General features: G+C 36.8%; 4 protein-coding genes and 1 long non-coding RNA gene across 5 annotated transcripts; 1 reads left to right on the top strand and 4 right to left on the bottom strand.

The window, feature by feature from the left end:
- Positions 1-222: 222 nt before the first annotated feature.
- On the bottom strand, positions 223-3,012 carry txnl4a (thioredoxin-like 4A). The gene is made up of 4 exons (XM_038724645.1): positions 2,857-3,012; positions 2,395-2,574; positions 865-968; positions 223-685 (listed from the first exon to the last, which is right to left on the bottom strand). Exons 2-4 carry the CDS (start codon positions 2,545-2,547, stop codon positions 514-516), a joined length of 429 nt encoding a protein of 142 aa, XP_038580573.1. The 5' UTR covers positions 2,548-2,574; positions 2,857-3,012; the 3' UTR covers positions 223-513.
- Positions 3,013-5,343: 2,331 nt separating this feature from the next.
- On the bottom strand, positions 5,344-11,833 carry LOC119907075 (E3 ubiquitin-protein ligase ZNRF2-like). The gene is made up of 4 exons (XM_038724646.1): positions 11,075-11,833; positions 9,357-9,452; positions 7,436-7,541; positions 5,344-6,269 (listed from the first exon to the last, which is right to left on the bottom strand). The coding sequence occupies exons 1-4, from the start codon at positions 11,391-11,393 to the stop codon at positions 6,212-6,214; spliced, it is 579 nt and encodes a 192-aa protein (XP_038580574.1). The 5' UTR covers positions 11,394-11,833; the 3' UTR covers positions 5,344-6,211.
- Positions 11,834-13,588: 1,755 nt separating this feature from the next.
- Positions 13,589-21,272, bottom strand: mturn (maturin, neural progenitor differentiation regulator homolog (Xenopus)). Its single transcript, XM_038724647.1, has 3 exons — positions 20,824-21,272; positions 16,813-16,935; positions 13,589-15,141 (listed from the first exon to the last, which is right to left on the bottom strand). Exons 1-3 carry the CDS (start codon positions 20,980-20,982, stop codon positions 15,034-15,036), a joined length of 390 nt encoding a protein of 129 aa, XP_038580575.1. The 5' UTR covers positions 20,983-21,272; the 3' UTR covers positions 13,589-15,033.
- A 1,379-nt stretch (positions 21,273-22,651) lies between these two features.
- sh3bp5a (SH3-domain binding protein 5a (BTK-associated)) lies at positions 22,652-34,566 on the top strand. Its single transcript, XM_038725387.1, has 9 exons — positions 22,652-22,964; positions 23,443-23,505; positions 25,589-25,717; positions 29,951-30,115; positions 30,192-30,322; positions 30,607-30,649; positions 31,209-31,419; positions 31,574-31,954; positions 33,269-34,566. Exons 1-9 carry the CDS (start codon positions 22,887-22,889, stop codon positions 33,442-33,444), a joined length of 1,377 nt encoding a protein of 458 aa, XP_038581315.1. The 5' UTR covers positions 22,652-22,886; the 3' UTR covers positions 33,445-34,566.
- Positions 34,567-36,429: 1,863 nt separating this feature from the next.
- Positions 36,430-37,335, bottom strand: LOC119907883. The gene is made up of 2 exons (XR_005445146.1): positions 37,256-37,335; positions 36,430-37,052 (listed from the first exon to the last, which is right to left on the bottom strand). It is a non-coding gene; the product is annotated as an uncharacterized LOC119907883 (long non-coding RNA).
- Positions 37,336-72,089: the final 34,754 nt, after the last annotated feature.

Consider the following 72,089-nt stretch of genomic DNA (forward strand, 5'->3'; position numbering starts at 1 on the left):
TCTAAATGAAAAGTGCAATTAGATTATGGTTATGCTAATGAATTGGCACTATAGAAATAATATACTGTCTCTGTGTGTACTGAGCTGATCCCTTTATGCATTTTGTTTGATTGTAGTCATGTTGTCAAGTTTGTATGCAAACATACCCTTTTTCCCCCATTATAAGTCTCTATACTGTGAAAAACAGCTTGGGACAACTCAATGGACCTACAGCTAAAAACCTTTGTGTGTAAATATCCATCCATGTTTATTATGGTTAAATATGAGGACATTTACACTGTGTCTGGTTTCTTGAGCACAGGTTTCACAGAAATAAGATCTATCAATCTACTCATAAAAAACACAAATGGCACAATGTAACACAATCATGATCATTAATGAGAATATTGTCCTTTTGAAAAAGATCTTCTTTGCCTTCTGTAACTTAGTAGTCTCTGTGTCATGTCACAAAATATCAGGGAGAAAAAAACTGTTCAAAAATTGTGGGTAAAATATATGTATATAAAATAAAAATCAATATCTGTATTTTGTAGAATAATCCTTTGGAGACACCACCAGACCTCTTCCTTTTCTGGCTCCTCGGTACACTGTTTCAACAATGTCTATCATCTCCTGCTTGTCCTCCATTGTCCAGTTGATCTTGTTGTTGTTGCCGGTGCCCAAATCAATCATGATGTGTTTGTTCCTGAAAAACACCAATAACAACATAAAGTTCTTAAGTTGTACAGTATTACCACAACACTGACAAACAGGAAGGCTTTATATGACAAGGTCCTCATACGGCAACCGAGTTCATTTCAATTATTTCACCATTCAAATAACATTTACGTTGATATTTTGAAATCTAGACATTGTGTGCCTTACCTGAAGAAGAACATGACAGTGCAGGGGTCATACAACTCGTACATTTTGTTGAAGTCAGGCACTTCCGTGATGTCCACCAGGTAAATGACTGCAAAATTCTTCACCTGTCAGGATGTACGTAGGCAGAATATTAATACAACAGTAAACCATCAAGGTATAATTATGAATGAAAGTAAAGGCAGAACAACACAACACAGAAAGGTCAGTTTCTGGATTAAACAAAAAAAATTCTCTATTGATAATTATTTTATTTTTATTTTACAAATTAAAAGTACCTGCTTTGTCAGTTCACTCTACCATGTATGTAATAAACTGGGTTCTTTACACGACACTTAAACCTGCTAACCTACATTTAAAAGTTACATTTATGATAATATAAACATACTGTTCACGGACTGCCACAAACCTTTTCACCTCTAAACCACCTAACCTGTAATAATAACTCACCTTTTAAGGTAGGTTTAAGGTTTAAGGTTACTGGTAAAAAAAAAAAATGATATAAGTTACATCTTTAATAAATGATTGCAATTCCCCAGCTTTTTAAACAGCCTTAATAGCTTTGGGCAGCATGTACTGAAAACGGTCTGCAAATTGCTGACTGAGAGTAAGATGCCCCAAGATAATATATTGTAAAGGGAAATCTTAGTTGTAAAATCAGCAATAAACTACGAAGGGCAGTGAACACGATGACGTCCGTGATGCATCATCACAGCCCTCCAGCAGAGAGTATAAATCTGCACTACAAATAAAAACTGCAGTGTGCCCGAAAACCACCCCCCACATGATTTTCTGTAATGTGTTAAATCCATATGATTTTCAGCTGAGGTCAAGTCAACCCATAAACTGTAATTTTAAACTGTGAATTTTACTGACAAGCATTTCTAAAAGTGTGAAACTATAACAGTATAAATTAAGTGTACTTTTTAAGCGTAGAACAAACTGTCACCTGCAAATAAAAACCAATTATTAAGCATTAAACATTTAATGCTACTGATGCCAATTAGTCAAAGTGGCAACATTTTTCCCACTAATAAAGGACGATCAACGATATTAATAATGTATATTTTGCAATTGAGTTTTAATAGCCTGATAGGAGAGTGTCAGCAGCTTTTTGAACATAAACTAATTTCTATGAATACTACAGCCTGTGATCAGTGTATTATTTATTTTCCTTCCTCACTGAAATGCAACAAAACTGCTGACTGGACAAACATTGGGAAATCACTGGCTGGTAAGTGGGTGCAGTGAATAATAAAACATTTTATTTTGACTATTCCATATTACTAATCATTAGGTTTGAGTATGAATTAAAACATTTTGGTTGCCTTCTGTTGCTGCTCACACAGGCCTTACTGTTACCCCTAAAGGCAAGCTGACAGTCTACGTTTCCATTACAAACAATGTTCTCTCTATGAAAAGCTGCGGACCAGCAGGTGATGTTATTCTGCATGCTTAGACAGAAGGGGTAACGTTAAAGTTAGCTAATGATGTTTGTGTTACAACACACACGGTTCCAAGTAATAACCAAACCTTTTCAGCGATGCTGTAGAGAACTTCGTCCATTTTCATACATGTCGGGTCCCAGTCGTGTCCAAAGCGGATCACCAGGACTCGGTCCTCCTCAGACAGGATGGCTTGGTCAACCTGCCAGCCATTGTGGAGATGCGGTAGCATGTACGACATCTTGATCCTAAGTTTTCGACTCCCAAGCTAAAAAACAACAAAATAAATTTGACTTTAGCTTCACATAACTTGACAGGCAGTACGAGTAACGTTAAGTTAACTTAAATAAAAATCTGAATTTCTGCTCATATCGTTCACTTAGTTTGGGCAGGAGCGTGCGGTTAGCTTGTTGACACTAACGTTATAAGTTAGCTAGTGAGCTTGAATTGACGTTAGCTAAGTTAGCCAAAGGTCTGGAAGAGAAAAGAACCTGGGATGACCAGATCTTACCAGATATAACTAAAATAAAGATAAAGATAATTCACTTACTTTACAATGCAAAGGGAATGCGTATTATACAGCGAATTAAATCGACAGCGTAGCAAAGTTTAACGTTAGCTTTCCAACACAACGCTAAACCTCCTTTTCGTAAATGTTACGTTTCTGTACGCGTGACGTCATCAATCCAGCGACAGCATTACGCAACGTGGCTACGTCACGTGTGCGATTACGTGAATCTTCGTCGGAAGCATCTGGTCTCCGATTAAACCTTAAAAATGTGAATTACTGGCTCTTAAAGATTGTGATGTTGAGTTAATTGCTAATATTCCTGTGAAAAGCTCTATTATGTACTTAGGTATTGTAATTGATAAAAATGAACCCCAAAGATGCAAGAATAACCTCACTCCCATTGTTGATAAAATGAAGAAGAAATTCAACCTGTGGCTATTACGTGATTTATCTTTGAAAGGCAGGATTTTACTCTCAAAGGCCGAAGGAATATCAAGAGTAACATACGCTACTCTATCTTTATATATAGATCAACAAATGTGTAAAACCATAGATGTTGTCCTTTATGATTTTGTATGGAAAAATCGCAATCATTATCTGAAAAAGTCTGTTTTTAATGAGTACAGTAAAGGTGGCCTTAGTTTTCTCGACTTTACTACTTTAAATTGCCCAACCAGTCTGTGGAATTTAAATCCCCATTAGGCTATGTCTTTTCTTCACTTGATGGTCTCCAGTCTTGTTGGTAGGCCTATGCACTTATAATATTGAAAAAATGCCTCTTAAACTTTCTTCGTTTCATAAACAAATGCTACTGGCTTGGTCCCTAATTTACAAGCACAACTTCACTCCTCATAGGTTTTATATTTGGAACAACTCATATATTTTGTATATATAAATCAATCAAACAGTATGATAATAACATTTTGCTTGTAAATCAATTATTCAACCAACGTTGTCTACTTTATAACTAGGGGAGACCAGGTATGGTTGTAACATGGGGAGAGTTGTAACAACACCAATTCCACCAAACAGAGATAAAATAAGAGTTAAGTGATCATTTTAGTATTTACCTACTTCCTCCCAGATCAGGCATGGTGGTTATCAAGCCTGGAAAGCGGTGCATTCAGAATATATAGAGAAAAAACTGATTTTGAGGTAAGAAAGTAAATTTTTTGACCAAGACTATTTTTTGTAGATTGCAAAATAGAAGATTGCAGATAGAATTGTTTGATTTATATGAGATTGAAATACAGTTTCTCAGGCAACATGTGATGCATTTTTTCCTTTCTAATTTCAAACCACTATGGTAATACAGCTAGCTAAACATTGGCTAACAGGGGTGGGATGGGTTGTAACACTTCTTTAAAAAGTGTTACAACCATCCACGATACATAAAACTAGGGACTTTCTTTGATTTTAATATTTTACAGAGTGCCCATTGCAGTCTGAGCCCACCAAACCTGCACTCCAGGGTTACCAGTGGGGGTGGCAGTGGCGCAATGGCGCAATGGGTAAGACTATGCCTTTGGTGTGAGAGACCCTGGTTCAATCCCCCACTGTGACCCATCCACCATTGTGTCCTTGAGCAAGACACTTAACCCCTAGTTGTTCCAGAGGCGTGCAACCTCTGACATGTATAGCACATGCTGGCATATGTATCATCACTTGACCTTTTCCATACTCTGTCTCCGCCGGTGGAGAGGGTAGAAAAGTGTATGGGCAGCTTGTGAGAAGTGCCTGTGCGCAAGAAAAAGTCCCAGTACGCCAAAGAGTAAAATATAGAAGTGCTGGTATACGTACCAGTGAATACCGGCCCACTTTAAACAGTGACTCTTTTTAGTTAGACCTAAGGATGTACAGAGATATTCTTTCATTAATTACATTGTAATAGTATTTATTAAGTATACTTTTAAGTAAGTTTATTCTATAGATAAATTTACAAACACATATTGTACATGTGCGTGAGTCATCAGACAAAGTCTGTTACAGCATGAGAGAGAAACATTGTTTTATAAAGCTACCTGTTTTGGAAGCATATATAGTGTGGCATCTATTTGTGATTCTTTTGTGTGATTGTTGCATGTGTTACGAGAACACATTGCATTTGACATCAAGTCACGAGGTCTGTGATATTCTTGTAGAGGATTGAATTGGTGCCATTTGTAGTGAACAATGAACAAAAAAATGAGAACTCTAGCTACAAAATTCAGTGTGTTATAGTTGCTGAGGCAAAAAGTGTTACAACCATACTCGGTCTCCCCTACATTGAATTTATGCATCATTATGGTATCCTTATTTCACCAAAGGAAACATTCATGGTATAAATACATAAAAAAGATATTTCAAATATTTTTATTGCCTCATTTCCTGTCTTCGTCTTCCTCGTCTCCAGCCATTTTAGACAGAAAAAAATTGCATTTGTCTTACAGTAATTCACGTCAATATCAAATTATTTATAGATTGTTTATCTAATTTTCATTACATAAAGATGAGTATGTAAATGAAGGGTTCACATTAAATACTGAATAGTTTGTATGCAGTAAAGAGACACAAAGACAAAACATTTATTGTTGTGCAATTCATTACAGTACAAATAGAAAGTACACTGAACACAGGCTCAAAGGTTATAGGAAAACTTTCCAGTCTGTGACATAGCAGCATATTATGGCACTCCTTAGACAGAGCATGAATCATCATTAGATATGTTTTAGCCTATCTTTAATTCCACCACTACACAACTACACAATCACATTGCTGTGGTTCTAAATGGTCAGGTGATTGACAAGGTCCAACTATTTCACGTTAGACTATTTGGTCTAGAACACATGATTGTTTAACAAACAATGACAGCCAATTTTGCAATAAAATGAAGATGTACTTCCTAACTACCATCAACACGTTAATCATCCCTTAAAGCTGATATAGGTATTTTTAAATCAGTATGGCTTTTTTTCACATTGCACAACATCAGCCTTCAGTCTTATGACCATTCTCTGGACAGTCACTCAACCATAATCTCTGCTGAAAAGAGACCTCCCACCATGTTGGTTATAGAAGTCCTCTGCTATAAAACCACACCCTGTTCAGCAAAACAGATCCCAGGTTGCATGAACCCACTTCAGGCCAGCAGGTGGCATAGGGAACATTCACATATTTTCTGGAGACAAAATGACTCCACCAGTGGTTCTTTGAACATCCCACAACAAAATCTAGAGGAACATATCCATAGTCCATCGCTCTTCCATGAGGCAATATGAAAACTCCTGTACAATAATGTCTTACAATCCCTGAGGAGCGCTGATGCTCAGCTGGAGCAGACAGTGTTGGGATGAGGTCAGGGCACACAGTCCACCACAGCGATGTACAGTAGACTGAAACTGTACTCTTGCGGCTCCTAGTCAGCGGGATGCTCCGGACATGAGCGATTCACCTCAAACCACTCGTCTATACACCTGAAACAGAAAGAGGAGGATAACAGGCAAGTTTGTCTCTTGTAATCAAAGGATGTCTCTTGTAATCAAAGGATGTACCACTTTCATATCAGAAAGTTAGCTTAGCTTAGCATAAAGACTAGTAACGAGGACACAGCTGGCCTAACTGTGTCCAAATATAACAAAACCTGAAATCAAGCACCTCTAAAGCTCACTAACTAATGTTATTATATGATGTTTTGTTGATTTTGTTACCTATGGATAGAGCTAGCTGTTTCCCCATTGTTTATGCTAAGCTAAACTTGCCTGATGTTAGCGGAAGCTTCACATTTAGCGTAAAGACATGAGAGTGGTGTCAATCTTCTCCTCTAATTCTCAGCAAGAAAGGGAATAACCATATTTCCAAAAATGTCAAACTATACCTTTAAATAAATAAACTAGCAGTAAATGAGACTGTATGCAAATGTTTTCTTATTCAAGTTGTTCTGGCCCAAGACACATGTTCCACATTATGTATGAGTTATTTTTCTAGCTAATAATGAGTGATGATAAAGAGTGTTTATCATTACTGTCTACGATGGCTGTCACCTGTTCTTTTGGGGTATTTTTTTATTTTATTTTTTTTTTACATTTTTGTAAATAAATAGTTTAGCATTTTGGGACATATGTTTATTCCCTAACTTGAGAAGACTGATACCACTCTCATGTTTGTATGCTAAATATGAAGCTACCAGCAGACAGTTAGCTTAACTAAGCGAAAAAAATGGAAACGAGGGTAAACAATTAGCACAATTATTAAAACAATTATTATTTTTAAATCACTAATAACATGTTATGTGCAATACAATTTCTTGTCTTGGCTCATACGCTTCCCTGGTGTTGGGGCAGTGAATAAGACACATGCCTTTGGTGTGTGAGACCTGGGTTCAAGTCCACCATTGTGTCCCTGAGCAAGACACTCAACCCCTAGTTGCTCCAGAGGCCTGCGACCTCTGACATATATAGCAGTTGTAAGTCGCTTTGGATAAAAGTGAAAATTAATAAACGTAATGTAAAATGTCAAACTGTTCCTTTAAAACATCAGCACTTGTAAATCTTTAAAAATGTGACCATTTACACTTGCTTTATTTTACGCAGTTGTCAAACTATTTCCAACTACAATCTGTTTATTTATGTGTGTTAGTTACCCTTTATGGTAGATACAGAGGCAAGGCAGCCTGGCAATGGTGTCTCCCTGCTCCAGCTCTTCTAAACAGATGGCACATTCCCCAGAGTCTCTGGACAGGATGTCCTCTGAGAAAGACAGAGACAGAGACAAACTGAGAAAAGAGCTGGCTCGCAGTGGCACACTAAACCATGCATCAGATGTTTACTGTCACTGAACCCCACATAACCATCTGTTTAACCTTTGGTACCTCAATACCTGTTGTCATCTGTGCCCAGATGAGAACCGGTTTTCCTCTACAGTGTGTAAAGTGGGTAAATACACAGTCTCCAGTGGGAATAGGCTGTGTTTTTTTGGAATGTAGTTTCCCTTTTTTGTTATAAATTTTTTTGTATAACAGTTGATGATATATATTAATAACAGGGAGGAAGCTGAGTCTCTAATCAGATAAATCTGAGATCAGATAATGATGAAGTTTTCTTTTGTGCTTACCTCCATATTCAAATCCATTTCCTCAGGCGAAGTAGTAACTTGGATTGTTTGTGGGTTTTCATGTGTGCATATTACATTGAATCGTGAAGAAGAGGTAGAATTAATCAAATGTACTTTGAATACATTTGCATGGGTTAGGTAAAGGATAAAGCGATGACTGTATAAGTTTTATAGATCTGTATGCCTGTGATAAGCAAAGCTAAGCCACACTGTACTGTCTATGAGCTGCATATGTACTGTATATTTATAGGTACCATGCTGCTGTGGGTGTGTGCCAGCTGGAAACTGTGTGCCTGTCTCCGCACATGCACTAACAGCTAAAGATGAGGAGCAATCTACTTGTTTGTATACATGCAACACTGTCAAGCCTGGCGTGTCTTTACTTGCAGGAAGTATGTCTACAGACAAGATGCGTTTGCCTTTCCTGTGTGTGCAATGCACAGGTGCTCACACACAGTCATATGGGTGGTTGTGTAAATGTGCATTGTTTTGATCTTTTCATGCAGTACTATATAACGTCTGTTACAGGTGCAGTTCTGTGGACAACAACTTTATTAGTCAACTATTTACTGCAACAAGTTATTCATTCATTTATTATCATCATCATAGAAACAATGTGGGTGCAATTTTGACTGAGGAAGGGAAGACAGAAAGTGGTGGAATGAAAATAAGTACAATTTTGAGGTTACTTCCATTCTATGCTACCTTATAACTACTCCATTACATTCATTTGACAATTACAGTTTAGCAGGTTAAGATTTTACATAGAAAACCCATCATGATCTTCTAAAATATGATGGCTTGTTATTGATTAAGCTAATAAATAAAGTAGTTTATAGGTCAAGGGTCAATGTCAACCACCATTAAAATGTGGCTCACAAAGTAACACTGTACTGTCTACATTAGAGGTAAGTATAACAATCAAAATTTGGCTGGTTTCCTGCATAATACTGGAGGCTTTTATCTTTTCATGGGTCTGTAAATCTTTCAAATGAGTCAATTTATAAAATAGAAATGACTCTTGGACTGCTTATAACTCAAGTCCACACTAAGCATAACCTGTGATGAGGGGTTGCAAGTTGACATGAATTAGTTTTAAGGGGTCACAAGACAAAAACGTTGGGAACCACTGAAATATTTAATGATCAAACAAGAGTCATTCTTCTGCATAAGGTGTACTATTATGCATTACTTGTACTTGTGATAATATATGTTCACATTGCAGTACTTCTTCTTTTATTTTAGCAAAGAATCTGAATATTGGACATTTGAAGTCTGGTCTCAGCCCTCTAATGCATCAGCCTTGTTAAGGTTCACATGTTCTTTCACATGTCTATTTTGAAAAAGTAAGTAAAACTGAGGAATAACAGATGTACATGGTAGCTGTGGCCAAATATCAAATTCTTCAACTTAAAGAATCTCCCATGCCCTCTCTGGCAAAAATTTCTTACTGTTGTAGGTGAGCCGTGTTTTGCTGAAACACATGAGCAGGTGCTTCTCTATTTCATCCGAAGCCATAAACTTGGAGCAAACAGGACAGTGGAAGCCTGAGGGGAAAACACAAATTCAAGAACATGAGGACCCCGATGTGCCAACGTCTCCCTCATAGTTTTTTGTTGATATGTACACAAGAGAGGACGTGGGACCGTTTGCATAATCTTGATCTTACAAAGTGTTACGTGACCTAACACGTTACAATCTGCTTACCTAAACATACAATCTATAGGTGTCATTGCACGTTACAAACTAACTGTAAACACATCCTTAAGCTGCGATGCTTCAAAATGTAAAGCACTGTATGTATGAATTACATAAATCAGTCATGAGTTTATTAATTAATATCATCATCATAATCATAGTTTGACCCACATACACATGGCCTCCGGACCCCGTGCATCTTCCCAGCTGCACAAAGATTAATGGGCAGGTGCTGCTTGACCTGAGATAAGCTAACCTCCTGTTTAATATTATAACACCTCAGTCAAGAAAAAATTAATTAAATATGCAGTCAGTAAACTCTGTGTCTGGTGTGAATCTCGTGTTTGCGTATTGTGTTTGTATAGGAGGTGAGGAAACCGGGTATGCCTGTGGACACATTGTCAGGTCTGCAGGGTCACAATCACATGGATCTGAAGAGCAAAGGTTATTGATGATTACACTTCCTCATCAGGGTAATTACCTCTTCTGGTAATTAGAAGGAAGGGGGACCAAAATTCTGCCTTATTTTTATTGACCACGTTATGAAATATGAGTGACATGGATATTAGAGCATTGTCCTGTGATATTAGTTCAAATCCTGTTTTGTTGTAGTCTTCTCTGGAGAGTTGCAAAGCAGCTTGACTTGCAGATTCAGGAAGTTTGTGTGAGCACACGCGTGTGTGTCTGTGTATATCAGGCAATGTGTAACCAGCAGGAAGCTCTTATCTGCTGACCTACATAATGCACTCTTCCCTCTCAGCCAGAGCGAAAAACAAGCCAGTTTTGCAAGACAGAGAAAAGAAGACAGACCACAGTTCACTATAGTGGAGCCACCTGGGGCTAGAAAAAAAGCACAGAGGTGCTAACAAAGGCCTCAGCCATGGCATTGCTATCACCATACCAGGTATCATATATCAAATGGAAAAATACTAAGTAACTGTAATGTATATAACTTATGATATCTTGCAGGAGTATTATAAACATATGGTATCAACATGTTGACGCTAAACTCAATATGACTGGATATGTAAATAAAAACAACAATTTACTAAACCTTGGCCACATTATCTGGGCTTGTCTTCATATAACAATGCATAGATGTATGTTTAAATGATGGTTATGGTTGTACTTTATCAATCCCTGATCTCTGCCTTAAAAAAGGTAAAAACAAACAACGCTCCCAAAGACTATTAAACATTATTGTAAAATAAATGAATACAATAAAATAAATATCAAGTTCCCCCCATGTGCAAATATTTTAGACTGGATTTAGATTTGGTCCCCCTCATAATTGACTCCATGACTACTGTAAAGATAGATTAAAACTGCATAATGCGCCATTATCTCTGTATTTACTGCAAACAAGTAAGTGTCATAAAGGCCCTGCGTGATTACATATTACTCGTATGACAGCCGTCCTTCCAGATGTTTTATGGAGTGACTGTTATGAACCCATGCGCACCAATCTTACCTCCCAACAGGTGAGGGGACAGGTGGGCCGGTAGAGACCCTATAAGCAACCTGTGGCCATCAGGAGGTAGCTGGTTCTCGTCGTCACCATCGAGGCTCTGATTGAGTACGTGCGATCCTGACCTGCCGCCGGCCGGTATACTGAGCCCGGAGCTCGCTGGCCCTCCACCTGTGTACCGGATCCTGGGGCCATCTGGTCCATTGGTGTACCTAAACCCCGCTATCCTTTCCCCTCGGCTGGGGTTTCCAGATGGGAGATCGGAGCTGGAATAAGCCCGAGTTCTGCCATCAAATACTGGGCTGCTCTGTTTGGCCCCCATGGTGTTTTAGGATTACCTCCTCAGGTTTTGTGTGCGCTTTAAAGTTTTTAGCCACGACACATGTTTACAGTGAGTTCTGAAGAAGTGTCACCAACGAAGGAAATTAAGCCTAACACATGAACAACAACAAAGGCGAGGTCATCCAACATGTTAAAGTTTCGCGGTGCTCCCAGTGCGTAAACTGCGCACTCACTGACTCATAACTTAATTTCCAAACGGTCACTTTTTTTACTTGATGGAGCCCTTCCCTTTTTTCAACAATGGAAAATAAAAAGATCAAATCTCTTCAGTTAAAAGGCTTCAGTTCCTCCACTTCAGGCAAGGACATTAGCGCTGAGTGTTGACCCACTACCCAGTCGGTCCAAGTTTGTTTTTGTGCTCAACTGTGGCCGTCAGGAAAGAAAAATAAAAGCACGGATTGCCCTCCTCCCTCTGTGAAGCTGCTCCGTCAAACTCTCCAAAGTTCAGCAGGATAAGATCAATTCGCCTTCAAAGTAAAAGCGATGAACACACTACTTCTGGAAAAAAATGTGACGACAAAGTGTTGAAGTTTGACTGTAGACTGTAGAATTATTTTCCAGGGAAACCGTTCTTTTTGTTTGCCATTGTAACTGTTGCTCTACCATGCAAAGTCTTCTGCAGCCACAGCAGTGGTGGAAAGTAATTAAGTGACTGTACTCATGTACTGTAGCCTATTAAATTGCACAGAGAGTGGTTCATAATAATTTATGTTTTACAGCTAATGCTGTTGGTTACTTTCCATATTATTACAAGATCAGTTATGAAATATGATGTTATAAATTATATTACCCCAAATTATATTGAAGCATTTGAAATTATCTCCAACATGACGAACTACAACATAAAGTACCACTTACCAACAATAATGATCTGATAATCAGTGGTGTTGGAAGTAGATCGTTTACTTAATAAAAGTACTAAAACTTCACTGTCAAATCTCTCTCTGTTAAGTCCTTCATTGAAAATGTTTCTTAAGTGAAAATATGTAACATAAAGCACAAAGTGACACTGTCACAATGTTTGTTTGTTTTGTCCAACTAACTTGAGGTTTGACTCAAATTTATTTTAAAATAAATTTAAATTATTATAATAATTCACACAATAATTACTTATATATGTGTCAAAATAGTTGCCAAAAAAGTTTCCTGCAACTGACTGATTGTTTCAGCTGCAGGCCTACTGTTAGTTTAATTTATAACAAAGCATCATATATTATAAGCACATATGTTTTGTATGCAAAAATCTTAAATTTGTAAAGTAACTAGTAACTGAAGCTGTCAAACTTAAGTAAAGTATCTAAAATCTGTGCTTAAGAAGCCTACACTTGAGTAAATGTACTTAGTTACATTACATCACTGCTGATAATTTAATGATATAACACAGTACTGTACTGAGTACTGATACATTTTTGGCTGATTATTTGTTTGAAATAACCAGATTGAGCTGCATTTAATTAATGAATCGTGTTACACAAGTAAAGTTATTTTTATTGTCATATTATTCCCTATGAATTGAATTATTCTGCACCAAAGGTTTATGTGCTTGGGTGTTAATGATCAGTGTTATTTCCTTAGATGACTGTAGGTTAAATGTAACGCTCATTGGTTGAAAGTTGATGTGTGTTGAGAGTCAGTTCACTCACAAAGGTATTGTGATTGTCAGGCAATTCACAATGACTTCAACCACCATTGCAGAGTATGTGTAGGTCTATATTTGCATTTGTAGGCTATGCGTGTGTTTTAAAGATCCACTGTAAACTACAGGTTTAATGTTCCAAATGGATACAGTTTGATATTCCAGTAATTGTAGTTCAACGAGTAAAGGCCTCTCTTGGATGAGAGGCGAAACGTCTTTGAGTATCTTCAACCAAGTGTTTCCCTTGATTTTAACCCGCCTTGGAAAACTATGACCTGAAAGACTGATAATCTTCAGATCACTTTTGCGCTTTTATTTTGAAGGCCACATCATAGCTTCCTGTCTGTGGTCTCCAGCCTGACGCAGCTTTGAGTGAGCGGTCATGTGGCGCGTGACGTCAACCCCAGTAACACCAGCGGGCTGTTGGCACAGCAGTAGCAGGTCACCAGTCCACTCAGTGAAATCAAAAGCCCTCCATGTTGAAGGCACTGTTCCATTAACTTCAGGCCATTAAGAAAAAAAGAAATACTCCCGGGGGACACGCTGTTCACACGGTTTATTGAACAATTTCACACACATCGGAGGACAAACAGAAGATACACATTCAAAGAGGCAATAAAAAGACAAACATTTACAAGCCAAAGTAAACAAGCTAAAGGTGAACCTCTGAAACAGTCTTGCACGTGGATCGAGTGGTTGAAGGCGGCGGGGGCCTGAAGCGTTGCAGTGCGCTGGATGTGACATACAACAACACACTTGTGAGATTAGAGAGAACAGGGAAGGCAGAGGGCCGGCGGCTGTCAACAAATATTTTCTCTTCCCTGTGATATCACTCAGGGATTTGGGTGTGCACTTTTTAAATTTATGTTTAAGAGAAACGTTGAAAGAAGCTGATAAACTCAAAACAACACACGCAAAACAGGTTTTGGCTAGCTTTAGGAAGGTATCTCATCAGGTTGTGCTGAGAAAGGAGGGCAAATTGTGAACCACCAACAACCAGGAAGGAAGACTACAGGGCAAAACTAGGGTGTCATGTGACAATGAGACACCCAAACCAAGAAGGGCTTAAGCTGCAGCGTGGGCCTTTGTTGTGTTGGTCATATGATAGTAACATTGATTAAAAACGTCCTCATAAAGTGACTTTAAACTCCTTTGAGGTGTACTGCCTTGGAAACATTAAGAGACACACCTCAAGAGATGATCCATGCTACTGTGAAGCTGCACACTTTGATTTCCACATGAGGAGCCAACGTGTAAAATGCTTTTTGACTGAAACCTATTAGACTACTTTAACTGTGTGTTTAAAACAGGATAGGTTGAGAGCTATCCCACCTGAATCTACATCACAAATATTCATCCTCCCTTCCCTCCATGAAGTGGAAAATTATACTGCTTTTCCCTCCTCCCTCCCTCCCTCCTGCTCTTTATCTGCGTCACTCCAGTTGCCTCACACAACCACAAACCGTCAGTTTTCACCCATTCATCTTTCATCTAGCTCTCGTGTATCCTCTGTGTCAACAGACAGGCAGAGAAATTAGGTTATCTGTCACATTCATCTCCAAACCAACGGGGGAAATGTGTGTATTGCGGTAACATCTGACTGTATTTCTGCATAACAAAGCCAGCTGAGGCCGATGTAATATTGCTGTGCTGTGGAACTTTAACTAACCAGATGGTGAATGATTATGATACTTGCATTGTACATGGCTACGGCTCACGTAGCCCCAATGTGTGTGTGTGTGTGTGTGTGTGTTTATGCGTGCGTGTGTGTTTAGTTGGTTGGGGTTCAACAGTGCAACAGAGTGCACTCTTTGGGAAGCAAAGCCACTGAGACATTCAAGAACATGGTGGTGCATTTTTAGCAAGTTGACTGTAAGTATGTGTGCGTGTGTGTGTGTGTGTGTTTGGATAAGAGTGTGTTGTGTTTGGGCGGATGAGTTGAGGCCGAGAGCTTCAGAGCAGCTCTGCCCCAACTGCAGGCTCATCACTGCTGGCTGACCCCCATCTGCTGGTGGTCGGGCCCTGGTTCTCCCTCCATGTCAGCGTGGTAATGCTCAAAACTGTCGTCCTCTATGTCTGGAAGACCCAGCAGCTGACAGGGGTAGAAAGAGAAGGTTGTAACATTAAGAAGTGTGTAAACTGCACCAACACATTTTACTTCTGTTAATGATGCCTTGTTTATCTGCAAACAAATATTCAGGATCAGGCGGTCTCAGCTTTCTTGCTGAGAGTTACTGTAATCAGTTAGCTTAGCTTAGCTTAGCACAAAGACTGAAACAGCTAGCCTGCCTCTAGACAACGTTAACTAACTTCGCTCACCTGCACCCCTAAAGCTAGGCATTGTTCAAGAAACTAGCAATAGACAACTAGATTTTGAAAGTATCCAACTGAAAAACTCCCACCCCTCCCTTCAGGCCTCCCTCCAAAGCCACTGCCCCAAAACACATCTCCATGCGCAGTGAGTTCACGGGCAGAGTGCGCGCAGCTGGGCAGACAGTTAGACCAGCCAGTTGGCTGTGCTAATTACAGTTATGCGATAGCCACAGATACCGGATTTCTCTCATTGTTGTGTCAGATCATTTGAAGGGCACCCAGAGGGCACTTCATCACATTGTTTGCACATAGGGGCACCTTGGAGGGCACTTTACAACAATTACTCACACAAAGGGACACTGTATAGTGCACAGCATCACAATTGTTCTATTGAAAGGGCACCCGTTCGGGGCACTGCATCACATTTTCTTGCATACTGGGCACTTTTGCTGTTTTTTTTTAGGGCTGGGCAAGTTAACACGTTAGTATCGATTAACGCATTAATTAATTAATGCTGACAATTATTTTATCTCATGTTAAGGTAGTTTTTATTATTTTGAAAGTCCGTTTCTCTGCTCTGAATACACATACAGTCAAACCCTGGGTCACAGGAGGGGTGGGATGTTGATCAGCCTGCAAACCACCCACCCAAACAAGCAGTGGAGGGAGGCTTCAGGAGACTACGTTGGATGCAGCGTTTGGGAGAAGAAGATAAACAAAAGCATGACAAGCGAACAATTAAATGCCATAGCGTTTAGTGGATAGCTACACACTGCACCCTGATTAGTATTGGGGAAGATGTCAATCTTAGGAACATTCATAAAATCACAACGTAGCCGCTTTTCCACGCTGGGTTGCTCTTTGATAAACGGCAGGCGCTCTATGGATAGTAAACATGGCAATGGCTTGTGTGCGCTACACAGCTATAGCCTATTTAATTTTAGTTAAAATTTACAGAACTTTACCGGATAGGCCTACATCTAGTTTTGCAGGGATACTCTGCCATACGAATTCCCTCCTGTTGATGTCCTATTTAGTAAACAGTAATAGATTCTGGAAACTCACAAACAGCGAGGATCAGTCTCTCTTCCAATGATTTGTGCTGCACGTCGCGTACAAAAAGTTCAAGACACTTCAACTACAGCAGCGTGAGGCGAGCACAGCCGCAACAGTTTCACAGGAACGCGCCATAACAATGCGATTAATCACAGAAAATCATGCGATTAATCGTGATTAAAAATTTTAATCGTTGGTCAACACCATTTTTTTCTTACATAGGGGAACAGCAAGTCCACCACTGGTGAAGTAGCTATTGATTAAACATGTTTTGTCTGCACCAAACAGATCAGGGTTGTAAGACCCAGACAGTAAGCAGAGGTCACTGTGCTGTGGTTGCAGTTAATCAAAAAGTAAACTGTGGCTCCCAAAAGTGTCACTTTTGTGTTCTTACAGGCCTGAAGGATGTGAAGACTTTCTCCAGGACCTCCAACAGAGTCTTCTTCCCGCAGGAGGAGATGTAGTCCTGGGCCAGCTGTAGGAAGGGAAGGCAGTCCTCACTCTCGCTCCACACATGCTACGGACACAAATAAGCAAATATTAGATATGCATGCAAGCAGGCACCATTTCAAACCAGAAATAATGAAAACATTGCATAGACTATTAATAGGGTGAACAATTTGTGTTAAGACAATAAACTTCATTGGAAAAAAGCTTAAAGTTTCTAAAGGGTAAACTTTTTTTTTTTTTTTTACAGTGTAGCCTCGTGTGGGCTGTTTAGTGACAAACAACTTACAGGAATTAACAAGTAAATAAGTAAAGCTGGGTCAGGGGCAATGCAGCACAGAAAAACTAGAACAAAGCAATTAAACCAGATAAAGGAGACATTTCTTCAAGGGCACAACAGACAAAGGAGGGAAAATAACACAGACAGCCGTACAATATGTGGTACAGTACAATATGAGTTACGGTTCTTCATTAGCCTCAAGAAAAGTGATGCATTATACTGAGTTGTGGGTTGGCATACATGTTTACTTCTTTATTAGCACCATCTCACCACTGTAGTGTAAGTAGGAATGTACCATATATATATATATAAAATCCCCCTTGCGGGGTGGTATGTGTCATCCTCAAGCTCGGGTCCTCTACCAGAGGCCTGGGAGTTTGAGGGTTCTGCACAGTTTAAAACCTGAGTTTAAACTATAAACTTGAAACTATATATATATATATACGTAAGCATACGTATCATAAAACCTGAGTTTAAACTCTCTCAGTTTGGGTTTAAAGTCTTCCGTTATTGATGTTAACGTGTTTATGGCCAATAAAACAATATTAAGTAACTGTAAATTGTATTTCCTTGATATCAGCTGTAAGCGTTCTTGTCAGATTAGTGCAAGTTGTCGACTCCCTCAAAGCTCTTAATTGTTAGATAAACACTGCTTGGGATAGGGCATAGGAGCAGTTCCCCTTCACTTACTGTTAGTGTTGGTTAATTGGAGTCGAAAGTCCGTACTTCTAGGTTACGTATTAGGTCATGCTATTAGGCAGTTGCAGTAAAGGTTTGGGTTATACAAAATTTAAGACTATGATTTTTTAAATTATTTTAATTTTAGGATTTCATCAGGGATTATTGGGATTTCAATTTACATAGAACTCTGAAATTTTAAGGGATTTATATTTCTTAACAGTATTCAGGTATTTGTGTCACCTCAAATTTAATTTGTAAATGAATGGATTGTAAAATATTAATTTATTTTTAAATTGAATATATGCAAATTTTACCCAGTTTTTAGGGGTTAAACCCCATAACACTGACCATAAAACCACAAAAAACATCCCTTAATTTACACCTTAAAAGGGTCTTCTAAAAAGTCAGGGGTTAATACCAAGCATGGCAAATAACTGGCTTGTTATAAGGTCATTTTAATATGCACAATTTACTTATTTTAAATGGTTAAAACAAAACATTTAAAGTTGACATAATGTCATGAAAACCATCAATGAGTTTGCCCTAATAAAAATGCCTTAATATATTACAATCTATTAATTCATCCATTAATTATCCCCTTAAAAATCCCATTAAGAGCACCTTAATTTCATCATCATTAGTGGGTGAATTAATTCAATTTTAAGGTAAAAAATGAAGGGACTTTGTTTCATAATGCCTAGTGGTATGGACACACTTTTGTGTGAGAGTTGTAAGAGTCAGGTGAGAGTTATGGCAATCTGCCCGGGGCCATGTTTTTCCAGCGCAGACAAAGCTAATATTGAGCCCTCCTGAGGGACGGTTCTTCTAGTTTGGCTGCTTGAATGGACTCTCACATGACGGTGTGTCTCTGCCCCACTGATAAAACCCAATCTTTCAGAGCATCTCACAAAGAAAATCCAATCACTCTTGTTTGTCAGCTGTTCCTGTATCACATGACTTGGGAGAAAGACAACAAAGATGTACCTTAAGGGAAATTATGCAGCTGCACTGTTATGATGGAACTGATCTCACAGCGCCCTCTAGTGAAAGGACAGGGCAATGATACACAGTTTTGAGGGATAATTACAGTAAAATAAGCTGAGGAAATGACTGCCTGTGTGCGTGTGTGTGTGTGTGTTTGTGTGTGTGTGTGTGTGTGTGTGTGTGTGTGCGTGTGTGTGTGTGTGTGTTTGTTTGTGTGTGTGTGTGTGTGTGTGTGTGTGCGTGTGCGAGCCAGAGTCAGAGAGATAGAGACAGTATGTGAGACACCCTGCTGATAGCGCTATTGATCGAGCAAGAGTAACTAGATCTCAAGAGTCCTGCAGAGAGAAAGAGTTATTCTAGCTGCTTTGAGAACAGACAGCAGAGAGCTGTGTGTGTGCGTGTGTGTCTGTGTGTGTGTGTGTGTGTGTGTGTGTGTGTCCGTCCATGAGTGTTAGGGATGTAGCAGTTGACATGCATTAGATTCAAAAGCAGGAGAAAAACTGAGGCCTGTGAGGGAAACAAAAGAAAGGAAGATTGAAGTTACCGTAGAAAGAAAACTAACTACATGATGTATTTATGTACCTGCAACCCTCTGCTATGTTTTTTTCTCTGTAATGATATACCATAAAATGGTTCGATCATGCAGGAGCTGGTTTTATATGTATCTATTACAGCAGCCATGGCAAGCCCTTGCTTAAGCAGGCCAGGCCTGCAAACACATAACACAGGCACGGTTGGTGTGACATAATGTGTTATTGACTGAACAGACGCCCTGGCTCCTGGGTCATCTCCATCTGGTCCCTGCCCTGTTAGCCCCTGTCACTGAGCAGGAGGAGGGAGCATGGCGCGTCTGGTCTCAGGAGCACCACCACTGCACCACACTGCTATAGGATATAGAGAGTGAGTTGTGTCAAGACCATCTGTAAATGATCAGAGTAGTGCTACCACTAAAGACACTGACCTCATATCCTCCATATTGTTTCTGGATTTTAACAACTTAAGGAGTTTATGTTCAACTGTTAGAAACGCATTAAACATGGCGTTGTTTCAGGGCTTACTCAGATATGCTTATGGCCTTTAAATGTGGCTGTTTTAGGGAAAACAAATGAAATAAAAATAAAATGAAGGGATATTCCTTTACCATTACAGTGTGGACAATTAAAAAAAACAACTAATTTAGTCATCATGTAGGGATATGAAATTAACAGAAATGTATAAGATAACATGTAAAGTTAAAATAAATCGCACAGCATCAAATATTTACATTTTCAGATTCTATTTGTGTCAATGCAAACTTTACTTTTTGAGAGTCAGGTATCTCTGGGTTTTCACGGGTAGTTTGGCCTGAACTGGAAAACTGGCAATAAGTCCTTAAAAATAAAGATGTGAAAATGTGTCCCTTGTTAATTATTAACGGTGTGTCTGCAGAACATCAACTTCTCCAATAAAATAAGTCAGTGGATTAACTATTGAGAGTTATCTGCACAGAAATCGGAGTTTGGCAGCAAGCATTGGCCTTCATTGCTACAAAAACAAAATAACGTACAGGCCTAATGAAAATACCATTTTAGAATAAAAGCAGTTAATTTGCTACCTATATCTCCACTGATAAAGCTGTTTCGTCATTTGGATTTAATACTTTGTGTTCCGACTGCAACATGCTGGTCAGTGGGGCTTTTATTTTGAAAGTTACAGGCCTTATGTTTTTCTATTCTGGCTAGCATGGTGGTGTTGGTCCAGAGGGTTATCGCAGTTGATTATGGTGGAGAAAAAACACCATCGACAAAAGGAGTGGGAGGGTGTGGGGTGTCCACCCGAACTGAAATGACATCATCCCCTCCATTCTTCGCCCAAAGCCCCCCTCCCCTCCTCTCCTGTGTCCATCAGCTGGAAAACCGGGACCAACCGGGACAACCCCACCTCCAGCCCACCCTCGACACACCTACAGGAACACGCACACGCACACACACACACACACACGCAGAGCTTGAGGCCCTGCAGAGGCTCACTTACGAAATTGTCGGTGCCACTGGGACACAGCACGTAGAAGGAGACGCCGGGCTCTGCGTAAAAGTCCAGCCGCCTCTCGTCGTCCTCCTCGGCGAAGATGAGGTCGAAAGGGTTACCGGAGCACCACTTCTCCGCCGCCTCCACCAGATGCTTAAACTCCATCCTCTGTTACCCGGTCTGCGGTGTCCCTGGCTCCGGAGCTTTATCTCGATCTTTCTGGCCGTCACGGTGATGATGCTCAAGACACAAAAAACAGCTGATCGAACAGCAGCATCAGCAGCCTCCACTACCGCATCTCTAGTGCACTGTCTGCATGGCCCGGGAATAGAGATAACACTGTTGGTGCATAGAGCCTAACGGGTCTGGGGCTCATCCGTTCTCAACGCTCCATTCCTGTCTTCCTCCCCACGTTATGAAATCAGCCCGTCGGCCGCATACATGCATACGCAGGAGGACGCTGGGAAAAACGCGATGACGAACAGCGATGCCGGGCAGCCGTCCATATCTGAGGCGCTGTATAGGCCAACTCCCAAAACAAAATTACTGTATAATATGAACTTGCTGACATCATGCAGAAATTAATACTTATGGAAATGAGACATCATGCAATATAGAAACTGCTGTATAAATATTTGACAGACATATACAGTAGGCTTTATGTGGTAGGCGACATGGAGAAAAGACTATCATCATGAAATAATAAATTCAGGCCAATATACTGCCGCGAAATATGTTTGTATACGCCTAAGTCACTGCCAAAGGAGTAAATGTAATGTAATGTGGTGAAGGATCGGTTCACGCAAACACATAAACATAAAAACATATTTTACATTTTATTTTTCAAGGGCTAATTGTAGCATCATTGGGCAGTGCTGGCTTTACTTTCTGTCAAAGGCCAATAAGGATATCACATAAAAAAATATAATAAGAACATTATTATTATTATTTGTAGTATATTGTTGTTGTTAATTAATAATATTGATATTAATATTACGACAATAATAATGATTGAAATATTCATATCATCACACATCTTCACATAGGGGCTCTGAAAAACTCCTTTACGGACCTCGTGCCGATGCCGTATTGGGAACCACTGGTGTACATAACACTCCACCAGTGTTGACAGGAATTCCTTTTGCTGCCATTATCATACCTCCAGTTTGACCCCTCCCTGCTCCCAGGAGTCCTCTCCACTAGAGGGCGAGTGAAACCATCTCACAATCGCATGCTGGATCTGTGTCAAGCTGACGAGTAGTTTCAAGAAGACCGGAAAGTGCGAGCGTTTGTCGAAATAAAAGTGTAATTTGTTTTCCCTCCATTTAAGCTAAAGTAGCAGTAGTTGTTGCAGTACCAGAAAACAACTAATCACAAGGTTAAGTTAAGAGCGATAGGCTTTTATTCAATTATATTAATATGTACTGGGCAGCTTCCAGATGTTACTCTGTGTGTGTGCGATCAGGGCGTTCCTGCAAAAGAGAGACTGTCTCTCAGTGATCACTTTCTAAATAAATAAAGGTATTATAATTAATATATTTTAACGAAAAGAAATCAAGGATCACTTAAAATCAGGTTTGGGATAGCCTAAGTTAAATGGAAGACAGGCAACAAAAATAAGTAAGATGATGATAAGACAAGTATTCTTTATTTGACAAGGTTGTTTGATGTAGTATAAACTATTTTAGACATCAATTTCTAACCTGCCCACATTTTACCTTAAAAGCCAACTGCCACGCTAAATGAGATTTTATTTTGAAACCCCAAACCAGAAGTAGTCCTACTGATCATTATAGTTAGTTTCTTTTCCACAGTTGGTCTGCTGGCGATCCCTGAGGTTGTTATCCTCTACAGTGCTCCCAGACGCGCTGCTGTGTAGACAGCGGACTCCTTTTAAACGCACTGAAACCTTTAAAAGCCTAAAACATGCAATTTTCACAGTGTAAAGGTTAGTGTGGGCAGATCACTGCTGGACACCCTTGCTGTCCAGTACCCCGGGGTCGCGCTTTGTTTGCAGTGGAGACCCTCGTTTTCTTTTGCCAAAAATCTCCAGATATAGGCTATTGAAAATGGATCCTTTACAAAATGGGAATAATTGTGAGGAGGACTGTGCTGAGGAGGAAGAAGAAGTGGATCCAAGAATCCAGGTTAGATTTTTGTTTGTTTAAATAGATCCAGATGTGGAGGTGAAAGTGACATTGAGATGAAAACGTGGAACCCAGTGAAAAGAACTGTGTGGGATAAAAATATTGATAATATAGTTAGCCAGTAAAAGCCAGTAAAATTTCAAACATTACCACTTTATTCTATTACTATTATATTGTAGCAATTGCAGTTTCACTTAAAATTATTAAGTGTTAACTGAATGTGTCAACTGTGCTTTGTAGTCATGCAATGCAATGTTTGAAGGTGTTCATAAATAGATTTAATATTTGTCCCTTTAATGCTTTGTTAGTAAACACACGCACACACACACACACACACACACACACACACTGCATGCTCAGTAATTTGGGAAACACAAGTTACACAGTTTAGCCTCCAGACACACAATCTGTTTAACTATACTCTCTCGCTCTCTCTCTCTCTTTGCTGTTCCATGCATGCCATGTTTTCTGTACACAGGGAGAGCTGGAGAAGTTAAATCAGTCCACAGATGACATTAACCGCTGGGAGAGCGAGCTGGAGGTAAGACGAAACACCAACCACCAACATCGTTATCATCAGCGTTACAGTCTCTCCCTGCAGGGCCATGGCTCAGTTGCACTGCCAATCACCCATCTCAAGGAGCAATCAAGTTTCACATTCAGACTTAAAATCTTATGTTTTGCTCTAAACAAGTGAGAAATCGTGTCCGTGCTGTGAGATAATTCATCTTGTTCCCACTGTGCTTTGGAATGTGAGGCCACTGCATAGAGACAGTTCACATGGAATGTCTTGCGAAGATGGAAATTTTCTAAATGTGGGAGCTGCGTCTGAGGGAAAATGTGAAGCAGCAACTGTCACTCTACAAACTGCACTGTATGATCTGTCAGTGCTGCAAGAGGCAGAACTATGATATGAATGTTAACTATAATATTTGAATGGCACATTTGAAGAAAGCTAAACCTCAAGTGCTCTCCTCGTTTTCCTGCAACTCCCTCAGCATTCCGTAAAAAACAAACCCTTCCAAAGAGGAAAAGGATGTAAAATACAATGAGGAACAGCCGGAAGATGGATGGTAGTTTTGTTTTACGGCACTCACATGGATATAAAAGAATGCCAGAAGGGTTACTGTTCAGCAAAAGTAAAAACATTCCAGAGGCAAGCTGTGGTTTTTCTTTTCCTCAAAGTAGGCCTCTTCTGTTTCTCATTAGACCTTCACTCACGTCTGAACACCACAAACCAGTGCTGGAATAATTACAACAGACAGAGCCGGAGGGAGAGGAGTCCGTATACACGCCTCTCAATGTTGCAACCATTGTTATATATAGCTTCATGATTTCCAGCTAAATACTGGATAATTATTATAGATCACTGCACATTTTCCCACTGCTTTAGCCATATATATTTGGCTATACAGTTGTGTGTCAGTAGAGTAACAGATATAAATACACAGGCATAGGCAAACAGAAAAAGAAAGAAGGCCATTCATCGTGAAGCAGAATGAAAGTCAGGGGCTGAAGAATGTGAAAAGCAGGCTGGACTTGATTAAGGACGATGTGCAGTAGATTCAGAGGATTCAGGAAAAGCTGAGGCAATGAGGTTAAATCCCTGCTCAGAGATGAGGTTCTCTACTCTGCCAACGGAAACCTCTCGTGTGCAGAGATCTAAGATTGTGTGTGGTAGAGCTAAAGAGACAGCAAGGCCAAGAGGGTATGCCATCACTAAGTAACTACAATACTTGACCAAAGGCAAACAGAATATACCTCCCAGACTGTATGCTGTGTCACCATCTCTTTTCAGGTACAGGAAGTCAGGAAATATAATGATGTCATAGGAAGTGCGCTTCCCATAGCGCCCTCTTCCTTTTCCCTCGTTTACCCTCTCTTGCAGTCTCGTCAGTTTTATGAACAGGATGCAGGTGCTGCTGCCTTTCAAACTCCTTTCTGGAAAGGAGAGACACAACTGTACACTGTCACTCACACACACACACACATGCAAACAGATGGCCTGAAGTAGCCCTGCCATAAAGACAAGATGATAACAGACCTAATTTATGAATAACAAGTCTACTGTCACAGTGCCACCTTGGGCTTTATGCCAAAAAGTGCACACACACACACACACACACACAAACACACAGATGTTGCCACTTATGTTATACCAGTTTCAAGATCATGATTTCCCCACCAAAGAATGTATATAAGGTTTGCTCAACCAACAACAACCAATGACAATGCTAACGTGCAGAGGCTTTGCAGGTATGTTAACCATGTTCATCGTCTTAGTTTAGAGGCATGCTCACATTTGCAAATTAGGCTGATGGTGAATGTCATTCATTCAGTGCTGGAAAAAGTAAAAGTTTGACTTGATGATGGCCCTATGTGGAATGTTTGGGTATCACCAAAGTCAGTAGGATTAATCCTCTGGGGACAATGAATGTATGTACAAAGTGACAGTCTGGACCAAGATCGACAGACAGACCGACAAAACCACACTTCTAGCGTGGCTAAAAATTTGTATACCTCCTAATTTCTGACAGCAGTCTCCAGTTTCCACATTCACAACCACTTTAAAATGCAGTATTATGACTGTAAGTTGATTGATACATTTGTGTGTATGTGTGTAGGACTGTCGTCAGCGGTTTCGCGTGGTCCTGGTGGAAGCAACAGTGAAGCTTGACGAGCAGGTGAAGAGGATCGGTCGGGCTGTGGACGACTCCAAACCCTACTGGGAAGCCCGCAAAGTAGCAAGACAGGTACACACACACACACACACACACACACACACACACATATTCACAGAAGAGAGCTGGAGTGACTCTGAGGTCGGTAGACAGAGTGTTTGAGGGCAGGCTTACTGAGGATTAGCAATGAGAAGTTTAAAGAGCTCAGCGTATATCTACTTAAAGGGAGCACAAACACGTGATGTCTATTTTTAAACTCAGTCTTACCTCTGTGTGCTAAGATAGTGTCACACACACACACACACCAGCTCGGTGTGGGCAAGAGGAGTTGTCTGAGTTGCACTGAAACGGCTTGCCTTGTCATATTTTTCATCATCTGTCTACTTGCTTCCTTTGCTGCAACTGAGAGGTTTGTGCGTTTCCATGCTTACTGCACTGTTGCAGGTAGATGCAAAGTAGGGCAACTTCCCCACTGGTTAGTGCACTAAACTGTGTTGTTCCCTCTCCAGAGGGGTCATGTCTTTAACTGTCTAAATGCCCCACCCTGATAAGGCTTTCATTTGATTGGCTAGCACCAGAAATGTAGTGTCCAGAACCCTTCTTCTCAGCCAGTAAGGAAGAAGAGTCCTTCATCAGAAGGCTGACATTTGTGTGTCAGAGCTGAGCTGTAAAACTAAAATAGATTATGTATATGTGTGTGTGTGTCCCTTCTTGTCTCTGTTGGAATACGACAAACTACCTGCCAGTGGCATCTTCTTCTGACACGTGACAGACGGGGATTACTGGGGGGTTTTGCATTTTGATGGGACCTCACTTGTCTGTGTGTGTGTGTGTGATCAGGAGATAGATTTAATAGAGCAAAGCCGATGAAGGCCTCAAGTTAAACTGGCGTATTGTCTGGTAATGATTTATGGATGGATATTTAATATTTAATATATGACCTACTTTAAAGGGATTCAAATGCTTTACCCTCACTGACCCTACCAGAACACACACATACACACACACACACACACACACACACACACACACACACACACACACACACACACAATATTGTACCTACCCCCACCCATAAGCCAGTCTCAGCTCCCAACCCCCATGTTTTCCCCCATACATTCCAACAGACTTGGGGGGGTGGTGTGTAGGAATTTGCCTGTACTGTCCTATCTTTTGTCCTTTTTTACCCAGCATCCTCTTCTGTGCCACTGCCTGTCAGTCTGTCTGTCTGTCTTTCTCCTGTTTCAGTCACCTCTTTCTACCTCTTCACCCTCCACGTCTCACCTCCCGAAAACTGTAAATGGGGTGAATGTCTAGAGACAAGGGGTAGAGAGGTGTCAGACGGAGTGACACTGTCTGACACATGAAATAAAAATGATCCATGTGCGCAGTTACGCACACAGATATACAAAAGCCCCCTTTAGTGGTATGATATGAACAGGCATAGGAGGAGGTGACAGCGTGTTGTGGTATTTCAGACGAAAACCATCATGTTGTTTGCCTCAGACGCAGTCAGATATTGTGGGTACTGACAGCACTATGAATAAACACTAACCCTGCATGAGAAAGGAAGTGTGCTGCTGCTCTGTCTTTTGTGTGACTTTTTATCTCCAGCTTGACAAGCCATTGATGGTTTCTCCTCATCAAGTATCCGTCAGCCTCCTCCTGTCTTCCCTGCGCCCCCTCTCTTCTCTGAGCCTGGGAAATGGGTCATGACGAGGGACAACGAGGAGGGATTCATCTTTGCCAGTCAAACTAACAGATTGCATGCAAAGAGCAACTTATATCTTCCTGCTCCCTTCCTCTACCTCTTTGCCTTCTGGAAGGGGTCTTGACAACCTTGGATAGCATATCTAACCCCTGCAACGCTCAGATATCACAACAATGCGACACAAAAGACGCCAGCTCGTAGAGTTTCTACAATCTGTGGGAGACGATGCAGATCTGTGCTTTCTCACGTCACTGTTGGACCCTTTGTCATAAACATGGCTGACAGTGAAGGGGGTCGTGTTACAGAGGTTAATGTGACATAAAGCAAGGGAAGGCCGTGAGAAAAAGTGTGTAACAGCTGAGAGAGGTCTGCTGACCTTTTGGAAGTCTGTTTAATGTGAAATATGTGGCTTGTATTTACAAAAGCACAGATGATTGTGACCCTACTCGGCAGTTCCCTTCAACTCCTGGAGTATTTAATATGTTTAAAATGTCCATTGTTTCAAGATGCAACTATTTCAACAAAGAAGCCCTGATAAACCCACCAGCACATATGCTTTTTGGCCAGGCAGACAAAGTTAGCAACTAGGTGAACAACATATAGCACTCAAAGAGCCATATATTTCCCTTAAGATTGTGATAGAGATCAAAAACGGAACCAAAACAAGAGTGAATAGTACTGTAGATTAGACTAACATTCCCTAGGTGGCCAGAAACAGGACTGTTGCTTCTAGTAAATAGGCAACTGTTTGCTAACACGTTTGCCATAATAACTTTATACGGTGGTAATATGATAATATTGTGTTTACACCTTGTTGTGCTGCTCTAAGACGCCACAAATCAACAGATGTTTGTTAGCATGTTCCAATATCTATCTACTATGGTCTGCGAGCATTTTGGTGCCATCCCTCTTATTACACACAGAGTAACATGTGTCAAAACCCTAAAAGCTCAGACGTCTAATGCACACAGTGAATATAGGCTTCTAATCGCTAATTATTATAACTCAGTTTGCTCTTTTTCTAAAAACACCTCTTAGCAAGTTAAGACAGAGGAAATAAAGAACCTGGTAACTTAAACTGGTATCAGGTTTTTTCTTGTCGTCTACTGATTTGAGGAAACACTCTAAACTGTGAAAGGGTTTATAGTTTCACATGAATGGATGGCTTTATTTCATAGTTATAAATGGCCATTTAGCTGCAACAATGGCATACAATAATCCATTCAAAATACTCAAAGATAGAAAAACAAACTAGACCAGCAAGTTTGTTTCTATACGGTTAATACAAACTGAAAATACAGTTAAAACAGGACAAGGGGCATACTGGCAGACAGGGTATGTTATAAAATGTCCAAGGTTACACAAGCCATAAAACAACTGATCCACCTTCAGCTTTAAGGGAAATTTGTACCAATTGACTGTAACACTTAAGAAAATGTACTAGAACTCCATAAAGCTTTCAAAGGGTTGGGGGAAAGTATCAGTGGGACTGCCCGTTGCTGCATAATTTTGGAAGTCTCTGATGCAAGTGAAATTAGAACAGATTTGTTCAGAGATGTGTTCGCTATAACGTTTTTGCCTAGTACAAACCATTTCAGTTTCTTAAAATGAAAGTCTGCATGTTCGGTAGGAAGACGAGGAAGTGGTTTTGTTTCTTCTGTTTGTGATTTATGTTAGATATGTAGAGCATTCCAAAATCTAACATAATAATCAATATGCATGCTATGTGGAGGTATCACAGCAGCAGCTAAATTCTATACTGTTGCTTTTTCTTGAAACAAGGTCTTGTGAAAAAAAGCATGTAGCTTGTGTGTTTTTAGGTTTATTTTCATTCTGTACTTTTACTTGAAAGCCATGTTAATTGTTATAGACATTATTATCTGAGGCCCCAATGTTGACATTAAATCCTGGTGATGTCGTCAGCTCTCTTCCCAAGAAAAAATATAATTTTTTTTATTCCAGAAAATCTGATTGGAGTTATTGCAATTGCTTAATCTCGCTAGTCAGCCAATACACTCGGTCTGTCGGTCTGAGGCATGACTTAAGCATCTGAGTAGGCCCAGGATGATGGGAATAATCATCCTATTGACTGTGACCGTGGGCTGGCAGAGCCCACTGACAAGAGTGTCAGATTTTCTTAGTGACAATGCTTCTGTTTGTCTGTTGGATCAAGGCACAGTTGTCTTTCTGTGCGTATGTATGTGTGTGCGATACCAAGATCTCTTCATCCCTCTATGGCTGTCATAACGAATCGACCATGGCTCCTCCAGAGGAAATTTCGGTCAGAAAACACACACAGACACACACTGGAAACTGCTGCTGCACTATGTGAGAACAAACGCCGGGCCTACTTGCTGGTTGAAATTAATAACCAAAAAGGGAATTTTAAGTGGTTTGAAGCTGTCACTATGCTATGATTTATGCTCTCTGTCAGTTTTTTCCCACATATCACTTTTCATGACATCAAAATTAAGTGAAATCACCCTGAACTCAACAGCAGAAATATTTAACACCTGAAAGTGTCAGTAGTATTTCCAAGCAGGAAACTTGTAGCTATCACATTTGATGTCCACCCTTCTCTCTCTGAACTCTAGGCCCAGGTTGAAGCACAAAAGGCCACTCAGGAGTTCCAGCGGGCGGTGGAGATCCTGCGTGCAGCCAAGGAGACCATCGCCTTGGCCGAGGAGAGGCTGCTGGAGGAGGACAGCCGCCAGTTTGACTCTGCCTGGCAGGAAATGCTCAACCATGCCACACAGAGGGTACAGAGCAGTCATTATATGATTGTTCTTTTGCTTGGATCATACAGGTAAAATAAACCTTTCTTGATTGTTTCAGGTGATGGAGGCCGAGCAGGCGAGAACACGGAGCGAGGCTGAACACAGGAAAACGGCATCCAATTACAATTCCTCCATCAGCCACATGAGGCAGTTAGAGAAGAAACTCAAACGCTCCATCAACAAATCTAGGTCTGAGCCTTTGTTTCCCCTCTGAATGTTTCCTCTTCTTTTCCCCCTGCTTGGGCCTCGCTCTGTGTGAGTGTGTTTGTGTGTGAGAAAGCGGGGCTACGTTTATGTCATCTGATGCAGTCCAGATGTTTCATGTGTCAGTTGTGCAGCGCTGGGGTGTGCTCCCTTTGTAGGAGCCAAGGAATGTGACTGCTCATAGAGGAGTGTTATTTTTCTAGACATTTCTCCACTGACAGTTTCTCCCTCCCTCTTTCTCACTTTTTCTTCTTTTTCTCCCCCTGTAGGCCTTATTTTGAACTGAAAGCAAAGTATTATCTACAGCTAGAGGTATGTATGTTAGCAGGTATTTAAACACTTTAAACGTTAAGATACTTTTAGCCAAACCATTTCATGTCACTGTAGTTTACAAGTTACCTTCCGGCTACCACTTTGGTCCAGACTGAAATATCATACTATTGCCCCCTCTGGACAAATTGTAATAACGTTGGTGAACTCTGAACTTTCCATTTAGCACCGTCACTAGGTCAAACATTTAAATAAGTTTTTACCAAATATCTTTAAAACGGATGTCACCGCCTTCGGCCTCAGCTCTACTTTGTTTAGTGTTAATTACCATACCAACATGCTAAAGTAAAATGGTGAACCTGCAAAATATTAGCATGTTAACATCAACATTTAACTCAAAGTACCACTTTGCCATTGTACAGTCTCACAGAACTGCTAGCATTGCTGTTGCCTTAGCCGTGTTAGCTTTGGAACGAAAGCACTTACCCCGAGCTTGACTGTGTAAATGTCAGGTTCTTGGAAAGACAATTGTCAAATTTATATATATACAATTCATGTGTCAATTCAGTTTTACTAAGAAACAGGGTTTGATTTCTCATAGCAACTGAAGCGTCATGTGGATGAGCGGCAGGCCAAACTTGTGGTCGCTAAGGCCGAGTACCGCGCAGCACTACGCAACCTAGAGAGCATCTCCGAAGAGATCCATGCCCAGCGACGCTCCATGGGAACCAGGGAGCAGGGCGTTGGTGCAGAGGGAGATGGGGGAAATGAGGACATTAGCAACTTCAAGATGGAGTCAGACGGTCTGTCAAGTGAGTATAAGTGAAGCTTAGAAATGAATAGTCATCCACTTCATCCACCCACATTATGAGATGTTGTTTGTTTTGTTGGTGTCTGCATGTTTAATGTGCATGTGTGTGTGTGTGTGTGTGTGTGTGTGTGTGTGTGTGTGTGTGCGTTTTTCAGTGGTGTCTGTATCAATTGACGAAGAGGGCAGTCACAGTAGCAGCTCTGAGGAGGAGGCCGACACTCATGCCACCTCCTCATCCCGAGCCATGCCCGCCTCACCTTCCTCATCTTCCTCTCATCCTTCCACCTCTGCCTCTACCCCACTAGACACCCCCTGCCCTTACCCTTCCTCCTTGCTCTACACCTCCTGCTCCTACCTGTCCTCCTCTCCCTCTTCCTCCATCCTCTCCTCCTCCTGTCCTGGCGGCCTGGACTTAGCGAGCCCCTGTAGCTCTCATGACCCAGACTCAGTGTGCAGTTCCGGGCATGCCTCGCCTCTCCTGGGCCCTCGCAGCCAGTGCAGTGGAGCTTCCTCTCCAGACTGCGACCAGGAGAGAGGTTTGTGTTCATCACATCTGTGTGTGTGTATATGTGTGTTGACTTCTGATTATGATTTTTCATCTTACATTTTGAAACTGTTTTGTATTTTTGTAGTGGGACGTTCAATAAGCTCAGCACGTTCTGAAATATGCTTATACTTTCTGAAAGTTGCGATTAGAAGATCAATACCAAATTCCTGTCAGTGCGTTAAGAACAGAGCTTGAGTCTGGATGTGGTTAGCCTAGTTTAGCATGAAGCCTGGAAGTGGGGGGAAACAGCTAGCTTGGCTCTGTCAAAACTTCCTAAACATGCATACCAGCATCTCTAAAGCTGACCAATTGCTATAATATAATTTATTAGTTACATACTATAACTATTCATTGGCAAATAATATCCATCCATCCATCCATCCTCTGTACATGGACAATTGTATGAAATCTGGCAGCCTCACTGTGACAAGGCTCCAGGAAGTCACTGTGTCAACCTATTGTTCCCCAAGAAAAAGTTAACCATGGAACTTTCACTGAAACCACTACTAGTCATTTTTTACATGTCTGTTTTTTGTATGGATTAAACAAACTGCATACAACATGTTAGTTAGTGAGCTTTAGATGTGTTAGTAGGTGTATTTTTGAACTTTGGACAGAGCTAGGCTCGGTCCCATGGACTCCACTAACTTATAATAAGGTAGGCAAACCAGGTCCTGACTCTAAGTAACACACAAACATGAGATTGATATCAATATTCTTGTCTCACTCTGGAAAAGATAGCTAATAAGCATATTTTCCAAAATGTTAAACTAAAAAAAAGATACAGAGAAAAACAACTTTCCAAGAAGTGTTTAAGTATCACTTAAAACTATGTGTGACGTCAATAGAAAGAATTCACACACAGTTTATTTGCTCAAAGTAGTATAAATTAAAGTTGAGCTAGGTTTTACCCTGGGTTTGTTTAAAATTATATTGTGTATATTTTTAAAGGCCAATAGCAATTTTGCACACCTTATTTACACCTTTACTTTCTAAAAGGTCTTTATCTCTTGAACTCTGAAAGTGCCTTTTAAAAATAAGACAGTAAAGCTGTCCACTGAAACCTTGACTATTAGCACAAAATATAATAATTTGTTTCTCTGTGCTTGGTTGGGAATCTGAACCATCACATTTTGTAAAACAGCATCATATCCATCGTGCTAGAGGTGGATGAAATTAACTGGAAAGTGATTGGTTTTCAATAAAGTTTTGTTTCATTGAGTAAGTTGGTGGAACCTTTGGTTTACTTTAACATGCAAATTTATTCACCATTACATGCCCTGTTTCTGTGTGTGTGTTGCAGGTGACAGAGCAGAGGGAGCGGAGGCAACGCTAGAAGCCAGTTTGAACAAGCTAACCTTGACTGTAGCACAAAAGCAAGAAGAGGACACCGGGGATGAACAAGACCCCCATTACATTAACCCTGAAATTTCTTCTCCCAGTTCAGCTACTACCATTCTGCTTCTCAACAGTGTCTAATCAACGTCTATCACACATGAAACACTCACCGTGCCCAGCTTCAAGCCTCAAACTGAACTCTCAGAAGACATGGGGCGGGGCAGGATGAAGAGCACACGCTCCAACCAACCTGACATCATTGCTGCCTTCAAATGGAACTTGTGAGCTTGTGGTTATAACATAGGAATTCGTGTACACGACATGCTTGGCATTGAAAAACTCTATAACTAAAATTACAGTGTATTAATTTACCATCTACTGAAAAATGTATTTCCATGGCCTCTGCCATTTCTGAAAACATCAGTAAACACTTCATGAATACAACAAGATATGGACTCTTTCAGTGAAAACAGGAAACACATTTGAAGGCAGCATAGGTTTCTGTATTATCTAAACATCAGATGGTGTCATATTAAAAATGGTGCAACATGTAGTGTATTTTAACATCATAACATCATTGTCAAAGAAATTGTGAACCCATGAGGATGTATTCAAAATAAATGAGCGTAGGGACAGGAGGGTTGGTCTCTGTTGGTATTGTGCAAGCATTATTCAAAAAACTGCATGTCCCATAAACCTCTTTGCTTTCTGTTTCAACGAGGATGCTTTACAGTGAGGTGTCAAAGTTTAACATTGATTGATGTTAATATGCTACAGACACCAATGTTTTGTATTAATGTGTACAGTGAGCCACTTTTTTTGGATCTGAATCTCCTAATGAGGAACAAAATGGGACAAAACAAGCTGTTGAATGTGTCAGTGTTCTGCCTTGATTATTGAGCTCCTCCTGTAACTCCTAAAAGTCAATTTGAAATGTAAGACGTAGAGACTATTTTGGAGAAAAAGTAGTCAAGGAGGAAAGTGGAGTGCAAGCAGTACTCTCAGCACTAAACTAAAGAAGAGACTGTCTTCAGAAGGGACTGAACCTTTTGAGACACTAATGGTCTTCCATTTGTTTTTTCTGAATGATTGAGCGAATGATTTTTTGAGTGTGTGTCTGTTGTGTTTTAGAGAAATGCTCAAATACTACCCCGTAGGACAGATATTCTATATTTATACTCCTGTATTCTTGTAAATGAACAATGTTTTGTGGTTACTATTGTTATTGTTTAACACAAAATAAAATAAGCACTAAACATGTGCTACACGTAGCTGATTATTTGTATATCAGTCTTCGACAATGTCTGTTAGCACGCTGTTAGAGAATATATGGCATTTCATGCTGTAAACCGTAAACACATTAGCAGGAGTCACAGGAACCTGAGTCCTCTGATCACACACACACACACACACACACACACACACACAGCTGTCCTGTACGGCAACAGCTGAGTGAATTGCTGGCTTTGTGCACAAAAAAGGTAACAAAATCTGCCTACCAGCACCTCTAAAGCTCACAGATGTGTCCAGTACGACCTTGTCATAAAAATGACTGGTTTTGCTGAATCAGAATCACTGCAGCAGTACGAATTACTGTAGAAACTGAAACTGATTTGTTATAATATTCACCTGGCTGCATTATCAGGTGCACAGTATGGGATATAGATAAGATGGATACAGCTGCAAGATTAATAGATACTGCAAATCAATTTGTCATTGTAACCTCGCTTTAAATTTACACTTTTTTCCCCATTTCTTTCAGTGTTTTTTCACCCTCACCATGTTACATACATTACTTAGAACCTGATATTATCAGATGATATTAGTTAATTGCATGATGACCAATATTGTAGTGAGTAACATGCAAGTGCAAGTGCAAAAATGCCAATGATATGTTTGGGGTTATTTAGAGTCTTCAGTACATAGTTTGAACATTGAAATGTTTATTTGTCAAAGTGTCTGGCTCAGTTCATATCTTGAGCACACAAAAGTATACAAGAAAAGTTACTTGAAAATATTTGTTTATGCTATGTGTTTATGTAAAATTGAATGATGACAAATATAAATGACCGGCGAGGTGGAGACAGACACGTTTTCTCCTGAAATGGGCTAAATATAGAAGCATAACAGAGCAATATTTTGAGAAATTCCATCTATTAATACCGAATTTAAAAAAACTTGAAGATAAATTAGGAATAATCCAAATAGTAGGACATACAGCAAACCTTGCCGCGAAGTATGTGTCCCTGTGTCACAACCTGAAGGCCAGCTACTGACTGTTGCACTTAATATTTGCTGCATGGCAGGTTAAGTCATCCTTTTTATTTACAGTCTATGTTGTATCTATATTTGTTATTTTTGTTTTTGTAATTTATAACTGCCAAATTGAATGGCTTTGATTGGATTGATCTTGTTATGTCATATTGAAATCTAAACTTTTGATTTTGAAACTGCTTTGGCAACATTGTTTAAATGAAACATTCTTGCCAATAAAGGACACTGAACTGAACTATAAAGCTTAGTAAGTCAACATCAGATAATATGTCAGACCACAATGTTGACAGCAAAACTGCAACTTAGTCCTGCAGCATTCCCTTGTTCCATTTGATCCCTGTATCATGATTGTCAGTAATGTTTATCATAGTTCTTGAAAAGTGTCCATTAGAAAATAGGCTTTCCTACCATTTTCCTCTCTCTTTTAGTTGAGTACTGAACACACACACACACACACAGTGACTGTTTTGATGCCCTGCTGGCTGGTCAGCTGTTGCACGGTTTTCTCATGACTTCAGTTAGCACCCTGACACTCTGAGACTGACAGAGCTTTGTGCAGCACAGTTACTTTTATTCTATGACTCTGTCTTCCAGTCAGTTCTCTCTTCTGCCTGTCTGCACATACTCCTGAGAACATGTTGCTGCTCAATTATGCTGCATCCTGCGATTTGTAATATTGAGCAATAAACCAATGTTCTGTAAGATACTGACATCTAGTGTCAAGTTGGGTGGTTGTATGTACTCCGCTTCTGAGGGTTTTAGCAGGAGTTTCAGGCTACTTGGTTTTAGTTAACTGACAACCAAATGTGTATGTACACATAATAAGAATTAAAGACCACAAATGAGATCAGATTAATATTTAGGTACAATTGTATTTATTATATTATTCATTGTAGGATTAAAATAAAGATTCTTTGATATTATGGTTGATTGTTGTTATCAAGTTCTGTTGCTTTCTGGAGGAACACTGGTCACCTTTAGGGGAGCTGAGACAAATACTGACCTGCAGACAAAGCTTGTGATTTACCATGTCAAGATGCCAATAAAAGAAAAACTCCACAAAAACCCTTTACGGGAAAAATGTGGAGAAACTTCATGAAGAGCAACTGTGCAGGGTAACCATTATGTGTAATGGGTTGAAAGAGTTAAAGAGGGAAGGAATGAAGGGATCGAGACGTCTCAAGGCAGCAGATGGTCCGAAGTGCAGCATCGGTTCTGAAAAAGAGAACAGGTGCAAAAGCAAGGGACATAAAGACAGAGAGAAGTAGAAAAACAGCAGGGGGGCTCATGTGCCCACAAAGAAAAAACAACATTCTGCAATGAGTAGAGGTTACAAAGTATGAGTGAAATGCAGATGCATGCTTGAAGTGTCTACCCAAACTTCTAGGCCTTAATCAAAATAAAAATCATCAGGTTACCTTAGGAGCGTTGGAAAGGATTAGGAAATCTGCAACTCCTTCCAAGATCAATAAAATCTGTTATTTTTAAAAGCTGATTAGTTGAAAACATACAAAATATATATATATATATATATATATATATATATATATATATATATATATATTTTTTTTTTTTTTTACATGCGGTATGGTGAAAACATGACTGAAATGTAGAAACACGCCAGAGGTGTCTGCCCAAACCTCTAAGCCTGATGAAAAACTAAAACTTGTCAGCTTACCTTAAGAATGTTTGATGGTAGATTAAAACCTGTGACTCCATCCAGTTTCATTCAAATCTGTTTCCTTAATGACCTGATCTGTTGAAAACAAGAAAAAAAGATTAAAAAAAAGGACTTTTCTCCTTAAATAGACAATTTTTTACATGGGGTATGGTGAGAAGATGCATCAATCAATAGAAATTATCAAGTGTGAGTAAAATGTAGCAGTGCGCATGAGGTGTCTACCAAACTTCTAGGCCTTGATCCATATTAAAACTCATCAGCTTACCTTAGGAACGTTTGATGGTAGATTAAAACCTGTGACTCCATCCAGTTTAATTCAAATTTGTTTACTTAATGACCTGATGAGATGACAACAAGAGAAATACAGGGAAAAAAATCAAACGTCATCCTAAAATAAACAACTTTTTACATGCGGTACAATGAGAACATGGATATCTCAGCAGAAATTATCAAGTGTGAGTAAAATGTAGCAGTACGCATGAGGTGTCTGCCCAAACCTCTAAGCCTGATAAAAAACTAAAAATCTTCAGCTTACCTTAAGAACATTTGATAGTAGATTAAAACCTGTGATTCCATCCACTTTCATTCAAATCTGTTTCCTTAATGACCTGATCTGTTGAAAACAAGAAAAAAAGATCAGAAAAAAGGACTTTTTTCTCCTTAAATAGAGAATTTTTTACATGAGGTGTCTGCTGAAAAAACATATAAATCCAATAAATAATAAAAAATCATCAGATTATCTTAGGAACGTTTGATGGTAGTTTAAAACCTGTGACTCCATCCAGTTTCATTCAAATCTGTTTCCTTAATGACCTGATCTGTTGAAAACAAGATAAAATGATTAAAAAAAAGGACTTTTCTCCTTAAATAGACAATTTTTTACATGGGGTATGGTGAGAACATGCATCAATCAGTAAAAATGATCAAGTGTGAGTGAAATGTAGCAACACACTTGAGATGTCTACCAAACTTCTAGGCCTTGATCCATATTAAAACTTATCAGCTTACCTTAGGAACGTTTGATGGTAGTTTAAAACCTGTGACTCCATCCAGTTTCATTCAAATTTGTTTACTTAATGACCTGATGAGATGACAACAAGAGAAATACAGGGAAAAAAATCAAACATCATCCTAAAATAGACAACTTTTTACATGCGGTACAATGAGAACATGCATCGATCAGCAGAAATTATCAAGTGTGAGTAAAATGTAGCAGTACGCATGAGGTGTCTGCCCAAACCTCTAAGCCTGATAAAAAACTAAAAATCTTCAGCTTACCTTAGGAACGTTTGATGGTAGTTTAAAACCTGTGATTCCATCCACTTTCATTCAAATTTGTTTCCTTAATGAGCTGATCTGTTGAAAACAAGAAAAAAGGATCAGAAAAAAGGACTCTTTTCTCCTTAAATAGAGAATTTTTTACATGAGGTGTCTGCTGAAAAAACATATTAGTCCAATAAATAATAAAAAATCATCAGATTATCTTAGGAACGTTTGATGGTGGTTTAAAACCTGTGACTCCATCCAGTTTCATTCAAATCTGTTTCCTTAATGAGCTGATCTGTTGAAAACAAGAAAAAAGATCAGAAAAAAGGACTTTTCTCCTTAAATAGACAATTTTTTACATGAGTGTCTGCTGAAAAAACATATAAGTCCAATAAATAATAAAAATCATCAGATTATCTTAGGAACGTTTGATGGTAGTTTAAAACCTGTGACTCCATCCAGTTTCATTCAAATCTGTTTCCTTAATGACCTGATCTGTTGAAAACAAGAAAAAAAGATCAGAAAAAAGGACTTTTTTCTCCTTAAATACAGAATTTTTACATGAGGTGTCTGCTGAAAAACATATAAGTCCAATAAAAATAAAAAATCATCAGATTATCTTAGGAACGTTTGATGGTAGTTTAAAACCTGTGACTCCATCCAGTTTCTTTCAATCTGTTTCCTTAATGACCTGATCTGTTGAGAACAAGAAAAAAAGATCAGAAAAAAGGACTTTTCTCCTTAAATAGACAATTTTTTACATGGGGTATGGTGAGAACATGCATCAATCAATAAAAATGATCAAGTGTGAGTGAAATGTAGCAACACACTTGAGATGTCTACCAAACTTCTAGGCCTTGATCCATATTAAAACTCATCAGATTATCTTAGGAACGTTTGATGGTAGTTTAAAAACCTGTGACTCCATCCAGTTTCATTCAAATCTGTTACTTAATGACCTGATGAGATGACAACAGAGAAATACAGGGAAAAAATCAAACGTCATCCTAAAATAGACAACTTTTTACATGCGGTACAATGAGAACATGCATCGATCAGCAAAAATTATCAAGTGTGAGTAAAATGTAGCAGTACGCATGAGGTGTCTGCCCAAACCTCTAAGCCTGATAAAAAACTAAAAATCTTCAGCTTACCTTAAGAACATTTGATGGTAGTTTAAAACCTGTGATTCCATCCACATTCAAATTAGTTTCCTTAATGACCTGATGAGATGATAACAAGAGAAATACAGGGAAAAATCAAACGTCATCCTAAAATAGACAACTTTTTACATGCGGTACAATGAGAACATGCATCGATCAGTAGAAATTATCAAGTGTGAGTAAAATGTAGCAGTACGCATGAGGTGTCTGCCCAAACCTCTAAGCCTGATAAAAAACTAAAAATCTTCAGCTTACCTTAAGAACATTTGATGGTAGATTAAAACCTGTGATTCCATCCACTTTCATTCAAATCTGTTTCCTTAATAAGCTGATCTGTTGAAAACAAGAAAAAAAGATCAGAAAAAAGGACTTTTTTCTCCTTAAAAAGAGAATTTTTTACATGAGGTGTCTGCTGAAAAAACATATAGTCCAATAAATAATAAAAAATCATCAGATTATCTTAGGAACGTTTGATGGTAGTTTAAAACCTGTGACTCCATCCACTTTCATTCAAATTTGTTTTGTTAATGAGCTGATCTGTTGAAAACAAGAAAAAGAGATCAGAAAAAAGGACTCTTTTCTCCTTAAATAGAGAATTTTTACATGAGGTGTCTGCTGAAAAAACATATTAGTCCAATAAATAATAAAAAATCATCAGATTATCTTAGGAACGTTTGATGGTAGTTTAAAACCTGTGACTCCATCCAGTTTCATTCAAATTGTTTCCTTAATGAGCTGATCTGTTGAAAACAAGAAAAAAAGATCAGAAAAAGGACTTTTCTCCTAAAATAGACAATTTTTTACATGGGGTATGGTGAGAACATGCATCAATCGATAAAAATGATCAAGTGTGAGTGAAATGTAGCAGTACGCATGAGGTGTCTGCTGAAAAAACATATAAGTCCAATAAATAACAAAAATCATCAGATTATTTTAGGAACATTTGATGGTAGTTTAAAACCTGTGACTCCATCCAGTTTCTTTCAAATCTGTTTCCTTAATGACCTGATCTGTTGAAAACAAGAAAAAAGATCAGAAAAAAGGACTTTTCTCCTTAAATAGACAATTTTTACATGGGTATGGTGAGAACATGCATCAATCAATAAAAATGATCAAGTGTGAGTGAAATGTAGCAACACACTTGAGATGTCTACCAAACTTCTAGGCCTTGATCCATATTAAAACTCATCAGCTTACCTTAGGACGTTTGATGGTAGATTAAAACCTGTGACTCCATCCAGTTTCATTCAAATCTGTTTACTTAATGACCTGATGAGATGACAACAAGAGAAATACAGGGGAAAAAATCAAACATCACCCTAAAATAGACAACTTTTTACATGCGGTACAATGAGAACATGCATCGATCAGTAGAAATTATCAAGTGTGAGTAAATGTAGCAGTACGCATGAGGTGTCTGCCCAAACCTCTAAGCCTGATAAAAAACTAAAAATCTTCAGCTTACCTTAAGAACATTTGATGGTAGTTTAAAACCTGTGATTCCATCCACTTTCATTCAAATTGTTTCCTTAATGACCTGATGAGATGATAACAAGAGAAATACAGGGAAAAATCAAACGTCATCCTAAAATAGACAACTTTTTACATAAGGTACAATGAGAACATGCATCGATCAGTAGAAATTATCAAGTGTGAGTAAAATGTAGCAGTACGCATGAGGTGTCTGCCCAAACCTCTAAACCTGATAAAAAACTAAAATCTTCAGCTTACCTTAAGAACATTTGATGGTAGATTAAAACCTGTGATTCCATCCACTTTCATTCAAATCTGTTTCCTTAATAAGCTGATCTGTTGAAAACAAGAAAAAAAGATCAGAAAAAAGGACTTTTTCTCCTTAAAAAGAGAATTTTTACATGAGGTGTCTGCTGAAAAAACATATAAGTCCAATAAATAAAAAATCATCAGATATCTTAGGAACGTTTGATGGTAGTTAAAACCTGTGACTCCATCCACTTTCATTCAATTTGTTTCCTAATGACCTGATCTGTTGAAAACAAGAAAAAAAGATCAGAAAAAAGGACTTTTCTCCTTAAATAGACAATTTTTTACATGGGGTATGGTGAGAACATGCATCAATCGATAAAAATGATCAAGTGTGAGTGAAATGTAGCAGTACGCATGAGGTGTCTGCTGAAAAAACATATAAGTCCAATAAATAACAAAAAAATCATCAGATTATCTTAGGAACGTTTGATGGTAGTTAAAAACCTGTGACTCCATCCACTTTCATTCAAATCTGTTCCTTAATGACCTGATCTGTTGAAAACAAGAAAAAAGATCAGAAAAAAGGACTTTCTCCTTAAATACAGAATTTTTTACATGAGGTGTCTGCTGAAAAAACATATAAGTCCAATAAATAATAAAAATCATCAGATTATCTTAGGAACGTTGATGGTAGTTTAAAACCTGTGACTCCATCCAGTTTCTTTCAAATCTGTTTCCTTAATGACCTGATCTGTTGAGAACAGAAAAAAAGATCAGAAAAAAGGACTTTTCTCCTTAAATAGACAATTTTTTACATGGGGTATGGTGAGAACATGCATCAATCAATAAAAATGATCAAGTGTGAGTGAAATGTAGCAACACATTGAGATGTCTACCAAACTTCTAGGCCTTGATCCATATTAAAACTCATCAGCTTACCTTAGGAACGTTTGATGGTAGTTTTAAAACCTGTGACTCCATCCAGTTTCATTCAAATCTGTTTACTTAATGACCTGATGAGATGACAACAAGAGAAATACAGGGAAAAATCAAACGTCATCCTAAAATAGACAACTTTTTACATGCGGTACAATGAGAACATGCATCGATCAGTAGAAATTATCAAGTGTGAGTAAAATGTAGCAGTATGCATGAGGTGTCTGCCCAAACCTCTAAGCTGATAAAAAACTAAAAATCTTCAGCTTACCTTAAGAACATTTGATGGTAGATTAAAACCTGTGATTCCATCCACTTTCATTCAAATCTGTTTCCTTAATAAGCTGATCTGTGAAAACAAGAAAAAAGATCAAAAAAGGACTTTTTTCTCCTTAAAAAGAGAATTTTTTACATGAGGTGCTGCTGAAAAAACAAAGTCCAATAATAATAAAAAAATCATCAGATTATCTTAGGAACGTTTGATGGTAGTTTAAAACCTGTGACTCCATCCACTTTCATTCAAATTTGTTTTGTAATGAGCTGATCTGTTGAAAACAAGAAAAAGAGATCAGAAAAAAGGACTCTTTTCTCCTTAAATAGAGAATTTTTACATGAGGTGTCTGCTGAAAAAACATATTAGTCCAATATAATAAAAATCATCAGATTATCTTAGGAACGTTTGATGGTAGTTTAAAAACCTGTGACTCCATCCAGTTCATTCAAATCTGTTTCCTTAATGAGCTGATCTGTTGAAAACAAGAAAAAAAGATCAGAAAAAAGGACTTTCTCCTAAAATAGACAATTTTTTACATGGGTATGGTGAGAACATGCTCAATCGATAAAAATGATCAAGTGTGAGTGAAATGTAGCAGTACGCATGAGGTGTCTGCTGAAAAACCATATAAGTCCAATAAATAACAAAAAATCATCAGATTATTTTAGGAACATTGATGGTAGTTTAAAACCTGTGACTCCATCCAGTTTCTTTCAAATCTGTTCCTTAATGACCTGATCTGTTGAAAACAAGAAAAAAGATCAGAAAAAAGGACTTTTCTCCTTAAATAGACAATTTTTACATGGGGTATGGTGAGAACATGCTCAATCAATAAAAATTATCAAGTGTGAGTGAAATGTAGCAACACACTTGAGATGTCTACCAAACTTCTAGGCCTTGATCCATATTAAAACTCATCAGCTTACCTTAGGAACGTTTGATGGTAGATTAAAACCTGTGACTCCATCCAGTTTCATTCAAATCTGTTTACTTAATGACCTGATGAGATGACAACAAGAGAAATACAGGGGAAAAAATCAAACTCACCCTAAAATAGACAACTTTTTACATGCGGTACAATGAGAACAGCATCGATCAGTAGAAATTATCAAGTGTGAGTAAAATGTAGCAGTACGCATGAGGTGTCTGCCCAAACCTCTAAGCCTGATAAAAAACTAAAAATCTTCAGCTTACCTTAAGAACATTTGATGGTAGTTTAAAACCTGTGATTCCATCCACTTCATTCAAATTTGTGTCCTTAATGACCTGATGAGATGATAACAAGAGAAATACAGGGAAAAAATCAAACGTCATCCTAAAATAGACAATTTTTACATAAGGGTACAATGAGAACATGCATCGATCAGTAGAAATTATCAAGTGTGAGTAAATGTAGCAGTACGCATGAGGTGTCTGCCCAAACCTCTAAACCTGATAAAAAACTAAAAATCTTCAGCTTACCTTAAGAACATTTGATGGTAGATTAAAACCTGTGATTCCATCCACTTTCATTCAAATCTGTTTCCTTAATAAGCTGATCTGTTGAAAACAAGAAAAAGAGATCAGAAAAAAGGACTTTTTTCTCCTTAAAAGAGAATTTTTTACATGAGGTGTCTGCTGAAAAACATATTAGTCCAATAATAATAAAAAATCATCAGATTATCTTAGGAACGTTTGATGGTAGTTTAAAACCTGTGACTCCTCCAGTTTCATTCAAATCTGTTTCCTTAATGAGCTGATCTGTTGAAAACAAGAAAAAAGATCAGAAAAAAGGACTTTTCTCCTAAAATAGACAATTTTTTACATGGGGTATGGTGAGAACATGCATCAATCGATAAAAGATCAAGTGTGAGTGAAATGTAGCAGTACGCATGAGGTGTCTGCTGAAAAAACATAAGTCCAATAATAACAAAAAATCATCAGATTATCTTAGGAACGTTTGAAGGTAGTTAAAAACCTGTGACTCCATCCAGTTTCATTCAAATCTGTTTCCTTAATGACCTGATCTGTTGAAAACAAGAAAAAAGATTTAAAAAAAGGACTTTCTCCTTAAATAGACATTTTTTACATGGGGTATGGTGAGAACATGCATCAATCGATAAAAATGATCAAGTGTGAGTGAAATGTAGCAGTACGCATGGTGTCTGCTGAAAAACATATAAGTCCAATAAATAACAAAAAAATCATCAGATTATCTTAGGAACGTTTGAAGGTAGTTAAAAACCTGTGACTCCATCCAGTTTCATTCAAATCTGTTTCCTTAATGACCTGATCTGTTGAAAACAAGAAAAAAAGATTTAAAAAAGGACTTTTCTCCTTAAATAGACAATTTTTTACATGGGGTATGGTGAGAACATGCATCAATCAATAAAAATTATCAAGGTGATTGAAATGTAGCAACACACTTGAGATGTCTACCAAACTTCTAGGCCTTGATCCATATTAAAACCACGGCTTACCTTAGGAACGTTTGATGGTAGTTTAAAACCTGTGACTCCATCCAGTTTCATTCAAATCTGTTCCTTAATGAGCTGATCTGTTGAAAACAAGAAAAAAAGATCAGAAAAAAGGACTTTTCTCCTTAATAGACAATTTTTACATGGGGTATGGTGAGAACATGCATCAATCAATAAAAATGATCAAGTGTGAGTGAAATGTAGCAGTACGCATGAGTGTCTGCTGAAAAAACATATAAGTCCAATAAATAACAAAAAATCATCAGATTATCTTAGGAACGTTTGATGGTAGTTTAAAACCTGTGACTCCATCCAGTTTCATTCAAATCTGTTTCTTAATGACCTGATCTGTTGAAAACAAGAAAAAAAGATTTAAAAAAGGACTTTTCTCCTTAAATAGACAATTTTTTACATGGGGTATGGTGAGAACATGCATCAATCAATAAAAATTATCAAGTGTGAGTGAAATGTAGCAACACACTTGAGATGTCTACCAAACTTCTAGGCCTTGATCCATATTAAACTCATCAGCTTACCTTAGGAACGTTTGATGGTAGTTTAAAACCTGTGACTCCATCCAGTTTCATTCAAATCTGTTTCCTTAATGAGCTGATCTGTTGAAAACAAGAAAAAAAGATCAGAAAAAGGGACTTTCTCCTTAAATAGACAATTTTTACATGGGGTATGGTGAGAACATGCATCAATCAATAAAAATGATCAAGTGTGAGTGAAATGTAGCAGTACGCATGAGGTGTCTGCTGAAAAAACATATAAGTCCAATAAATAACAAAAAAATCATCAGATTATCTTAGGAACGTTTGATGGTAGTTTAAAACCTGTGACTCCATCCAGTTTCATTCAAATCTGTTTTCTTAATGACCTGATCTGTTGAAAACAAGAAAAAGATTTAAAAAAAGGACTTTTCTCCTTAAATAGACAATTTTTACATGGGGTATGGTGAGAACATGCATCAATCAATAAAAATTATCAAGTGTGAGTGAAATGTAGCAACACACTTGAGATGTCTACCAAACTTCTAGGCCTTGATCCATATTAAAACTCATCAGCTTACCTTAGGAACGTTTGATGGTAGTTTAAAACCTGTGACTCCATCCAGTTTCATTCAAATCTGTTTCCTTAATGAGCTGATCTGTTGAAAACAAGAAAAAAAGATCAGAAAAAAGGACTTTTCTCCTAAATAGACAATTTTTTACATGGGGTATGGTGAGAACATGCATCAATCGATAAAAATGATCAAGTGTGAGTGAAATGTAGCAGTACGCATGAGTGTCTGCTGAAAAAACAATAAGTCCAATAAAAACAAAAAAATCATCAGATATTTTAGGAACATTGATGGTAGTTTAAACCTGTGACTCCATCCAGTTCTTTCAAATCTGTTTCCTTAATGACCGATCTGTTGAAAACAAGAAAAAAGATCAGAAAAGGACTTTCTCCTTAAATAGACATTTTTTACATGGGGTATGGTGAGAACATGCATCAATCAATAAAAATTATCAAGTGTGAGTGAAATGTAGCAACACACTTGAGATGTCTACCAAACTTCTAGGCCTTGATCCATATTAAAACTCATCAGCTTACCTTAGGAACGTTTGATGGTAGATTAAACCGTGACTCCATCCAGTTTCATTCAAATCTGTTTACTTAATGACCTGATGAGCTGACAACAAGAAACAGGGGAAAAAATCAAACATCACCCTAAAATAGACAACTTTTTACATGCGGTACAATGAGAACATGCATCGATCAGTAGAAATTATCAAGTGTGAGTAAAATGTAGCAGTACGCATGAGGTGTCTGCCCAAACCTCTAAGCCTGATAAAAAACTAAAAATCTTCAGCTACCTTAAGAACATTTGATGGTAGTTTAAAACCTGTGATTCCATCCACTTTCATTCAAATTTGTGTCCTTAATGACCTGATGAGATGATAACAAGAGAAATACAGGGAAAAAATCAAACGTCCTAAAATAGACAACTTTTTACATAAGGGTACAATGAGACAACATGCATCGATCAGTAGAAATTATCAAGTGTGAGTAAAATGTAGCAGTACGCATGAGGTGTCTGCCCAAACCTCTAAACCTGATAAAAACTAAAAATCTTCAGCTTACCTTAAGAACATTTGATGGTAGATTAAACCCTGTGATTCCATCCATTTCATTCAAATCTGTTTCCTTAATAAGCTGATCTGTTGAAAACAAGAAAAAAGATCAGAAAAAGGACTTTTTTCTCCTTAAAAAGAGAATTTTTTACATGAGGTGTCTGCTGAAAAAACATATTAGTCCATAAATAATAAAAAATCATCAGATTATCTTAGGAACGTTTGATGGTAGTTTAAAACCTGTGACTCCATCCAGTTCATTCAATTTGTTTGTTAATGAGCTGATCGTTGAAAACAGAAAAGAGATCAGAAAAAAGGACTCTTTTCTCCTTAAATAGAGAATTTTTACATGGGGTATGGTGAGAACATGCATCAATCAATAAAATGATCAAGTGTGAGTGAAATGTAGCAGTACGCATGAGGTGTCTGCTGAAAAAACATATAAGTCCAATAAATAACAAAAAAATCATCAGATTATCTTAGGAACGTTTGATGGTAGTTAAAAACCTGTGACTCATCCAGTTTCATTCAAATCTGTTTCCTTATGACCTGATCTGTTGAAAACAAGAAAAAAAGATTTAAAAAAAGGACTTTTTCTCCTTAAATAGACAATTTTTTACATGGGGTATGGTGAGAACATGCATCAATCAATAAAAATTATCAAGTGTGAGTGAAATGTAGCAACACACTTGAGATGTCTACCAAACTTCTAGGCCTTGATCCTATTAAAATCATCAGCTTACCTTAGGAACGTTGATGGTAGTTTAAAACCTGTGACTCCATCCAGTTCATTCAAATCTGTTCCTTAATGAGCTGATCTGTTGAAAACAAGAAAAAAAGATCAGAAAAAAGGACTTTTTCTCCTTAAAAAGAGAATTTTTACATGAGGTGTCTGCTGAAAAACATATAAGTCCAATAAATAATAAAAAATCATCAGATTATCTTAGGAACGTTTGATGGTAGTTTAAAACCTGTGACTCCATCCACTTTCATTCAAATTTGTTTGTTAATGAGATGATCTGTTGAAAACAAGAAAAAGAGATCAGAAAAAAGGACTCTTTTCTCTTAAATAGAGAATTTTTTACATGAGGTGTCTGCTGAAAAAACATATTAGTCCAATAAATAATAAAAATCATCAGATTATCTTAGGAACGTTTGATGGTAGTTTAAAACCTGTGACTCCATCCAGTTTCATTCAAATCTGTTTCCTTAATGAGCTGATCTGTTGAAAACAAGAAAAAAAGATCAGAAAAAAGGACTTTTCTCCTAAAATAGACAATTTTACATGGGTATGGTGAGAACATGCATCAATCAATAAAATGATCAAGTGTGAGTGAAATGTAGCAGTACGCATGGGGTCTGCTGAAAAAAACTATAAGTCCAATAAATAACAAAAAATCATCAGATTATTTTAGGAACATTTGATGGTAGTTTAAAACCTGTGACTCCATCCAGTTCTTTCAAATCTGTTTCCTTTATGACCTGATCTGTTGAAAACAAGAAAAAAAGATCAGAAAAAAGGACTTTTCTCCTTAAATAGACAATTTTTTACAGGGGTATGGTGAGAACATGCATCAATCAATAAAATGATCAAGTGTGAGTGAAATGTAGCAACACACTTGAGATGTCTACCAAACTTCTAGGCCTTGATCCATATTAAAACTCATCAGCTTACCTTAGGAAGTTTGATGGTAGATTAAAACCTGTGACTCCATCCAGTTTCATTCAAATCTGTTTATAATGACCTGATGAGATGACAACAAGAGAAATACAGGGGAAAAAATCAAACATCACCCTAAAATAGACAACTTTTTACATGCGGTACAATGAGAACATGCATCGATCAGTAGAAATTATCAACTGTGAGTAAAATGTAGCAGTACGCATGAGGTGTCTGCCCAAACCTCTAAGCCTGATAAAAAACTAAAAATCTTCAGCTTACCTTAAGAACATTGATGGTAGTTTAAAACCTGTGATTCCATCCACTTTCATTCAAATTTGTGTCCTTAATGACCTGATGAGATGATAACAGAGAAATACAGGGAAAAAATCAAACGTCATCCTAAAATAGACAACTTTTACATAAGGGTACAATGAGAACTGCATCGATCAGTAGAAATTATCAAGTGTGAGTAAAATGTAGCAGTACGCATGAGGTGTCTGCCCAAACCTCTAAGCCTGATAAAAAACTAAAAATCTTCAGCTTACCTTAAGAACATTTGATGGTAGTTTAAAACCTGTGATTCCATCCACTTTCATTCAAATCTGTTTCCTTAATAAGCTGATCTGTTGAAAACAAGAAAAAGAGATCAGAAAAAAGGACTTTTTCTCCTTAAAAAGAGAATTTTTTACATGAGGTGTCTGCTGAAAAAACATATAAGTCCAATAAATAATAAAAAATCATCAGATTATCTTAGGAACGTTTGATGGTAGTTTAAAACCTGTGACTCCATCCAGTTTCATTCAAATTTGTTTGAATGAGCTGATCTGTTGAAAACAAGAAAAAGAGATCAGAAAAAGGACTCTTTTCTCCTTAAATAGAGAATTTTTACATGAGGTGTCTGCTGAAAAAACATATTAGTCCAATAAATAATAAAAAATCATCAGATTATCTTAGGAACGTTTGATGGTAGTTTAAAACCTGTGACTCCATCCAGTTTCATTCAAATCTGTTTCCTTAATGAGCTGATCTGTTGAAAACAAGAAAAAGAGATCAGAAAAAAGGACTCTTTTCTCCTTAAATAGAGAATTTTTACATGAGGTGTCTGCTGAAAAAACATATTAGTCCAATAAATAATAAAAAATCATCAGATTATCTTAGGAACGTTTGATGGTAGTTTAAAAACCTGTGACTCCATCCAGTTTCATTCAAATTTGTTTCCTTAATGAGCTGATCTGTTGAAAACAAGAAAAAAGATCAGAAAAAGGACTTTTCTCCTAAAATAGACAATTTTTTACATGGGGTATGGTGAGAACATGCATCAATCGATAAAAATGATCAAGTGTGAGTGAAATGTAGCAGTACGCATGAGGTGTCTGCCCAAACCTCTAAACCTGATAAAAAACTAAAAATCTTCAGCTTACCTTAAGAACATTTGATGGTAGATTAAAACCTGTGATTCCATCCACTTTCATTCAAATCTGTTTCCTTAATAAGCTGATCTGTTGAAACAAGAAAAAAAGATCAGAAAAAAGGACTTTTTTCTCCTTAAAAAGAGAATTTTTACATGAGGTGTCTGCTGAAAAAACATATAAATCCAATAAATAATAAAAATCATCAGATTATCTTAGGAACGTTTGATGGTAGTTAAAACCTGTGACTCCATCCACTTTCATTCAAATTTGTTTTGTTAATGAGATGATCTGTTGAAAACAAGAAAAAGAGATCAGAAAAAAGGACCTTTTCTCCTTAAATAGAGAATTTTTACATGAGGTGTCTGCTGAAAAACAATTAGTCCAATAAATAATAAAAATCATCAGATTATCTTAGGAACATTTGATGGTAGTTTAAAAACCTGTGACTCCATCCAGTTTCATTCAAATCTGTTTCCTTAATGAGCTGATCTGTTGAAAACAAGAAAAAAAGATCAGAAAAAAGGACTTTTCTCCTAAAATAGACAATTTTTTAAATGGGGTATGGTGAGAACATGCATCAATCGATAAAAATGATCAAGTGTGAGTGAAATGTAGCAGTACGCATGAGGTGTCTGCTGAAAAAACAATAAGTCAATAAATAACAAAAAAATCATCAGATTATTTAGGAACTTTGATGGTAGTTTAAAACCTGTGACTCCATCCAGTTTCTTTCAAATCTGTTTCCTTTATGACCTGATCTGTTGAAAACAAGAAAAAAAGATCAGAAAAAAGGACTTTTCTCCTTAAATAGACAATTTTTACATGGGGTATGGTGAGAACATGCATCAATCAATAAAAATTATCAAGTGTGAGTGAAATGTAGCAACACACTTGAGATGTCTACCAAACTTCTAGGCCTTGATCCATATTAAAACTCATCAGCTTACCTTAGGAACGTTTGATGGTAGATTAAAACCTGTGACTCCATCCAGTTTCATTCAAATCTGTTTACTTAATGACCTGATGAGATGACAACAAGAGAAATACAGGGGAAAAAATCAAACATCACCCTAAATAGACAACTTTTTACATGCGGTACAATGAGAACATGCATCGATCAGTAGAAATTATCAAGTGTGAGTAAAATGTAGCAGTACGCATGAGGTGTCTGCCCAAACCTCTAAGCCTGATAAAAAACTAAAAATCTTCAGTACCTTAAGAACATTTGATGGTAGTTTAAAACCTGTGATTCCATCCACTTTCATTCAAATTTGTGTCCTTAATGACCTGATGAGATGATAACAAGAGAAATACAGGGAAAAAATCAAACGTCATCCTAAAATAGACAACTTTTACATAAGGGTACAATGAGAACATGCATCGATCAGTAGAAATTATCAAGTGTGAGTAAAATGTAGCAGTACGCATGAGGTGTCTGCCCAAACCTCTAAGCCTGATAAAAACTAAAATCTTCAGCTTACCTTAAGAACATGTGATGGTAGTTTAAAACCTGTGACTCCATCCACTTTCATTCAAATCTGTTCCTTAATAAGCTGATCTGTTGAAAACAAGAAAAAAAGATCAGAAAAAAGGACTTTTTCTCCTTAAAAAGAGAATTTTTACATGAGGTGTCTGCTGAAAAAACATATAAGTCCAATAAATAATAAAAAATCATCAGATTATCTTAGGAACGTTTGATGGTAGTTTAAAACCTGTGACTCCATCCACTTTCATTCAAATTTGTTTTGTTAATGAGCTGATCTGTTGAAAACAAGAAAAGAGATCAGAAAAAAGGACTTTTCTCCTTAAATAGAGAATTTTTTACATGAGGTGTCTGCTGAAAAAACATATTAGTCCAATAAATAATAAAAATCATCAGATTATCTTAGGAACGTTTGATGGTAGTTTAAAACCTGTGACTCCATCCAGTTAATTTAAATCGTTCCTTAATGAGCTGATCTTTTGAAAACAAGAAAAAAGATTTAAAAAAAGGACTTTCTCCTTAAATAGACAATTTTTACATGGGGTATGGTGAGAACATGCATCAATCAATAAAAATTATCAAGTGTGAGTGAAATGTAGCAACACACTTGAGATGTCTACAAACTTCTAGGCCTTGATCCATATTAAAATCATCAGCTTACCTTAGGAACGTTTGATGGTAGATTAAAACCTGTGACTCCATCCAGTTCATTCAAATCTGTTTCCTTAATGACCTGATGAGATGACAACAAGAGAAATACAGGGGAAAAAATCAAACATCACCCTAAAATAGACAACTTTTTACATGCGGTACAATGAGAACATGCATCGATCAGCAGAAATTATCAAGTGTGAGTAAAATGTAACAGTACGCATGAGGTGTCTGCCCAAACCTCTAAGCCTGATAAAAACTAAAAATCTTCAGCTTACCTTAAGAACATTTGATGGTAGTTAAAACCTGTGATTCCATCCACTTTCATTCAATTGTGTCCTTAATGACCTGATGAGATGATAACAAGAGAATACAGGGAAAAAATCAAACGTCATCCTAAAATAGACAACTTTTACATAAGGGTACAATGAGAACATGCATCGATCAGTAGAAATTATCAAGTGTGAGTAAAATGAGCAGTACGCATGAGGTGTCTGCCCAAACCTCTAAGCCTGATAAAAAACTAAAAATCTTCAGCTTACCTTAAGAACATTTGATGGTAGATTAAAACCTGTGATTCCATCCACTTTCATTCAAATCTGTTTCCTTAATAAGCTGATCTGTTGAAAACAAGAAAAAAAGATCAGAAAAAAGGACTTTTCTCCTTAAATAGACAATTTTTTACATGAGGTGTCTGCTGAAAAAACATATAAGTCCAATAAATAATAAAAAATCATCAGATTATCTTAGAACGTTTGATGGTAGTTAAAACCTGGACTCCATCCAGTTTCATTCAAATCTGTTCCTTAATGAGCTGATCTGTTGAAAACAAGAAAAAAAGATCCGAAAAAGGACTTTTCTCCTAAAATAGATAATTTTTACATGGGGTATGGTGAGAACATGCATCAATCGATAAAATGATCAAGTGTGAGTGAAATGTAGCAGTACGCATGAGGTGTCTGCTGAAAAAACATATAAGTCCAAAATAACAAAAAAATCATCAGATTATCTTAGGAACGTTTGATGGTAGTTAAAACCTGTGACTCCATCCAGTTTCATTCAAATCTGTTTTCTTAATGACCTGATCTGTTGAAAACAAGAAAAAAAGATCAGAAAAAAGGACTTTTCTCCTTAAATAGACATTTTTACATGGGGTATGGTGAGAACATGCATCAATCAATAAAAATGATCAGTGTGAGTGAAATGTAGCAAACACACTTGAGATGTCTACCAAACTTTAGGCCTTGATCCATATTAAAACTCATCAGCTTACCTTAGGAACGTTTGATGGTAGTTTAAAACCTGTGACTCCATCCAGTTCATTCAAATTTGTTTCCTTAATGACCTGATGAGATGACAACAAGAGAAATACAGGGAAAAAAATCAAACATCATCCTAAAATAGACAACTTTTTACATAAGGGTACAATGAGAACATGCATCGATCAGTAGAAATTATCAAGTGTGAGTAAAATGTAGCAGTACGCATGAGGTGTCTGCCCAAACCTCTAAGCCTGATAAAAAACTAAAAATCTTCAGCTTACCTTAAGAACATTTGATGGTAGTTTAAAACCTGTGATTCCATCCACTTTCATTCAAATTTGTGTCCTTAATAAGCTGATCTGTTGAAAACAAGAAAAAAAGATCAGAAAAAAGGACTTTTTTCTCCTTAAAAAGAGAATTTTTTACATGAGGTGTCTGCTGAAAAAACATATAAGTCCAATAAATAATAAAAAATCATCAGATTATCTTAGGAACGTTTGATGGTAGTTTAAAACTGTGACTCCATCACTTTCATTCAAATTTGTTTGTTAATGAGCTGATCTGTTGAAAACAAGAAAAAAGATCAGAAAAAAGGACTTTTCTCTAAAATAGACAATTTTTACATGGGGTATGGTGAGAACATGCATCAATCGATAAAAATGATCAAGTGTGAGTGAAATGTAGCAGTACGCATGAGGTGTCTGCTGAAAAAACATATAAGTCCAATAATAAAAAAATCATCAGATTATCTTAGGAACGTTTGATGGTAGTTAAAAACCTGTGACTCCATCCAGTTTCATTCAAATCTGTTTCCTTAATGACCTGATCTGTTGAAAACAAGAAAAAAAGATCAGAAAAAAGACTTTTTCATTAAATAGACAATTTTTACATGGGGTATGGTGAGAACATGCATCAATCAATAAAAATGATCAAGTGTGAGTGAAATGTGCAACACACTTGAGATGTCTACCAAACTTCTAGGCCTTGATCCATATTAAAACTCATCAGCTTACCTTAGGAACGTTGATGGTAGTTTAAACCTGTGACTCCATCCAGTTTCATTCAATCTGTTTCCTTAATGACCTGATGAGATGACAACAAGAGAAATACAGGGAAAAAAATCAAACGTCATCCTAAAATACACAACTTTTTACATAAGGGTACAATGAGAACATGCATCGATCAGTAGAAATTATCAAGTGTGAGTAAAAGTAGCAGTACGCATGAGGTGTCTGCCCAAACCTCTAAGCCTGATAAAAAACTAAAAATCTTCAGCTTACCTTAAGAACATTTGATGGTAGTTTAAAACCTGTGATTCCATCCACTTTCATTCAATTTGTGCTTAATAAGCTGATCTGTTGAAAACAAGAAAAAAGATCGAAAAAAGGACTTTTTCTCCTTAAAAAGAGAATTTTTTACATGAGGTGTCTGCTGAAAAAACATATAAGTCAATAAATAATAAAAATCATCAGATTATCTTAGGAACGTTTGATGGTAGTTTAAAAACCTGTGACTCCATCCACTTTCATTCAAATTTGTTTTGTTAATGAGCTGATCTGTTGAAACAAGAAAAAGAGATCAGAAAAAAGGACTCTTTTCTCCTTAAATAGAGAATTTTTTACATGAGGTGTCTGCTGAAAAAAACATATTAGTCCAATAAATAATAAAAAATCATCAGATTATCTTAGGAACGTTTGATGGTAGTTTAAAACCTGTGACCATCCAGTTCATTCAAATCTGTTTCCTTAATGAGCTGATCTGTTGAAAACAAGAAAAAAAGATCAGAAAAAAGGACTTTTCTTAAATAGACAATTTTTTACATGGGGTATGGTGAGAACATGCATCAATCAATAAAAATTATCAAGTGTGAGTGAAATGTAGCAACACACTTGAGATGTCTACCAAACTTCTAGGCCTTGATCCATATTAAAACTCATCAGCTTACCTTGGAACGTTTGATGGTAGTTAAAACCTGTGACTCCATCCAGTTCATTCAAATTTGTTTCCTTATGACCTGATGAGATGACAACAAGAGAAATACAGGGAAAAAAAATCAAACATCATCCTAAAATAGACAACTTTTTACATGCGGTACAATGAGAACATGCATCGATCAGTAGAAATTATCAAGTGTGAGTAAAATGTAGCAGTACGCATGAGGTGTCTGCCCAAACCTCTAAGCCTGATAAAAAACTAAAAATCTTCAGCTTACCTTAAGAACATTTGATGGTAGATTAAAACTGTGATTCCATCCACTTTCATTCAATCTGTTTCCTTAATAAGCTGATCTGTTGAAAACAAGAAAAAAAGATCAGAAAAAAGGACTTTTTCTCCTTAAAAAGAGAATTTTTACATGAGGGTCTGCTGTGAAAAAACATATAAGTCCAATAAATAATAAAAAATCATCAGATTATCTTAGGAACGTTTGATGGTAGTTAGTTTAAAACCTGTGACTCCATCCACTTTCATTCAAATTTGTTTGTTAATGAGCTGATCTGTTGAAAACAAGAAAAAAGATCAGAAAAAAGGACTCTTTCTCCTTAAATAGAGAATTTTTTACATGAGGTGTCTGCTGAAAAAAATAGTAGTCCCAATAAATAATAAAAAATCATCAGATTATCTTAGGAACGTTTGATGGTAGTTTAAAACCTGTGACTCCATCCAGTTTCATTCAAATCTGTTTCCTTAATGAGCTGATCTGTGAAAACAAGAAAAAAAGATTTAAAAAAGGACTTTTCTCCTTAAATAGACAATTTTTACATGGGGTATGGTGAGAACATGCATCAATCAATAAAAATGATCAAGTGTGAGTGAAATGTAGCAACACACTTGAGATGTCTACCAAACTTCTAGGCCTGATCCATATTAAAACTCATCAGCTTACCTTAGGAACGTTGATGGTAGTTTAAAACCTGTGACTCCATCCAGTTTCATTCAAATCTGTTTCCTTAAGAGCTGATCTTGAAAACAAGAAAAAAAGATCAGAAAAAAGGACTTTCTCCTTAAATAGACAATTTTACATGGGGTATGGTGAGAAATGCATCAATCAATAAAAATTATCAAGTGTGAGTGAAATGTAGCAACACACTTGAGATGTCTACCAAACTTCTAGGCCTTGATCCTATTAAAAACTCATCAGCTTACCTTAGGACGTTTGATGGTAGTTTAAAACCTGTGACTCCATCCAGTTTCATTCAAATCTTTCTTAATGACCTGATGAGATGACAACAAGAGAAATACAGGGAAAAAATCAAACGTCATCCTAAAATAGACAACTTTTTACATAAGGGTACAATGAGAACATGCATCGATCAGTAGAAATTATCAAGTGTGAGTAAAATGTAGCAGTACGCATGAGGTGTCTGCCCAAACCTCTAAGCCTGATAAAAAACTAAAAATCTTCAGCTTACCTTAAGAACATTTGATGGTAGTTTAAAACCTGACTCATCCGTTTCTTTCAAATCTGTTTCCTTAATGACTGATCTGTTGAAAACAAGAAAAAAAGATCAGAAAAAAGGACTTTTCTCCTTAAATAGACAATTTTTTACATGGGGTATGGTGAGAACATGCATCAATCAATAAAAATGATCAAGTGTGAGTGAAATGTAGAAACACAATTGAGATGTCTACCAAACTTCTAGGCCTTGATCCATATTAAAACTCATCAGCTTACCTTAGGAACGTTTGATGTAGTTTAAAAACCTGTGACTCCATCCAGTTTCATTCAAATTTGTTCCTTAATGACCTGATGAGATGACAACAAGAGAAATACAGGGAAAAAAATCAAACATCATCCAAATAGACAACTTTTTACATAAGGGTACAATGAGAACATGCATCGATCGTAGAAAATCAAGTGTGAGTAAAATGTAGCAGTACGCATGAGGTGTCTGCCCAAACCTCTAAGCCTGATAAAAAACTAAAATCTTCAGTTACCTTAAGAACATTTGATGGTAGTTTAAAACCTGTGACTCCATCCACTTTCATTCAAATTTGTTTTGTAATGAGCTGATCTGTTGAAAACAAGAAAAAGAGATCAGAAAAAAGGACTCTTTTCTCCTTAAATAGAGAATTTTTTACATGAGGTGTCTGCTGAAAAAAACATATAAGTCCAATAAATAATAAAAAATCATCAGATTATCTTAGGAACGTTTGATGGTAGTTTAAAACCTGTGACTCCATCCAGTTTCATTCAAATCTGTTTCCTTAATGAGCTGATCTGTTGAAACAAGAAAAAAGATCAGAAAAAGGATTTTCTCCTAAATAGACAATTTTTTACATGGGGTATGGTGAGAACATGCATCAATCGATAAAAATGATCAAGTGTGAGTGAAATGTAGCAGTACGCATGAGGTGTCTGCTGAAAAAACATATAAGTCCAATAAATAACAAAACAAAAAATCATCAGATTATCTTAGGAACGTTTGATGGTAGTTAAAAAGTGACTCCATCCAGTTTCATTCAAATCTGTTCCTTAATGACCTGATCTGTTGAAAACAAGAAAAAAAGATCAGAAAAAAGGACTTTTCTCCTTAAATAGACAATTTTTACATGGGGTAGGTGGAGAACATGCATCAATCAATAAAAATTATCAAGTGTGAGTGAAATGTAGCAACACACTTGAGATGTCTACCAAAATTCTAGGCCTTGATCCAATTAAAACTCATCAGCTTACATTAGGAACGTTTGATGGTAGTTTAAAACCTGTGACTCCATCCAGTTTCATTCAAATCTGTTTCCTTAATGAGCTGATCTGTTGAAACAAGAAAAAAAAGATCAGAAAAAAGGACTTTTCTCCTAAAATAGACAATTTTTTACATGGGGTATGGGAGAACATGCATCAATCAATAAAAATGATCAAGTGTGAGTGAAATGTAGCAGTACGCATGAGGTGTCTGCTGAAAAACATATAAGTCCAATAAATAACAAAAAATCATCAGATTATCTTAGAACGTTTGATGGTAGTTTAAAACCTGTGACTCCATCCAGTTTCATTCAAATCTGTTTTATTAATGACCTGATCTGTTGAAAACAAGAAAAAAGATCAGAAAAAGGACTTTTCTCTTAAATAGACAATTTTTACAGGGTATGGTGAGTGACATGCACAGCAATCAATCAATCAAAAATGATCAAGTGTGAGTGAAATGTAGCAAAACACTTGAGATGTCTACCAAACTTCTAGGCCTTGATCCATATTAAAACTCATCAGCTTACTTAGGAACGTTGATGGTAGTTTAAACTGTGACTCCATCAGTTTCATTCAAATCTGTTTCCTAATGACCTGATGAGATGACAACAAGAGAAATACAGGGGAAAAAATCAAACATCACCCTAAAATAGACAACTTTTACATGCGTACAATGAGAACATGCATCGATAGCAGAAATTATCAAGTGTGAGTAAAATGTAACAGTACGCATGAGGTGTCTGCCCAAACCTCTAAGCCTGATAAAAAACTAAAATCTTCAGCTTACCTTAAGAACATTTGATGGTAGTTTAAAACCTGTGATTCCATCCACTTTCATTCAAATTTGTGTCCTTAATGACCTGATGAGATGATAACAAGAGAAATACAGGGAAAAAATCAAACGTCATCCTAAAATAGACAATTTTACATAAGGGTACAATGAGAACATGCATCGATCAGTAGAAATTATCAAGTGTGAGTAAAATGTAGCAGTACGCATGAGGTGTCTGCCCAAACCTCTAAGCCTGATAAAAAACTAAAAATCTTCAGCTTACTTAAGAACATTTGATGGTAGATTAAAAACCTGGATTCCATCCACTTTCATTCAAATCTGTTTCCTTAATAAGCTGATCTGTTGAAAACAAGAAAAAAGATCAGAAAAAGGACTTTTTTCTCCTTAAAAAGAGAATTTTTTACATGAGGTGTCTGCTGAAAAAACATATAAGTCCAATAAATAAAAAATCATCAGATTATTTTAGGAACGTTGATGGTAGTTTAAAACCTGTGACTCCATCCACTTTCATTCAAATTTGTTTGTTAATGAGCTGATCTGTTGAAACAAGAAAAAGAGATCAGAAAAAGGACTCTTTTTCCTTAAATAGAGAATTTTTTACATGAGGTGTCTGCTGAAAAAACATATTAGTCCAATAAATAATAAAAACATCAGATTATCTTAGGAACGTTTCATGGTAGTTTAAAACCTGGACTCCATCCAGTTTCATTCAAATCTGTTTCCTTAATGAGCTGATCGTTGAAAACAAGAAAAAAAGATCAGAAAAAGGACTTTTCTCTAAAATAGATACTTTTTTACATGGGTATGGTGAGAACATGCATCAATCGATAAAATGATCAAGTGTGAGTGAAATGTAGCAGTACGCATGAGGTGTCTGCTGAAAAAACATATAAGTCCAATAAATAACAAAAAATCATCAGATTATCTTAGGACGTTTGATGGTAGTTTAAAACCTGTGACTCCATCCAGTTTCATTCAAATCTGTTTTCTTAATGACCTGATCTGTTGAAAACAAGAAAAAAGATCAGAAAAAAGGACTTTTCTCCTTAAATAGACAATTTTTTACATGGGGTATGGTGAGAACATGCATCATCAATAAAAATGATCAAGTGTGAGTGAAATGTAGCAACACACTTGAGATGTCTACCAAACTTCTAGGCCTTGATCCATATTAAAACTCATCAGCTTACCTTAGGAACGTTTGATGGTAGTTTAAAACCTGTGACTCCATCCAGTTTCATTCAAATCTGTTTCCTTAATGAGCTGATCTGTTGAAAACAAGAAAAAAAGATCAGAAAAAAGGACTTTCTCCTTAAATAGACAATTTTTTACATGGGGTATGGTGAGAACTGCATCAATCAATAAAAAATTATCAAGTGTGAGTGAAATGTAGCAACACACTTGAGATGTCTACCAAACTTCTAGGCCTGATCCATATTAAAATCATCAGCTTACCTTAGGAACGTTTGATGGTAGTTTAAAACCTGTGACTCCATCCAGTTTCATTCAAATCTGTTCCTTAATGACCTGATGAGATGACAACAAGAGAAATACAGGAAAAAAATCAAACATCATCTAAAATAGAAACTTTACATAAGGGTACAATGAGAAACATGCATCGATCAGTAGAAATTATCAAGTGTGAGTAAAATGTAGCAGTAGCATGAGGTGTCTGCCCAAACCTCTAAGCCTGATAAAAAACTAAAATCTTCAGCTTACCTTAAGAACATTTGATGGTAGATTAAAACCTGTGATTCCATCCACTTTCATTCAAATTTGTGTCCTTAATAAGCTGATCTGTTGAAAACAGAAAAAAAGATCAGAAAAAAGGATTTTTCTCCTTAAAAAGAGAATTTTTTACATGAGGTGTCTGCTGAAAAAACATATAAGTCCAATAAATAATAAAATCATCAGATATCTTAGGAACGTTTGATGGTAGTTTAAAACCTGTGACTCCATCCACTTTCATTCAAATTGTTTTGTTAATGAGCTGATCTGTTGAAAACAAGAAAAGAGATCAGAAAAAAGGACTCTTTTCTCCTAAATAGAGAATTTTTTACATGAGGTGTCTGCTGAAAAAACATATTAGTCCAATAAATAATAAAAAATCATCAGATTATCTTAGGAAACGTTTGATGGTAGTTTTAAAACCTGTGACTCCATCCAGTTTCATTCAAATCTGTTTCCTTAATGAGCTGATCTTGAAAACAAGAAAAAAGATCAAAAAAGGACTTTTCTCCTAAAATAGACAATTTTTACGGGGTAGGTGAGAAACATGCATCAATCGATAAAAATGATCAAGTGTGAGTGAAATGTAGCAGTACGCATGAGGTGTCTGCTGAAAAAAACATATAAGTCCAATAAATAACAAAAAAATCATCAGATTATCTTAGGAACGTTGATGGGTAAAAACCTGTGACTCATCCAGTTTCATTCAATCTGTTTCCTTAACTGACTGATCTGTTGAAAACAAGAAAAAAAGATCAGAAAAAAGGACTTTTCTCCTTAAATAGACAATTTTTACATGGGGTATGGTGAGAACATGCATCAATCAATAAAAATTATCAAGTGTGAGGAAATGTAGCAAACACTTGAGATGTCTACCAAACTTCTAGGCCTTGATCCATATTAAAACTCATCAGCTTCCTTAGGAACGTTTGATGGTAGTTTAAAACCTGTGACTCCATCCAGTTTCATTCAAATCTGTTCCTTAATGAGCTGATCTGTTGAAAACAAGAAAAAAAGATCAGAAAAAAGGACTTTCTCCTAAATAGACAATTTTTTACATGGGGTATGGTGAGAACATGCAATCGATAAAAATGATCAAGTGTGAGTGAAATGTAGCAGTACGCATGAGGTGTCTGCTGAAAAAAACATATAAGTCCATAAATAACAAAAAAATCATCAGATTATCTTAGGAACGTTGATGGTAGTTTAAAACCTGTGACTCATCCAGTTTCATTCAAATCGTTTTCTTAATGACCTGATCTGTTGAAAACAAGAAAAAAAGATCAGAAAAAAGGACTTTTTCCTTAAATAGACAATTTTTTACTGGGGTATGGTGAGAACATGCATCAATCAATAAAAATGATCAAGTGTGAGTGAAATGTAGCAACACACTTGAGATGTTACCAAACTTCTAGGCCTTGATCCATATTAAAACTCATCAGCTTACCTTAGGAACGTTTGATGGTAGTTTAAAACCTGGACTCCATCCAGTTCATTCAAATCTGTTTCCTTAATGACCTGATGAGATGACAACAAGAGAAATACAGGGAAAAAAATCAAACGTCATCCTAAAATAGACAACTTTTTACAAGGGTACAATGAGAACATGCATCGATCAGTAGAAATTATCAAGTGTGAGTAAAATGTAGCAGTACGCATGAGGTGTCTGCCCAACCTCTAAGCCTGATAAAAAACTAAAAATCTTCAGCTTACCTTAAGAACATTTGATGGTAGTTTAAAACCTGGATTCCATCCACTTCATTCAAATTTGTGTCCTTAATAAGCTGATCTGTGAAAACAAGAAAAAAAGATCAGAAAAAAGGACTTTTTTCTCCTTAAAAAGAGAATTTTTACATGAGGTGTCTGCTGAAAAAACATATAGTCCAATAAATAATAAAAAATCATCAGATTATCTTAGGAACGTTTGATGGTAGTTAAAACCTGTGACTCCATCCACTTTCATTCAAATTGTGTTTGTTAATGAGCTGATCTGTTGAAAACAAGAAAAAGAGATCAGAAAAAAGGACTCTTTTCCTTAAATAGAGAATTTTTTACATGAGGTGTCGCTGAAAAAACATATTAGTCCAATAAATAATAAAAAATCAGCAGATTATCTTAGGAACGTTTGATGGTAGTTAAAACCGTGACTCCATCCAGTTTCATTCAAATCTGTTTCCTTAATGAGTGATCTGTTGAAAACAAGAAAAAAAGATCAGAAAAAAGGACTTTTCTCCTAAAATAGACAATTTTTTACATGGGGTTATGGTGAGAACATGCATCAATCGATAAAAATGATCAAGTGTGAGTGAAATGTAGCAGTACGCATGAGGTGTCTGCTGAAAAAACATATAAGTCCAATAAATAACAAAAAAATAATCAGATTATTTTAGGAACGTTTGATGGTAGTTTAAAACCTGTGACTCCATCCAGTTTCTTTCAATATGTTTCCTTAATGACCTGATCTGTTGAAAACAAGAAAAAAAGATCAGAAAAAAGGACTTTTCTCCTTAAATAGAAATTTTTACATGGGGTATGGTGAGAACATGCTCAATCAATAAAAATTATCAAGTGTGAGTGAAATGTAGCAACACACTGAGATGTCTACCAAACTTCTAGGCCTTGATCCATATTAAAACTCATCAGCTTACCTTAGGAACGTTTGATGGTAGTTAAAAACCTGTGACTCCATCCAGTTTCATTCAAATTGTTTCCTTAATGACCTGATCTGTTGAAAACAGAAAAAAAGATCAGAAAAAAGGACTTTTCTCCTTAAATAGACAATTTTTTACATGGGGTATGGTGAGAACATGCATCAATCAATAAAAATGATCAAGTGTGAGTGAAATGTAGCAACACACTTGAGATGTCTACCAAACTTCTAGGCCTTGATCCATATTAAAAACTCATCAGCTTACCTTAGGAACGTTTGATGGTAGTTTAAAACCTGTGACTCCATCCAGTTTCATTCAAATCTGTTTCCTTAATGAGCTGATCTGTTGAAAACAAGAAAAAAAGATCAGAAAAAAGGACTTTTCTCCTAAAATAGACAATTTTTACATGGGGTATGGTGAAACTGCATCAATCGATAAAAATGATCAAGTGTGAGTGAAATGTAGCAGTACGCATGAGGTGTCTGCTGAAAAAAACATATAAGTCCAATAAATAACAAAAAAATCATCAGATTATCTTAGGAACGTTTGATGGTAGTTTAAAACCTGTGACTCCATCCAGTTTCATTCAAAATGTTTTCTCTAATGACCTGATCTGTTGAAAACAAGAAAAAAAGATCAGAAAAAAGGACTTTCTCCTTAAATAGACAATTTTTACATGGGGTATGGTGAGAACATGCATCAATCAATAAAATGATCAAGTGTGAGTGAAATGTAGCAACACACTTGAGATGTCTACCAAACTTCTAGGCCTTGATCCATATTAAAACTCATCAGCTTACCTTAGGAACGTTTGATGGTAGTTTAAAACCTGTGACTCCATCCAGTTTCATTCAAATCTGTTTCCTTAATGACCTGATGAGATGACAACAAGAGAAATACAGGGAAAAAAATCAAACGTCATCCTAAAATAGACAACTTTTACATAAGGGTACAATGAGAACATGCATCGATCAGTAGAAATTATCAAGTGTGAGTAAAATGTAGCAGTACGCATGAGGTTCTGCCCAAACCTCTAAGCCTGTAAAAAACGAAAAATCTTCAGCTTACCTTAAGAACATTTGATGGTAGTTTAAAACCTGTGATTCCATCCACTTTCATTCAAATTGTGTCCTTAATAAGCTGATCTGTTGAAAACAAGAAAAAAAGATCAGAAAAAAGGACTTTTTTCTCCTTAAAAAGGAATTTTTATATGAGGTGTCTGCTGAAAAACATATAAGTCCAATAAATAATAAAAAATCATCAGATTATCTTAGGAACGTTTGATGGTAGTTTAAAACCTGTGACTCCATCCACTTCATTCAAATTTGTTTTGTTAATGAGCTGATCTGTTGAAAACAAGAAAAAGAGATCAGAAAAAAGGACTCTTTTCTCCTTAAATAGAGAATTTTTACATGAGGTGTCTGCTGAAAAAAACAATTAGTCCAATAAATAATAAAAAATCATCAGATACTTAGGAACGTTTGATGGTAGTTTAAAACCTGTGACTCCATCCAGTTTCATTCAAATCTGTTTCCTTAATGAGCTGATCTGTTGAAAACAAGAAAAAAAGATTTAAAAAAAGGACTTTTCTCCTTTAAATAGACAATTTTTACATGGGGTATGGTGAGAACATGCATCAAATAAAAATGATCAAGTGTGAGTGAAATGTAGCAACACACTTGAGATGTCTACCAAACTTCTAGGCCTGATCCATATTAAAACTCATCGCTTACCTTAGGAACGTTTGATGGTAGTTTAAAACCTGTGACTCCATCCAGTTTCATTCAAATCTGTTTACTTAATGACCTGATGAGATGACAACAAGAGAAATACAGGGGAAAAAATCAAACATACCCTAAAATAGACAACTTTTACATGCGGTACAATGAGAACATGCATCGATCAGCAGAAATTATCAAGTGTGAGTAAAATGTAGCAGTACGCATGAGGTGTCTGCCCAAACCTCTAAACCTGATAAAAAACTAAAAATCTTCAGTACCTTAAGAACATTGTGGTAGATTAAAACCTGGATTCCATCACTTTCATTCAAATGTTTCCTTAATAAGCTGATCTGTTGAAAACAAGAAAAAAAGATCAGAAAAAAGGACTTTTTTCTCCTTAAAAAAGAGAATTTTTACATGAGGTGTCTGCTGAAAAAATATAAGTCCAATAAATAATAAAAATCATCAGATTATCTTAGGAACGTTGATGGTAGTTTAAAACCTGTGACTCCATCCACTTTCATTCAAATTGTTTTGTTTAATGAGCTGATCTTGGAAAACAAGAAAAAGAGATCAGAAAAAAGGACTCTTTTCTCCTTAAATAGAGAATTTTTACATGAGGTGTCTGCTGAAAAAAACATATAGTCCAATAAATAATAAAAAATCATCAGATTATCTTAGGAACGTTTGATGGTAGTTTAAAACCTGTGACTCCATCCAGTTTCATTCAATCTGTTTCCTTAATGAGCTGATCTGTTGAAAACAAGAAAAAAGATCAGAAAAAAGGACTTTTCTCCTAAATAGAATTTTTTACATGGGGTATGGTGAGAACATGCATCAATCGATAAAAATGATCAAGTGTGAGTGAAATGTAGCAGTACGCATGAGGTGTCTGCTGAAAAAACATATAAGTCCAATAAATAACAAAAAAATCATCAGATATTTTAGGAACGTTTGATGGTAGTTTAAAACCTGTGACTCCATCCAGTTCTTTCAAATATGTTCTTAATGACTGATCTGTTGAAAACAAGAAAAAAAGATCAGAAAAAAGGACTTTTCTCCTTAAATAGACAATTTTTTACATGGGGTATGGTGAGAACATGCATCAATCAATAAAAATTATCAAGGTGAGTGAAATGTAGCAACACACTTGAGATGTCTACCAAACTTCTAGGCCTTGATCCATATTAAAACTCATCAGCTTACCTTAGGAACGTTTGATGGTAGATTAAAAACCTGTGACTCATCCAGTTTCATTCAAATCTGTTTCCTTAATGAGCTGATCTGTTGAAAACAAGAAAAAAAGATCAGAAAAAAGGACTTTCTCCTAAAATAGACAATTTTTTACATGGGGTATGGTGAGAACATGCATCAATCGATAAAAATGATCAAGTGTGAGTGAAATGTAGCAGTACGCATGAGGTGTCTGCTGAAAAAACATATAAGTCCAAAATAACAAAAAAATCATCAGATTATCTTAGGAACGTTTGATGGTAGTTTAAACCTGTGACTCCATCCAGTTCATTCAAATCTGTTTTCTTAATGACCTGATCTGTTGAAAACAAGAAAAAAAGATCAGAAAAAAGGACTTTTCCTTAAATAGACATTTTTTACATGGGGTATGGTGAGAACATGCATCAATCAATAAAAATGATCAAGTGTGAGTGAAATGTAGCAACACACTTGAGATGTCTACCAAACTTCTAGGCTGATCCATATTAAAACTCATCAGCTTACCTTAGGAACGTTGATGGTAGTTTAAACCTGTGACTCCATCCAGTTTCATTCAAATCTGTTCCTAATGAGCTGATCTGTTGAAAACAAGAAAAAAGATCAGAAAAAAGGACTTTTCTCCTTAAATAGACAATTTTTTACATGGGGTATGGTGAGAACATGCATCAATCAATAAAAATATCAAGTGTGAGTGAAATGTAGCAACACACTTGAGATGCTACCAAACTTTAGGCCTTGATCCATATTAAAACTCATCAGCTTACTTAGGAACGTTGATGGTAGTTTAAAACCTGTGACTCCATCCAGTTTCATTCAAATTTGTTTCCTTAATGACCTGATGAGATGCAACAAGAGAAATACAGGGAAAAAAATCAAACATCATCCTAAAATAGACAACTTTTTACATGCGGTACAATGAGAACATGCATCGATCAGTAGAAATTATCAAGTGTGAGTAAAATGTAGCAGTACGCATGAGGGTCTGCCCAAACCTCTAAGCCTGATAAAAAACTAAAAATCTTCAGCTTACCTTAAGAACATTTGATGGTAGATTAAAACCTGTGATTCATCCACTTTCATTCAAATCTGTTTCCTTAATAAGCTGATCTGTTGAAACAAGAAAAAAGATCAGAAAAAAGGACTTTTTCTCCTTAAAAAGAGATTTTTTACATGAGGTGTCTGCTGAAAAAACATATAAGTCCAATAAATAATAAAAAATCATCAGATTATCTTAGGACGTTTGATGGTAGTTTAAAACCTGTGACTCCATCCACTTTCATTCAAATTTGTTTTGTTAATGAGCTGATCTGTTGAAAACAAGAAAAAGAGATCAGAAAAAAGGACTCTTTTCTCCTTAAATAGAGAATTTTTTACATGAGGGTCTGCTGAAAAACATATTAGTCCAATAAATAATAAAAATCATCAGAGTATCTTAGGAAACGTTGATGGTGTTAAAAACCTGTGACTCCATCCTTCATTCAAATCTGTTTCTTAATGAGCTGATCTGTTGAAAACAAGAAAAAAAGATCAGTTAAAAAAAGGACTTTCTCCTTAAATAGACAATTTTTTACATGGGGTATGGTGAGAACATGCATCAATCAATAAAAATGATCAAGTGTGAGTGAAATGTAGCAACACACTTGAGATGTCTACCAAACTTCTAGGCCTTGATCCATATTAAAACTCATCAGCTTACCTTAGGAACGTTGATGGTAGTTTAAAACCTGTGACTCCATCCAGTTTCATTCAAATTGTTCCTTAATGAGCTGATCTGTTGAAAACACAAAAAAAAGATCAGAAAAAGGACTTTTCTCCTAAAATAGACAATTTTTACATGGGGTATGGTGAGAAATGCATCAATCAATAAAAATGATCAAGTGTGAGTGAAATGTAGCAGTACGCATGAGGTGTCTGCTGAAAAAACATATAAGTCCAATAAATAACAAAAAATCATCAGATATCTAGGAACGTTGATGGTAGTTTAAAACTGTGACTCCATCCAGTTCATTCAAATCTGTTTCTTAATGACCTGATCTGTTGAAAACAAGAAAAAAAGATCAGAAAAAAGGACTTTTCTCCTTAAATAGACAATTTTTTACATGGGGTATGGTGAGAACATGCATCAATCAATAAAAATGATCAAGTGTGAGTGAAATGTAGCAACACACTTGAGATGTCTACCAAACTTCTAGGCCTTGATCCATATTAAAATCATCAGCTTACCTTAGGAACGTTTGATGGTAGTTTAAAACCTGTGACCATCCAGTTTCATTCAAATCTGTTTCCTTAATGACCTGATGAGATGACAACAAGAGAAATACAGGGAAAAAAATCAAACGTCATCCTAAAATAGACAACTTTTTACATAAGGGTAAATGAGAACATGCATCGATCAGTAGAAATTATCAAGTGTGAGTAAAATGTAGCAGTACGCATGAGGTGTCTGCCCAAACCTCTAAGCCTGATAAAAAACTAAAAATCTTCAGCTTACCTTAAGAACATTTGATGGTAGTTTAAAACCTGTGATTCCATCCACTTTCATTCAAATTTGTGTCCTTAATAAGCTGATCTGTTGAAAACAAGAAAAAAAGATCAGAAAAAAGGACTTTTTTCTCCTTAAAAAGAGAATTTTTTACATGAGGTGTCTGCTGAAAAAACATATAAGTCCAATAAATAAAAAAATCATCAGCTTATCTTAGGAACGTTTGATGGTAGTTTAAAACCTGTGACTCCATCCACTTTCATTCAAATTTGTTTTGTTAATGAGCTGATCTGTTGAAAACAAGAAAAAGAGATCAGAAAAAAGGACTCTTTTCCTTAAATAGAGAATTTTTACATGAGGTGTCTGCTGAAAAAAACATATTAGTCCAATAATAATAAAAATCATCAGATTATCTTAGGAACGTTTGATGGTAGTTTAAAACCTGTGACTCCATCCAGTTTCATTCAAATCTGTTTCCTTAATGAGCTGATCTGTTGAAAACAAGAAAAAAAGATTTAAAAAAGGACTTTTCTCCTTAAATAGACAATTTTGTACATGGGGTATGGTGAGAACAGGCATCAATAAAAATGATCAAGTGTGAGTGAAAGTAGCAACACACTTGGATGTCTACCAAACTTCTAGGCCTTGATCCATATTAAAACTCATCAGCTTACCTTAGGAACGTTTGATGGTAGTTTAAAACCTGTGACTCCATCCAGTTCATTCAAATCTGTTTACTTAATGACCTGATGAGATGACAACAAGAGAAATACAGGGACAAACCTCACACCTAAATAGACAACTTTTTACATGCGGTACAATGAGAACATGCATCGATCAGCAGAAATTATCAAGTGTGAGTAAAATGTAGCAGTACGCATGAGGTGTCTGCCCAAACCTCTAAGCCTGATAAAAAACTAAAAATCTTCAGCTTACCTTAAGAAACATTTGATGGTAGTTTAAAACCTGTGATTCCATCCACTTCATTCAAATTGTGTCCTTAATGACCTGATGAGATGATAACAAGAGAAATACAGGGAAAAAATCAAACGTCATCCTAAATAGACAACTTTTTACATAAGGGTACAATGAGAACATGCATCGATCAGTAGAAATTATCAAGTGTGAGTAAAATGTAGCAGTACGCATGAGGTGTCTGCCCAAACCTCTAAACTGATAAAAAACTAAAAATCTTCAGCTTACCTTAAGAACATTTGATGGTAGATTAAAACCTGTGATTCCATCCACTTTCATTCAAATCTGTTTTGTTAATGAGCTGATCTGTTGAAAACAAGAAAAAGAGATCAGAAAAAGGACTCTTTTCTCCTTAAATAGAGAATTTTTACATGAGGGTCTGCTGAAAAAACATATTAGTCCAATAAATAATAAAAAATCATCAGATTATCTAGGAACGTTTGATGGTAGTTTAAAACCTGTGACTCCATCCAGTTTCATTCAAATCTGTTCCTAATGAGCTGATCTGTTGAAAACAAGAAAAAAAAGATCAGAAAAAAGGACTTTCTCCTAAAATAGACAATTTTTACATGGGGTATGGTGAAACATGCATCAATCGATAAAAATGATCAAGTGTGAGTGAAATGTAGCAGTACGCATGAGGTGTCTGCTGAAAAAACATATAAGTCCAATAAATAACAAAAAATCATCAGATTATTTTAGGACGTTTGATGGTAGTTTAAAACTGTGACTCCATCCAGTTTCTTTCAAATCTGTTTCCTTAATGACCTGATCTGTGAAAACAAGAAAAAAAGATCAGAAAAAGGACTTTTCTCCTTAAATAGACAATTTTTTACATGGGGTATGGTGAGAACATGCATCAATCAATAAAAATTATCAAGTGTGAGTGAAATGTAGCAACACACTTGAGATGTCTACCAAACTTCTAGGCCTTGATCCATTAAAACTCATCAGCTTACCTTAGGAACGTTTGATGGTAGATTAAAACCTGTGACTCCATCCAGTTTCATTCAAATCTGTTTCCTAATGAGCTGATCTGTGAAAACAAGAAAAAAAAGATCAGAAAAAAGGACTTTTCTCCTAAAATAGACAATTTTTTACATGGGGTATGGTGAGAACATGCATCAATCGATAAAAATGACAAGTGTGAGTGAAATGTAGCAGTACGCATGAGGTGTCTGCTGAAAAAATATAAGTCCAATAAATAACAAAAAAATCATCAGATTATCTTAGGAACGTTTGATGGTAGTTTAAAACCTGTGACTCCATCCAGTTCATTCAAATCTGTTTTTAATGACTGATCTGTTGAAAACAAGAAAAAAAGATCAGAAAAAAGGACTTTTCCTTAAATAGACAATTTTACATGGGGTATGGTGAGAACATGCATCAATCAATAAAAATGATCAAGTGTGAGTGAAATGTAGCAAACACACTTGAGATGTCTACCAAAACTTCTAGGCCTTGATCCATATTAAAACTCATCAGCTTACCTTAGGAACGTTTGATGGTAGTTTAAAACCTGTGACTCCATCCAGTTTCATTCAAATCTGTTCCTTAATGAGCTGATCTGTTGAAAACAAGAAAAAAGATCAGAAAAAAGGATTTCTCCTAAATAGACAATTTTTTACATGGGGTATGGTGAGAACATGCATCAATCAATAAAAATTATCAAGTGTGAGTGAATGTAGCAACACACTTGAGATGTCTACCAAACTTCTAGGCCTTGATCCATATTAAAATCATCAGCTTACCTTAGGAACGTTTGATGGTAGTTTAAACCTGTGACTCCATCCAGTTTCATTCAAATTGTTTCCTTAATGACCTGATGAGATGACAACAAGAGAAATACAGGGAAAAAAAATCAAACATCATCCTAAAATAGACAACTTTTTACATGCGGTACAATGAGAACATGCATCGATCAGTAGAAATTATCAAGTGTGAGTAAAATGTAGCAGTACGCATGAGGTGTCTGCCCAAACCTCTAAGCTGATAAAAAACTAAAAATCTTCAGCTACTTAAGAACATTTGATGGTAGACTAAAACCTGTGATTCCATCCACTTCATTCAAATCTGTTTCCTTAATAAGCTGATCTGTTGAAAACAAAAAAAAGATCAGAAAAAAGGACTTTTTTCCTTAAAAAGAGAAT

This window comes from Micropterus salmoides, unplaced genomic scaffold, assembly GCF_014851395.1.
Source record: "Micropterus salmoides isolate LMB-PRFRI ecotype aquatic unplaced genomic scaffold, ASM1485139v1 Ms_hic_scaffold_17, whole genome shotgun sequence".
Classification (NCBI taxonomy): Eukaryota; Metazoa; Chordata; class Actinopteri; order Centrarchiformes; family Centrarchidae; genus Micropterus; species Micropterus salmoides.

What these genes read in the sequence shown, in the direction of transcription:
- mturn (XM_038724647.1), bottom strand. Translation starts at nt 20,982, where the DNA reads ATGGAGTTTAAGCATCTGGTGGAGGCGGCGGAGAAGTGGTGCTCCGGT. An exon ending in CCAGTGGCACCGACAATTTC is followed by an intron (nt 16,936 to 20,823) that starts GTAAGTGAGCCT and finishes TTGTGTCCGTAG; the next exon opens with CATGTGTGGAGCGAGAGTGA. An exon ending in TCTTCACATCCTTCAGGCCT is followed by an intron (nt 15,142 to 16,812) that starts GTAAGAACACAA and finishes TACCCCTGTCAG; the next exon opens with CTGCTGGGTCTTCCAGACAT.
- sh3bp5a (XM_038725387.1), top strand. Translation starts at nt 22,887, where the DNA reads ATGGATCCTTTACAAAATGGGAATAATTGTGAGGAGGACTGTGCTGAG. An exon ending in AAGTGGATCCAAGAATCCAG is followed by an intron (nt 22,965 to 23,442) that starts GTTAGATTTTTG and finishes TTCTGTACACAG; the next exon opens with GGAGAGCTGGAGAAGTTAAA. An exon ending in GCTGGGAGAGCGAGCTGGAG is followed by an intron (nt 23,506 to 25,588) that starts GTAAGACGAAAC and finishes GTATGTGTGTAG; the next exon opens with GACTGTCGTCAGCGGTTTCG.
- txnl4a (XM_038724645.1), bottom strand. Translation starts at nt 2,547, where the DNA reads ATGTCGTACATGCTACCGCATCTCCACAATGGCTGGCAGGTTGACCAA. An exon ending in TCTACAGCATCGCTGAAAAG is followed by an intron (nt 969 to 2,394) that starts GTTTGGTTATTA and finishes ACATCCTGACAG; the next exon opens with GTGAAGAATTTTGCAGTCAT. An exon ending in ACTGTCATGTTCTTCTTCAG is followed by an intron (nt 686 to 864) that starts GTAAGGCACACA and finishes GGTGTTTTTCAG; the next exon opens with GAACAAACACATCATGATTG.
- LOC119907075 (XM_038724646.1), bottom strand. Translation starts at nt 11,393, where the DNA reads ATGGGGGCCAAACAGAGCAGCCCAGTATTTGATGGCAGAACTCGGGCT. An exon ending in GTCCCCTCACCTGTTGGGAG is followed by an intron (nt 9,453 to 11,074) that starts GTAAGATTGGTG and finishes TTTTCCCCTCAG; the next exon opens with GCTTCCACTGTCCTGTTTGC. An exon ending in CTCTGTATCTACCATAAAGG is followed by an intron (nt 6,270 to 7,435) that starts GTAACTAACACA and finishes TTTCTGTTTCAG; the next exon opens with GTGTATAGACGAGTGGTTTG.